Raw genomic sequence first — 68,754 nt, forward strand, 5'->3', positions numbered from 1 at the left:
TGAGAGCTCGGGGCAGCCCAGGTCCCTCCCAGCCCTGCTACTGTGCTGTGCCTGCTCCTGGATTTGAGTGCGAACTTGAGTTCCCTGCCCTCCTCATCTTTCTGCTGTTCCTGCCACGTCAGACGCTCACCCTCACACACACACGCACGCACGCATGCACGCACAGAGACACACACAGCGGGTAGGGAACTGAGGATGCAGGGGTTGGGGGGGTGCGCATCACACCGACACCCCCAGCTGGCAGTCAAACCTGAGTTCCCTGCTCTTGAAAATACTTCTTGTCCATCTGATGCCCACTTTGACCTTTTCTGTGGCTCATGCATTCATTCAACAAACATTCTTGGAGCACCCACTATGTGTCAAGCCTGCTCCGGGCATTTGGGAGGTATTTGAGCAAAGAGACAGAAATTTTGCCTTCCTGGAGTGTAGTCTAAAGGGGCAGATCTGACACAAATAAAGCGATAAATGAGCAAATTACAGGGTAGGCCAGAAGGTGGTGACTGATCTGGCGAAAAGACAGAGAAGAGCGAAGGTGAGGGATGGACAGTCCTGGGGGCAGGAGAGGGGGGCATGTTTGGTTTCAAATAGAGAGGTCTGCGGTGTTCTCACGCAAAATGCAAAATCTGGGTCATTTCAATCAGCAGAGCCTCTGGCCATCTCTTACTCTCTCTTCTCTCCCCCTGCAGCTCCCCCACTGCCCATGATAACATTTTCCTAAAAAAAGGCAGCTCCCTCTGTAACAGAACCCTATTCAGTCTTCACTCCAGCCGCTTGGCAGGGCCCAGTGGGGGAGGTGGGAGTGAGGGTCTGAGGATAGAGGAAGTGTTGCCTTTGGGATAATAGCCCCAGGGGCCACTCCAGTATTGAAGCCGAGGATGGACCGGAAAATCAGGCTGATCAAAATGTTCTTCTTCTCAGAAGACACCTGATACCCAGGCAAATCTGGATCAGAATCCACACTTTCCTCCTCCTGTCCCATAAGTTACTTATGAACCTGGTTTGCAGGGCCTGAGCTCCCCATCTGTAAAATGGGAACACCGGACCCTGAGGACAGGCCTGTTCATCATTTCCTCCTGGAATCCTTACCCCGTTCCACTGTGGTCTTTCCAGTGTCGTTTAATAGTAATGCCACGGGGGCACTTGATCATGTGTGATGAACTGGGCTGTGCCTGACCACTCGCAGCAGAGCCAGGTCTGCCCCTCCCAAGGCCCTGGACAAGGTGAATATCATTATCCCCTCGACAGCTGGGGAGACTGAGCTACAGAGAGGCCACTCTGACCTCTAGGCCTTCAGACACCAGGGCCAACAATCTTCCCACTCTGACACGGCTTATGTGGGACCAGCCTCTGCCCCTGGGGTTGACAACAACGACTCAGCTCTCTTCCTCCCTGTTCCGGGGTCACCGCTCTGTCATCACTGAGGAGCTGTCAGGGTCGGAGGGCTGGGAGCATTCACGAGGTATTATATGAAAGCACCCTTCTAAAGCAGAGCCCCCTCTGACTAGCCAAGAAGTCCAGGGACCCAAGAGAAGCAGGCTCTCAACACAGTCCAACATTTGTTCTTAAAACTAAGGACACTGGACATGCCTGCGGCACCCTGGCTCCATTATCCCTTTAGAAGAGGACAAGGCTGGCTATCCTCATGACCACCCAGGCCAGGCAAGCTGGAAATCACTCAGACTCCAGAGAGTCACGGTGGGGTGTGAACCCGGAACCACTGTGGGAAATGGGCTTCTCCCAGTGTTTCCCTTGACTGTTAGCGGACAAAGCTTGGAGGTGAGCTCTTAGAGGAGTCCACTCTGTTTCGGAATAAACATGGAGAGATGTGCAGGATCGGAGCAGGATGGTCAGAGCTGGAACCCCAACAAGATGTCCAAGTTGAGAACTGGGCAAAGGGTCCAGTCGAGAACCTCCATCCCTTCTCCATCTGCCCTCTGTGTTTGCTTCAGGGAGCTTTCATGGATTGGCTCATTCCTACAGCTTGGCCAGGTGAGAACAAGATAAGAATAATGAAATTACTGTCTTTAACATTCCTGACCTGCAGGCACTTTGCGGGGGGGGGGGGGGGAGAATGCGCATGCCCTGAGGCATGCGCCCTGTGTAAGATGACGATCCACTGAGTCATGGGTTCTCCATCTGTCAAACGGGAAGAGCAGTGCCACCCACTTCTTGAGAGTTATTCTCAGGGTTAAAGGGGATACCTCAGGCAGACACAGTATACACTTACCATGTTGTAGGAGCTCCCAAAACCATGATTCCCATTAGAGTCACCTGCTCCAAGAGCTTGGACCAATGCACCGCAGCCCAAGTGGACACACCAGGTCACACAGGGCAGCGGCCAAGGTGAGGCCAGCCCCAGTGCACACACCTGCCACCTACCAACTGATTGAGCCTGGACAGTTACACAGAAGTTGCACACTCTCTGAGCCTCCAGTTTCCTCACCTACATCTAACGTTTCATAAAGATTAAAAGAAAACACATGATCCTCTTGCACAGAGCATACACTATTAAAAATCTGGCTGAAGGAAATTTTGCTGTTGTTATCATCAACTCAGTCGCTGGAATTTACCTGGGCTTCCTTCGTGTCATTGAATGTGTCTAGGACCAAATCAGTAATCATCTCAGGAAATTTTCAGTATGACCATTTTCCTAAAAACTTTCGGCTCTAAGTATATTTGAAGGATTGCTGCATCCAACAGTATAAAACCAGTTTGTATGTTCATGTATGACTGAAAAATTGTCCCGGACACCAGAAACAGACACAACATTGTAAACTGACTGTAACTCAATAAAATTAAAAAATAATTGAGATTTGTAGATGCTGACAGGTACGTATAGAATAGATAAACAAGTTTATAGTGCATAGCACAGGGAACTATATTCAAGATCTTGTAGTAGCTCACGGTGAAAAAGAATATGAAAATGAATATATGTATATTCATGTGTGACTGAAGCATTGTACTGTACACCAGAAATTGACACAACATTGAAAACTGACTATACCTCTATTTAAAAAATTAAATAAAATAAATAAAAAAGTAAAACTAGTTTGTCTATACAGTCTACTAATGTGGACTTCTGCTGGTTTGAAGATTTGTGATGGAAACAAAATGGTAAACTGAGATAAGAAGGAATGGGGTCAAGGTGGGAAGACCTCTCCGAGAGGTGAGGAGGAACAAGGCAAGGGAAGAGGGAGGTCAGATGGTTCCTAGAACAGGATCAAAAAACGTGAGCCTAAAAGGCTGATCAGTAAAGAACACGTCCTGCTGAAGGAACTGAGCAAAGGAACACCAGTGTGCTGAAGAATCATGAGATCAGAATCACACCTGACTGAGCTCTTTTCAACATTTTATGTTTGTTCTGTTCATAAGCAGTTTAAATGAAGCACAAATAGCACCAGTCTTTGATAGCAGGAAATGAGCGTTCAGAACCTAGTTTTGCAATTTACTAGCTGTGTATTAACTTTTCTCCATGCGTCACAATGTCCTTACAAAATGGTAAAATTAGTAATACGTACCAGTGATAAAATGGATGGTGACCCTCTGCCCCTTACGCGTGAAAAAGAGTAGAAAAACAAGTCACCACCAGATCTACCATTCCTAACAAATGTGGTGCTGAGCACTGGCTCAGGAACAAGTCCAATATCCCTCACAGATCATGCCAAGGGTATTGCGTCCTCTTGGAGCAGAGTCAAAGTCATGTTCACAGGGAGAATAAACTCTTTTAATATAGGACTGAATTATGGTGCCTTGAGAAGTATATTAAGACTCAATTTTGCTTTCTAACAATGAGTGAGGTAATCTGCAAGCATCCCCATTGTTTTTTTTTTTAACATCTTTATTATGGTATGATTCCTGTACAGTAAACTACACATACTTCAGATGTACAATTTGATGAATTTTGATAGATGTGTACACCAATGGAACTACCAGCCAAATCAAGATACCTAACATTTCCATCACTCCCCAAGAGGTGCAAATTTTGAATTTCCAGTTTATCCTTTCCCACCCCCTTTACCCTCTGGTAACCATAAGTTTGTTCTCTATGTCTGTGAGTCTATTTCTGTTTTGTAGATAAGTTTGTGTCCTTTTTTTTAGATTCCACATGTAAGTGATATCATATGATATTTTTCTTTTTCTTTCTGACTTACTTCATTTAGAATGACAATCTCCAGGTCTATCCAAGTTGCTGCAAATGGCGTTATTTTTTATGGCTGAGTAGTATTCCACTGTATATATATACCATACCTTCTTTATCCAGTCATCTGCTGATGGACATTTGGGTTGTTTCTATGTCTTGGCTATTGTAAATAGTGCTGCTATGAACATTGGGGTGCATATGTCTTTTGAATTATATTTTGCTCCAGATATATGCCCAGGAGTGGGATTGCTGGATCATGTGGTAAGTCTATTTTTAGTCTTTTGAGGAATCTCCATACTGTTTTCCACAATGGCTGCACCAAACTGCATTCCCACCAGCAGCGTAGGAGGGTTCCCTTTTCTCCACAGCCTCTCCAGCATTTATCGTTTGTGGACTTTTGAATGATGGCCATTCTGACTGGTGTGAGGTGATATCTCATTGTAGTTTTGATTTGCATTTCTTTGATAATTAGTGATATTGAGCCTTTTCTCATGTGCCTATTGGCCATTTGTATGTCTTCATTGGAGAATTGCTTGTTTAGGTCTTCTGCCCATTTTTGAATTGGGTTGCAGTTTTTGGGTTTTTTTTGTTGTTGTTGTTGTTGTTAATATTAAGCTGCTGAGGCGTCTGCACTGGACCCAGCTAACCCCTCCCCTGCATATCTCATTCTTTCTCCCTTCAGAACCAGCTTCCATTAACAGCTGGCCAGAGCCCAAGGTGATGGCTCTGGTGAGATTCCAGAAGGGAACAAAGGATGGGGCTCTGTGTCCCTTGGGAGGCAGTGGAGTCAAATTTCCCTGGGGAGTGGGGAGAAGGGAGAACAGAGACAACACTGGAGGCTTCACAGGAGACAGAGGGAGGGATACTAAAGAGGAGTGGAAAGAGGTAGACTCAGATGAAAGAAGGATCACCCAGGACCCTCCTGCCTTCCTTCTGCCTCCTCTGTGAGACCCAAGACAGAAATGAGTTGACCCAGGCTCCTTCTGGATGTAGTGGTCTTCTACGCCCACCAACCTGTCATGGAATGCACCTCCACGAGGGGACAAGACTGCTTCAGAGGGGCGTGACAATCACTTTCTAATCACGCTGGTGACAGACATTAGTGCTGTTCTTTTATGATATGTGCTTTTCAACGTGGAATCTAGAAACTCTACGGCACCTTCCAAATATTAGCTTGGGAAACCATGGGACATACCCTTTACTCAGTTCGTCCTAAAGACAGAAGGTAGAATGGTGAAGACTTATGAGTGACTGGCAGGACCAAAGGAAGAAAACCAAGCACAAGGGCTACTGAAGACGGGCCACACATGAGGCTATTCCTGCATCACTGCCAAGGCTGTATCTATTCGCTCACTGGGACAGGGGCAAGATGCCCATGCCCTTGGGACTCATTCGAATGGCATGCTCTTTTAGGCAATATCATGCTGTTTCAGAAACGGGAAACGAGTTACTAAAGAGTGAAAGAGTGAAGGGTTTGCACTGATGTCGGTGGCAATGAGGAAATATGGAATATAAGGCTGCTTTCTGTTTCTGGCTTTCACGGGCTATGTGACTTTGACCCAAGTGCTTCACCCTTTTGTACACCAGGAAAGACACGAGTAAGTCCAGAATTCAGTCTAGTTGCAGGTGTACTGTTCTGACAGAACCAACTGCTCTGAGGCTTCAGTTCCCAGAATTTGAGTCTCTCTTCTGAGTACAAATATGGCTGTTGAGATTGGGCAACCTGACTTGACTGCAGACCATGTGCAAACCCATCACACAAGGCCTTTTAAAACGATGGGTTAAAATGTGCTTAAAATGTTCACAGGGGAATAATAAAAAAGACAATCCCTGATCAAAAGAAAACCTAGTCAAGGAAAATTCATATTTCAAAAAGTGGGTTCCACTTCAGTAATTACACCTTGGGACCTCTGTGGGCCCCCCCTCCCCAATGAAATACACATAACTGGTGAGAATTATTAAAATTATTATTATTAAATATTATTAAATATTATTAAATATAAAGTTATTAAAATTACAACCATGTAAAAAAAAATCTCTGAAATTCCAATATAAGTTGGAATAGCAACCATAAGTAAGTCGAAATGTGGCTATATTAATATCAGACAAAAAGGATTTTAAACTTAAAAATAGTGCTGGCGATCTATGGGGACTTTTGAAAGAACAGAAAACTAACAAGATGGCTATTGAGTTGTTCAGGCCTGTCCTTTTAGCTAAACTGATCTTCTGACTAACAGGTTCCCCCCGCCCCGTGCACTTTTTTCTTAGAATAACTTAGTCCTTTTTGACCCTAGAGGTCTTGAAAGCCAGTCATGGGCTTAACCTCAAGAAAATGGGCAGCCCCTCTTAAATTCCTCCATAACAAGAGCAAGGTTCTTATCAAGATGAAGAGAATGTAACACCCTGTAAAATGCCCTGTTAGCACCTTTTCTGCTCCATCCAGTTTTTCTATAAAACTTCAAGACCTCAACCCCAAGATGGGCTCAGAGTCTTCAAGGCATTCACCTGCTATGACGCCCTTTGCCTGGCAAAGCAATAATGCTGTTCTTTTCCATCCTCCCAAGACTCTGCCTCTGACTCTCAACTTGGCCATCAGGGTACAGTTTCATAATGATGAATATATATGATCTATTTCAGGGAGATACAATAGAAATGAACAAATGGATACCTAAAGAATACATGGAACATACAAGGATATATCGTACAATGTGAGGAATATTAGCCAATAATTTACAATAAGTAAACATGGAGTTTAACCTTTGAAAATTGTGAATCCCTTTATTGCACACCTGTAACTTACATAATATTGTACGTCAGCTATAGTTCAGTAACAAATTTTTTCAAAGGGAAAAATCAAAGAAATACAAACGTTTTTACTTCTCAAAATGAAAAGTAGATTTGGATAAGTGGAGAATGGTAAACTTAAATTTCATGGACTCATGATTCAAGGCTGTTTTTAAAATTTCTAGTTGCTTTCCCCTGGCTACCAAAACAGTTTTTGAAGATTATTTTTTGACTCAAGGTTTTAGCTATGATGCTTCTGATGAAACAATACATACATACACACACACATGCATGCATGCATACATACATACATACATACATAGGCAAATGAAGGTATCGACATTCTCCATTATAGACCAGCCTGGAGTTTGCCTTTTGTTCAGAGCACCAGAGGGAAATATTCACAACAAGGAAATCAGCCAATAATGCATTAAATGATATAAAACAAACTTAACATGTCTATGAAAGTAATTTGCTGGCTAGACTGTAGTGCTTACATATGAGCATTGTTAACATTATTAAACCCCACCAGGGAGAGGAACTTGTCAACATCATCTTGCCTCAAGCTGCAGTAATTCAACAGAAAGGGCACCTGAGCCCTGACTCAGCCAACAAGCATTTACAAGGAACTGGGGAAGAAGCAATGTGTGAATTACCGAGATTTCAGGGAGGGAATCACACACACCATCCTCCCGTAGAATGTCAAGACTCCGGTATTTCTAAATGAAACACGACATACCTTCATTCTGAAGAGAGGCTGGAATCCTTTCAGAGCAGATAAAAATTAAATTTGAATTGAGGCCCTTCCAGCTTCTTTACCATCTTCAAAAACATTGGCCTTTGGTGGCAACTTCAAGCTGGAAACACCCAAAGGTCTGGAGACAACAAACACATTGTTATCATCCAATATTCTAAGTCAGCTTCCAAAATAAGGACTAACTCTAAATGTGGCAACAATTCACACATAATGTTTTACATAAAAATGCTAGAGAAAACATAAAACTTTTAAAAGATTTAACATATATTTATACAAATACCAAATATAATATAAGCAAGATAAATTTAAAATATTAGAGTTTATATTCCTAAATAAAATAACTTAAGATCCATAAATGACATATGAAAGATTGAAGATTGATCTTGGAAATTATTGAATTTCCCGCTTTATCTCTCTCTCTCATAAAGCCTTTTCCCATGGTGTCAAAATGGATATACATATTATCTGCAACCGAAAAAATCTGCTTTTTAAATTATATGAAAATCACTTTGACTATTAAAAAAAAGAAAGAATACAATCTCAAAAAAAAAGGATACTTGTAGCAAAAAAAACGACAAAATAAAGAGAGAAATGACAATTCAATAATAATAGTAGAGAACTCCAATGCCCCACTTTTAATAATGGATAGGAAAGCTAGAGAGAAGATCAAGAAGGAAATAGAAGGCTTAAACAATGCTGGACATCAACCAGATCTCTATAGAAGACTCTACAAAACACCAGCAGAATATATTTTCCACTTAAGAGCATACAGAACATTCCCCAGGATAGAGCATATACCAGGCCGCCAAAACAAGCCTCAATAAATTTGAAATGCTAGAAATAATCTAAGTTGTGTTCTCCAAAGACAATGGAATGAATTTAGAAATCAACAACAAAGAAATTTGGGGCACTCACTAAATGTGTGGAATTTAAATAATAAACTTCTAAACAGCTGTGTCAACTTGGCTGGGCCATGGTACCATTTGGCCAGACATTTTTCTAGATGTTTCTGTGAAAGCATTTTTTTTTTTTTTTTAGATAAGGTTAACAGTTAAATCAGCAGACTTTGAGGAAAGCAGATTACCCTCCATAATGTGGGTGGGCCTTGTCCAATAAGTTGAAGGCCTGAATGGAAAAAGACTGATCCCATCAGTGTTGTGTTCATAGAAACAGCCTTCTTTTCTAATGTAAGCATGGATTTGGAGGGATGAGAGTTCTTGGGAGAAGAGCATCACAGAGTATCAAGTCTACATCCCATAATAGATCCAGACTAATATCTTCAGTATTTGCAAAACTGACTAAAAAAGTAATATTTTCATATACGTGAAGACTATCTCGTACATGGTTTCTTATGTTATTTTTAAGCTATTTGTACCAAATTAGATTTTTAGCTTGAATTAAAATTAAATTGGTTTTGATAAACCAAAAAAAGAAAAGAAAGAAAGAAAAAGACCGATTCCCTGAAGAAGAGGGAACTCGGCAAGCAGACTGCCTTTGGACTTGAGCTGCCAGCATCTAATCTTCCACACCTTTTCTAGTAGGTGGCCTGAGATGAACCTCTAAAAAGGGTTCGCTATTCACTTGACCCAGAAAACCCCCCAAAATCATGCAAATCGAGAGGTTCAAATCTTTGCGTTCACTTTAAGAACACTCGTGAAACTGCCCAGGCCATTAAGGATATGCATATCCAAAAAGCCACCATGTATCTGAAGGATGTCACTTTACAGAAGCAATGTGTGCCATTCCGTTGTTACAATGGTGGACTTGGTAGCTGTGCCCACGCAAAACAGTGGGGCTGGATGCAGGGACGATGGCCCAAAAAGGGTGCTGAATTTTTACTGCACATGCTCAAAAATGCAGACAGTAATGCTGAACTTAAGGGCTTAGATGTAGATTCTCTGGTCACTGAGCACATCCAGGTGAGCAAAGGTCCCAAGATGTGGTGCAGGACTTACAGAGCTCATGGTCGGATCGACCCTTACACACGCTCTCCCGGCCACATTGAGATGATCCTTACTGAAAAAGAGCAGGTTGTTCCCAAACCAGAAGAGGAGGTTGCACAGAAGAAAAAGATATCCCAGAAGAAACTGAAGAAGCAAAACCTTATGGCCTGAGAATAAATCCAGCAAAAAATAAATGCAAATAAAAGTTAAAAAAAAATCTTCCCCAGGTCTGCAGCCTACTGGTTTACACAATTTTGGACTTGCCAGCCTTCACAATTATGTAATCCAATTTCTTACAAGGTGTTTCTCTCTCTCTTTTTCTCTCTCTTACTCTCTCTCTCTCTGACTATATTTTTTATCTGACCTATTGTGAGAGAGAGAGAGAATACTATGAGCAATTGTATACCAACAAATTTGTATACTGAAATAAAATGTCTAAGTTCATAGAAACATACAAACTACCAAAATTGATGCAAGAAAAATAGAAAACATGAATAGACCTATAACAGATTAAGAAGATTAAGTCGGTAATAAAAAAAGAAATTTCCAACAAAGAAAAGCCAAAGACAAATGGCTTCACTGGTGAATTACACCAAATGTTTAAAGAAGAATTAACACCAATTCTTCTCAAGCTCCTCCAAAAGATAGAAAAAGCGGGGGCACTTCTGAACTCATTGTGAGACCAAAATTATCCTGGTATCACTTCACACACACAAAGAAAACCCCAACTATATACTAATATTGCTTATAAATATTAGCAAAAAAAAAAAAACCTTCAACAAAATAATAGAAAACTATATATAGCAGCATGTTTAAAGGCTTTCATATCATGACCAAGCAGGATTTATTCCAAATAAGGCTGGTTCAACCTAGGAATATCAGTCTATGTAATACACCACATTAATAGAATAAAACAGAAAACACATGGACTTCCACATGCAGAAAAATGAATCTGGATACAGATCTTACACCTTTCATAAAAATTAACTCAAAACGGATCATAGCATAGACCTAAGTGTAAAACACAAAACTATGAAACTCCTAGAAAATAACATAAGAGAAAAGTAAATAACCATAGGTTTGGTGATGATTTTTTTAGATACAACACCAAAAGCACAGCCCATGATTGAAAAAAGTGAGTAAATTGGAACTCACTAAAATTAAAAACATTTGCTCTGCAAAAGACACAGTAAAGAGAATAAAAAGAGAAGCTACATAGTGGGAGGAAATATTTGCCAACAGCTACCTGATAAAGGAATGTTTTCAAAAATATACAAAGAACTCTTAAAATGGTACAATAAGAAAATGAATCATCCAATTCAAAAATTGATAAGAGATCTGAACAGACATCTCACCAAAGAAAATATGCAGATGACAAATAAACATATGAAAATATACTCAACATCAGAAGTCATTAAAGAAAAGCAAATTAAAACAAAAATGAGATACCACTACACATCTATTAGAATGGCTAAAATCCAAAACACTGACAACACCAAATGCTGACAAGGTTGTGGAACAACAGGAACTCTCATTCAATTGCTAGTGGGAAAGCAAAATGGTAAAAATAGGATGCTTACATTAATAAATCTACAGTGTACTCATTGAGTAATAATATCTCAGGGGGGCAGGTAATTAGGTATGTATGTATGTATGTATGTATGTATGTATGTATGTATTTATTTATTTATTTATTTATTTATTTATACTGGACAATTGAACCCCAGACCACGTGCATGCTAAGCATACACTCTACCACTGACCTATACCCTCCTTCCCTCCCTCAATAACGTCTTTATGTTCAGAGTACTGGATCAGGCACCAGAGATCCTGTGTTTTGATAAGAATTCATATGTTTGAGTGCTTATTTTTCTCCATAGAGGTTTACATTTGTTAGCTGGAAGCCTGTATATAGATTCTATATACTCAGTGAATACTCAGAGAAGTTCTCTAGGGTAAGCATTATTATTATTTCCACTGTAAAGATAAGCAAACCTGAGGCTCACAGAGGTGAACTAGCTTGCCTGAATGCTAATGATGTAAAAGTAGACTTACCATATGACCCAGGAATCCCGCTCCTGGGCATATATCCAAAAGGAACCATAATTCAAAAATACACCTGCACCCCAATGTTCATAGCAGCACTATTTACAAAAGCCAAGACATGGAAACAACCTAAATGGCCATCAACAGATGACTGGATAAAGAAGTTGTCATATATTTATACAATGGAATACTACTCAGCCATAAAAATGATAAAATAATGCCATTTGCAGCAACATGGAGAATGTCATTCTAAGTGAAGTAAGCCAGAAAGAGAAAGAAAAATACCATGTGACATCACTTATATGTGCAACCTTAAAAAAAAAAAAAAAGACAAATGAACTTATTTACAAAACAGAAACAGACTCACAGACATAGAAAACAAACTTATGGTTACCGGGGGGAAGAGAGTGAGAAGGGATAAACTGGGAGTTTGAGATTTGTAGGTATTGACCAATATATATAAAATATATAAACAAATTTATACTGTATGGCACAGGGAACTATATTCAATATCTTGTAATAGCTTATGGTAAAAAAGAATGTGGAAATGAATATATGTATATTCATGTATGACTAAAGCATTGTGCTGTACACCAAAAATTGACACAACATTGTAAGCTGAATATACCTCAATAAAAATAATGGAAGGGAGGATCCCATTTAAAAATTTCAAAGAAAATGAGAAAAAAAAGATGCAGAAGACACAATGAATCTGGAGAGGAGGAGCCAACATCCCAGATAATAATGAAAAATGCCAGACCTTCTACCCCAAGGCTGGTAGGAGTTCCCAAGAACGGGAAGAGGAGGCAGGGAGTAAGGAGATAAAGACATATCTGAGTATGCTGACATTTTAGGGGTTATCCACTAAGATCTACTTTCTGGCCAATTTTTTCTGTCAAGTCAATTTCCAAGAAATACTGAGAGAGTTTTAAGACATCAAATCATCTCTGGAGAGAAATCTCTAGCTTGCTGAGGACAGCCCCATAAGAGGCAGGTCCTGGGGTTCAGATGATGTTGGCCCCTTTGTTCCACACCCACCTCATCCTCCCATTCCCATTTCCACCTTGTGGAGATGTGATCAAAGTGCTTAGCATTCAGTGTGCCTCCATAATGGTAGCTGCTGGTGCAGTAGCATAAGACATTGTGTTCCATTATATTATTGCTTATCGTCACTACCTGGGAGTTAAATCGTAAGCTCTGTCTGCAATGGGCTGAACCAGATATTTATAAATTCACATCAGACAGAATTCCTTCTGCGCCAGAAAAGACCTTTGAAATTTTTTGACCAGGACGAATTTTAAGAAATAGATTTCACATTTCAAATCTATGTATACATACACACTGAAACCTGAGCAAGACCCTGTAGGTCCGTCACTTCTTGTTTGTAAAAAAGAAAAAGAAAGAAACCTTAAGCCTCCTAGGCCTTCCCTGAGTTCCTAAGAGCAATTTAATCAGAAAAATTAAGAAAGGCAAAAACGAAGGAAAGCAGCCAAGTAAGACAAAATAATAATAATTTAGCCATAAAACAGAGTCAAGGACATTTAGTTCCTCCTCAGGGGCTATAGATAATATCCTAAGCCATATCCTAGAGTTGTTCTGCAGATTCTAAAGTCCCCAACAAGTGGAAAAAGTTAACCACAGTGCTGACCACTAGCACATAGACCCCAGACCAGTTGGAACCAAGAAGTTGATAATTATGATATGCAAACATCACACTGTTACCTCACCACCAACAAATCAGAAAACTGTCTCCAAGTTGACCAAGCTCTCTGTGGCCCTCTCCCTCACACTGTCTTTAAAAACCCTTCCCTAAAAGCCATTCAGGTCTTTATGAACGGCCCATTCTCCTTGCTCAACACCCTGAAATAAATGCTGTACTTTCCTTTATCACAACCCAGTGTCACGTTGGCTTTGCTTCACGGTGGGTGAGCAGACCTGAGTTCATTTTGAACACAACTGAAATATTTTCAGTTTCTTATTTTATTTTTTAAAACAACTTTACTGTGGTGTAATTTCTGTGCAGTAAACTACACATATTTCAGGTATACAATTTGATGAATTTTCATAGATGTGTATACCTATGGAACCACCAGCAAAATCAATATACTTAACATTTTCATCATTCCCCAAAAAAGTGCAAATTTCAAACTCCCAATTTATCCCTTCCCACCATCTTTACCCTTGGTAACCATAAGTTTGTTCTCTGTGTCTGTGAATCCATTTCTGTTTGGTAAATATGTCCATTTGTGTCTTTTTTTTTTTTAGAATCCACATATAAGTGACATTATATGGTATTTTTTCTTTCTCTTTCTGGTTTACTTGAATAGAATGATGACCTCCAGGTCCATCCATGTTGCTACAAATGGCGTTATTTTCTTCTCCTGCCAGGAAACCTGCACAAGCCTTGAGTCTGGCCTCACCCACCAGGGGGCAGACACCAGTAAGAAAACAACAATCTCAAAGCCTGTGGAAGGAATCCGCAAACACAGGCCAGTCTCTGCCTTGGGACCAGCTGGACCCTGGCCCTTGGGTGACAAGAGAGGAGTGTGCTGCTGGGATGCAAAGGACCTCCCCCACAGAGGGCCACTCTCCAAAGTGGAAAAATGTAACTAACCTACATAAAAATAAACATAGAAATCTAGACAATATAAAGTGGCAGAGGAATACATTCTAGGCAAAACTACAAGATAAAATCCCAGAAGAAAAAAATAAGTGATGAGGAAACAGGCAATCTACCTGAGAAAGAGTTTCAAGTAATGATTGTGAAGATGTTCAGAGAACTCGGGAAGAGAAAAGATGCACAGAGCAAAGGTTTTAGCAGAGAGTTCAAAAATATAAAGAATACCCAAACACAGTTTAAGAATAAAACAGACCCACAGACATAGAGAACAAACTTATGGTTACCAGGGGGTAAAAGGCGTGGGAAGGGATAAATCGGGAGTTTGAGATTTGCATCTCTTGGAGAATAATGGAAATGTCAGCTATCTTGATTGTGGTAGTGGTTTCATAGGTGTATACATCTATCAAAATTCATCAAATTGTATATCTGAAATATGTGTAGTTTACTGTGCAGAGATTATACTATAATAAAAGTGTTTTTAAAATAAGATACAGGTAGAAAATTTGATACAGAGAAGAGGACACAGCAGTGCAACAGTGGAGGCAGACGCAGAGATTGGAGGGAGGCAGCCACAAGCCAAGGGATGCCAGCAGCTACAAGAAGCTGGAAGAGGCAAGAGAGGGAGTCTCCCCCAGAGCCTCTGGTGGGGGCATGGCTCTCCCAACACTTTGACTTCAACCCAGTGAAACTGATTTCAGGCCGCTGGCCTCCAGAACAAGGAGGGAATAAATTTATGTTGTTTGGAGCACAAGTGTGTGGTAATTTGTTACAACAGCCATAGAATGCCAATATAGGCAGCGTTCCTAGGAAGGAAATAGATTTTTGTTTCTTCTGCTAAGTACAGACTTACAACAGTTGGACTTGTGATTTTTCGACTTTACAATGGTAAAGTGATGTAATTAACAATGTAATTGTTTTACAAAGAAATACACCTTCAGTGGAAACCATACTTGGAATTTTGAATTTTGAACTTTTCCTGGGCTAACAATTTGCAGCACAACACTCTCTCGTGATGCTGGGCGGTGTCAGCAGCACCGAGCTCCCGGTCAGCCACGCAATCACAAAGGTAAACAACTGATATGCTTATGACCATTCTGTACCCAGACAGCCATCCTGGTTTTCACTTCCAGTACTATATTTGATCAATTACATGAGCTATTCAGCATTTTATTATAAAATAGGTCTTGTATTAGATGATTTTGCCCAACTGTAGGCTAAAGTAAATGCTCTCAGCATCTTTAAGGTAGGTTAGGCTTAAGCTACGATGTTTGGTAGGTCAGACGTATTAAATGCATTTTCTACTTATGATATTTTCAGCTTACAGTGGGTTTACTAGGACGTAACCCCATTGCAAGTCGAGGGAAAGCTGCACATGTCTTTTTTGCGTGTAAGCAGAAGAGGAAAAGATTATAATCTAACTCTAAATGTACCAAATAGAAGCAGATAAAACAGGGTGAACCAGGAGGAGAAGGGTTCAAGAGTGTGTCCCACAGGCAGAAAAGAGCCAAGTCCTGAGAGGAGAGCTCACCACCCAGACTCAAGTTCCTGACAAAGATTCTCTCCAGGCTTCTCTTCTCTACTGGACCTCAACCCTGGCCTCTCAAGACTCGCACAAAGCACCAACATAGCTTCTAACAGCTCAACACCACATCCCTAGGGAGACCTAAACTTAAAAATGCCTGCCTGAGAAAACTCAGAACTGCCAAAAGAATTGACAGTTCTAGCCAGCACCTGCAGGTAGGATCCCTGACCCCTAACCCGGGTGGGAGGGCAGCAACCTAACTTCCATAAGCAGCAGTTAGCAAACCCAGATGGGTTTCACATAGACCAACACCCTTTTCACTACTTTTGTAATTTTTCACTTCCTTGTCTCTGCTGAAGCCCCTCACCCCTCAATTCTCCATCCCTAACCCCTCATTCTCTCTTCAAAACACCATGTCACCTCTCAGCAAATTGAAGACCAATCCACGCTGGACTCTTATCCCTACTGAAATTGTACATTACTGAATAAAGTTTGTCCTTACCAGTTTAGCTAGTGCCTAGCTTTCTTTATCTTTGACACCTCCACCTCTTGGTGACTGGATCTTTCAGGGACCCTGCTTATTATAATAAAAGACTGAGGAAGGGTCCAGCTTGTTTACCTCTAATAGCAGGTCAAGTCTCCATATGGTATTGATCGGATTCTTGGACACACAGTGCAAGCCACGTCAACACCAGAAGAACACAACTGGGGAAAGACTATGTTGTATAACAAAACAAAACAAAAACAAAAACAAAACAAACCTATGAGGACAGCGTGGACTTCGAAGTCTTACTGCCGTGTCTAACGGAGATCGCCTAAGGAAAGGAAACAGCGGGGTAGTTTCAAACCACCTGAGACCACACACCTATGTCAGGATCCAACGAGAGCTATCTGCTTAGTTACCCGGACCCGGAACCATGGCGGGTAGGAAACCATTTCTGCTTTAAAAGTTCTGGTAAGATTACAGCACAATGGGGAGGAATGAGAACAGTGATATTCTTAAGACCTAAGGGAGGCAAACCCTAAGAAACAGTAGGACTAAAAGGAAGGCATAAGAAGGTAAATGATTGTCAGTCCATCCCTGGCATTAGAGCAGTTAGGAGCGGTGCAGCTGTCCCCATCCTGGTGGACTCTGTAATTCTATAAATCTGAGCGTATCTTCTCAGTACATTGAAATTTACATTGAAGTATTTCACAAGAAACTGACATCAGGCTGTGAGTCTAATTCAATACGTAGAAATGTTTTGTCCATTTTACAGTTGATGTTTGTGCATTTGGGAAAATGTAATTTGTTAAACACATGTGCAAATATTTAGATGATTGTTGACTGTTATGTTTTTTTAAAAAAAAAAAGGCTAATCATTTGTTGTCATAAGATTAGTGACATGGGCATTAAATAGCGTGCGTCAGGCATCGGGCAATATGAAATCCTCTCTGCTGATGAATTCTGGGAGGTGTGAGTTGTGATGCACAACTTTACTTTTTCCTTATTGGGAAGAGAGAGAGAGGCCAGGAGGAAGGGAGTTTCCAGAGTTCCGAGGGGAAAGGAGGGGTGGAAGGCTTCTCTGCACTGAGCCCCACATCGTGAGTGGCTGGAGGAGAAAGCCCCAGAACCAGGATCCGCCCTTCCCTGGGGTTGGGTGGCCAGGAGTGGGGAACACTGGATTTTGTTTCTCTCTCTAGGCAGAGCAAGTGAGGCACCATCTGAGTTCAAAGAGCAAGGTAGCAGGGCGAGGAGGGGGATGTGGTCAGATGACATGGGCAGTGCTGTGTTGAGGAGCCGGGGGTGGAGGGCAGCAGCAGTGGCCCCGGAAAGTCAAGCTGACTTCTGACCTGGCTGCAGTGAGCCCAGGAAGCCCTGGCTGTCCTCCGCCACGTCACACCCTCCTGGGCGCCACCTGGGGCTGACCCTGGCTGTCCTCCGCCACGTCACACCCTCCTGGGCGCCACCCCGGGGGCTGACCCTGGACCACCCTCTGGTAATTTATGGGCACTGGGAGAAATGTTAGAAGGGAACTTCCCCCCAGGCTTGGGCTCTTACTCTCTGTGTGGCCTTGGACCCACCACTGGACTTCACACTCCTCATCTAAGAATGAGGTAATTATCCCAATATCTCAACAACCCTTCCAATTCCAGCTGCTTGTGGGGAGGAGAGCATAAACTACAAAACCTTACTCTTCATTCGGAACTCATTTAGGGAGTTCCAAATGTAAGGATGTGTAGCCCTTAATCTTAAGTTTAACAAAAACTCAGAGACTTAAAAATAAATTATCACATTGTACATGGAAGTCCAGTTCCTTGTGGTCCTCCTAAAACCCTCAGACTTCTCCAGGTCTGGGAAAGGAGGAGTCTGGCAGTCTGAGCTCAGTGGCAGGATTCAGGGTGGAACTCTCCATGGCCTTCTGGTGTTATGTATGTTGACCAAATCCCCTGGCTTCAACTTTCCAAACCACTGGCCCCCAGGGGCAATGGTCTATCCCCAGGCAGGAGCATCTCCATTCCCTGAGCTGGGACACTGTTCTCTGGATACCAGCTCTAATACCAGCAGACCTTTTTGGAGAGTCATCATTGCAGACCACCGTATCTTTAAGCCTCTCACGTAGAGTGTGTTTTCTTATAGATCAATTCCATGCTCTTCTCCTGCTCCAAAAAGGGGATTCATCTGCAAACCACATTTTCTGGGATTCTTTTTTTTTTTTTTTTTTTTTTTGCCCATTGACCAATCAAGTTCAGCCAACGGGAAACTACGGAGGGATGTTGGAGGCAGGATGAAGGGAGAAGCCCGATTATTTCCTCCTCTGTGTCTCTGTTTCAGGCATAAGTATCTCCAGCTATGGCGACATCTCCTTGCAGCAAATCCAACATGTCACGTCCCGTCTTCCCTACATGTACCAGTTCAGGGCCTCCGGAGCCCACTGCAGCTGCGAAGGGGCAGAGGCAGGACTCGACAACAAGGCTTCTGATTCCAAACACCCCCTAGACCACAGCTTACCCCCAGCACCTGTCCCCGCATGCACACTCCAGCAGACCCAGCTTGGGTCTCCAGAACACTCGACAGTGGTCCCAACACATGTGTTACCCACTCTTGGCGTAGTTCCCAGGCCACTCCAGAGATCTCAGGAGGCACTCTAGGTACCCCCCTCCCCTTACCATTTCCATATGGGTGGCATCTACTTACAGGAAGGCCAAGGGTAGGTTGAGGAGCAGGCTAATTATTAATAGTGTTTCCCTGTACATTTGTGATGGAGTTACTGTGAAAATCAGGGGCCCCAGCATACAGAAGGCCATCTCCAGAGAATTCCTGGCAACGACCCTGCAGTCAGGTTACAGAGCGCTGGAAACCCGGCTTCCTCAGTGGCGGTGAGAGGTGGGCAGAGTGCCAGTCCTCCCTCTCAACTGTTCTTTTGGAAAGGGGTGCTCTCAGCTGAGTTTGACATCTATCACCTGGAAAAAATAACCCAACATCATACAAACACACACATTCAGCCCAGAAAACTGAGCCTTCTCCTAGGGCAGACACTGTCACCGTGTTTTCTACAGGTTTCCAGTGAGCTATGGGGTGTGTCCAAAGCAGACTTTAACAAATAATAACTGGATAGCCTCCCCCACCACGGAAGGGGACTCAAGGTCACCCCCTCCTCAGGTCTGTGCCTCCATCCCAGAGCTGTCTCTCTCCTGAGTACCATTTCCATATCTCCAGCTGAACCGAGATATTGATGGGGAACTGAAACTCAATACCAGTCCAGCTAAGCTCAATGCTTTCCATTCTCTGCTTCTCAAACCTGCTCATTCCCCTATCCCCCCAACCATTATAGGCAATGATACATAATCCAGCCAGTCAGCCACACCAGAAAGCAGAGTCACGGTAAATTGTTCCACTTCCTATGAATCTTTCTGGCCTTTTAGCTGGGACATATAACTGCCCCAAGCCAGATCACCAGCCCACAGTTTTAATTTCTGCTGATGTTTCCCTCTTTAAGAGGGAAGAAGGTCAAAGAGCTCCTTTCTAGAACCAAAGGGGCCAGCACGTACCTGTCCTTCTCTGTGGTGGCCTCTCCACCCTCCATCTCACTCCCTTTGCCTCCCCCTTGACCCCACATTTCTGACATGAGCTAAGACTTGTTTGAACAGCAACAATCCCCATGCTGGCCAGTTACTCCCCTCAAATTATTTCCACTCATGTACCCTGCCTGGAAGATTAAGGTGAGGACAGCAGGGTCCTCAGAGAGCACCAGAGGAGACAAGTTCACGCACCCATCCATGAGAGAAGGCGCGACCAGAATGTGTGTCATTGTGGGACCAAACAATTTGTTTCCGAGGCCTCCAGCTTACGCTTCTCATAGCCAGCACCCAAATATGGTCCTTCCTGCCAGCTGCACCCACATGGGTACCCATCCAATGGAAGCTCACTAATTTCTTTCTTCCCACCAAAACTGCTCTTGGGAGCCACTTGAGATCTGCATTCACACCACTCTGAATCAGAGCTGTGGAGTTCCTCCCCAGCCCCAGGGACTTGCACACGTGAGGCTTCACCTGTCACTGTGGAGGTTTCCAGGATGGAAGGGGTCCCCTCTCCTGCCTCCAGGAGAGGCTACTGCAGGCCAGCATACAGCGGTACACCATTGCCCTGTGCGGGGAGCAGCACCCTGTTTGCAGGAAGCATGGGCAGAACAAAGAGACACCACATGCCCAACAAAGCGCTTTGTAAACTGTGGTGACCCACAGCCCTGAGTGGCTTAGCATGGACCCTGTAACAATGATGATAGGAGAGAATGCCATCGTCGAAGTGGGGGGGGGGGGAAGCTTCCTGAAACAACAAACACACAGACATTGCATTGCTCACATTCCTTGAGCCCTGAAATGAGAGCCCATTACTAAAGCCTTCTCCTTTGACTCTCAGAACTGCAGTGTCCGTGCTGCGTGGGGGCACGTGTGACAAATGTCACCTCTTACCAAGCAAGTGTCGTGGTCATACTTCTGCATACAGAGTGGGGACAGGCAATCCAGCTATACCCAGGAGGGCTGGAAACAGAAATATGTAGTGTGTGGCTTTAAGGACCACCGTGCTGGGCTTTGGAATCAGAAAGACCTGAATTCAAACTCAGCCCCTACTTATTAACTCTGCAATATGTGCTCATTATTCGGCTTTTTCAAACTTCAATTTCTTAATCAGTAACAGTAACAAGAATAGCAGCAACTGCTACTCATTGGTCATTTACTACATGCCAAGCATGGCGCTAAATGTGTTAACGTTTCACTGGATTGATGAAGAGTGACGAGAAGGATGCTATCATGGGAGAAATAGTATCTTTCTTATGGCAATGTCATTAGAACCAAATGAGTCAATGTACACAAACCATAGTTGCTTCAAATGCTACAGTTGAGTCCAGCTCTGGGAAAGGTATGGTAGGAGGTGGGGAAGAGGAAGGATAGGAGGAGCTCAAAAAAAGAAGTAGGAAAAAAAAAAAAAAAAAGAAGTAGAGGACATAGACGTCACCTACAAGAAGGTTATAGACAGTTGGGAAGATAAGACATGCAAGTGAACCAGAAAACCGTGAGACAGTCTCCCTGCCCTGGGAGAGTGGGATTTCTCTGCGGAGGACTAGCAGGTTTTGAGGAAGTAGAGAAGAAAGAAGAGGGAACGCCACGCTGGCAGGGGAAGTAAGCCAATATATGAAGACAGGTGGAGATTCTAGCGTCATGTGCTGGTGAGGGCACGGAGAAGGGTTCCTGCTCTTCCACGCTGCCCTCTGCTATCTGGGGACACCCCATGAGTCATTCCCCTGATGGATCTGGGCTCTTCGCATGGTTGTAATCAGCTCCAGCTAGCACCAGACTCAGCATTTGTCTGATCCAGTCTCTTCTTTTTTAGATGAGGAATCTGAGGTTCAGAGAAGATGCAAAACTTGGCCGTTGCTGAATGAGAACTAGCCCGGTCCTGTTCCCTGTAACACCCATTGTCCCCACCACTGACTGCCATCAACATCAGGAGAGCCACTTACTGAAGAAGTGGCAGTAATGGCCCCTGGGCCCCGATCAGAGTCATCTTCTGTCCCCCTCCCTCCTTGACAAGTGACCCCTTCCGTATCTGTATGGGAAGGAGAGGGAGGAAGAGAGGGATCTCCAGGGAGTAGGACCAAAGCAACCGGAAACCTGGCATGGATGGAAACAGACAAAAGACTAAGAGAGAGGCAGGTGGATGGAGAGCTGTGTGCACTCTGGTTCATGGGGATAAATGTTACTAACATCGTGTCACACAGACACAGACGCTGGAGCCGAAGACATTTCAGTCTGGAAGATTGTCTACAAGGATGGCCAGTAAGCATTCTGAGAAATCGATACTGATACAGAATTGAGTGGAACTGAATTGGATGAAATTGACAGTCACGAACTTGATGCCTTTAATCCTTATTATTAACTAGTATCTTCCCCCTGGTAATCATAAGCCTTTATTTTTCAGGGTTTTTTTTTCCCCCTATTAAGGAAATGAAAATAAAATAACAATGAAATTTTTTTAAGTAAATAAATGAAAAAAATAAAATGACCGACAGTCCTCTGGCTTACATGGACCCTTAGGCCAGTTTCTCCAGAATGGATTGCTTTTCTATAGACCCGCTCAAGCACCTGCCCTCTGGCAAGTTTCTCTGCCATCGACTGGCTGCGTGTTCCTGTTGTTTTCTGTACTTGCTACATCTGCACCCCTTACAGTCCCATTTCCCTCTTTTAATAGCTCACCACCTTTCACTAGTTAGTAACTCTGTATTAAAATTTCCCTGTTTAAAAAAACAAACCAGGAGAGCCAGTTGTCCCTCTACCTGGCAGCTGCCCCGCTTCCCCAGTTCTGAGAGGAATAGACAAGGGCTTGCTCTTGCATTCAAGCAGGGTCTAGGAGAATGTATTAATATCTCCAGAGACTCACGGAGCTTCCCTGGAGTTGATTACTCTACTCTGTCTCACTGAGGGCAGGCTTGGCCATATGACTTTCTCTGATCAATGAAATGTGAGCAAACTTTCCAGCAGAAGCCACTGTGTGTGACTACTGTGTGGTTCTCCATTCTGTCTCTCTCATTCTCTCTTTCTTTTTTTATTGTGTTAAAATACACAGAAGATAAAATTTACTGTATTAACCATTTTTTATTGAAGTGTAATTGATTTACAATGTTAGTTTCAGGTGTACGGCAAAGTGATTCAGTTAGACACATACATACATATATATTTTATTTTCAGATTCTTTCCCATTATATGTTATTACGAGAAATCGAATATAATTTCCTGTGCTAAACAGTAGGTCCTTGTTGTTTATTTATTTTATATATATAATATGTGTCTGTTAATCCCCAGCCCTTAATTTATCCCTCCCCTCCCTTTCCCCTTTTAACCATAGTTTGTTTTCTATGTCCATGAGTCTGTTTTCGCATATTACCCAACTTTAATTGTACAGTTCAGTAGTGTTAATATCCATGTTCTCATTTCCCTTCACCATGACAACCAGGAATTTTTCAGATAGGATCTTCTACATCAGCCTGGGTCCCAGGTTCAGATGACATGGAGGAGAAATTCAGCTGACTGTGAGCAAGAAATGTATCTTCGAGGTTGTAGCTTCTGGCATCTTGAGCTTGCTTGTTGCACCAGCAGTACCCAGCCTCTCCTGGCTGATACGCAGGATAACACACTGTCGTTTCCAACTTGCTGTCCACACTGCTGCCTAAGACCATGAAGGTCCCATGCCGTAGCATCTGACTTGTCCAAAAGTAGAAGATATTGTTTCTACCTTCTAAAACCTCAAGATACAGGATGCAGACCAGGAATGGAACTGCTGAAAAGCAAGGGGGAAATGCATACAACTGGATGAGTGTATTCATTAGCATGGGGCATGTTCAAATGACCTGATTCTCTGGGCCTTGGAGGGAGGGTTTTCTTGAGAAGGGAGTCTTTTGAGGCAGGATGTCGCATCCAGTTTTCTCAATCGAAAGAGAAAGGCAAGGAGGAAGAAAGCTAGGGCAGGGGGAAAGGAGTTTCTTAATCGTTGACTATCACCCCAAGCAAGAAGTTTCTTTGCTGCCTACCCCTGCTAACATGCGGGTAGACACGTAGCAAAGAGAAATGATGGTGTCAAGTCCAGTTCCCGCCTGGGACCACCCACCACTTGCACAACCCCTGGCAGCCTGCCACCCAGGAGAACAGGGTCTTAGGTATCCCGGGCCTCTGCCCCTTGTTGACAAGAGACAGATGGTGTTTACTTCTCTCAGGGACAGACTTGTGTCATGTGAAGGTGGAGGAGGAAATAAAGGCTCCACAAACACACTCAATCCCTCTTTATGGCACCCACTTATATACCTGGCAGCTGTCCAATTCATCAAAATCCCATTCTTCCTGAATATGTGAAATGGATGAAAAATTACTTGGGTCAGAGTTCAAGGAGCCAGGGAAGGACCTGTAAATGACGGAGTCAAGCAGAGCATGGGCAGTGTCCACAGTGGAGGCCACCCTGGAGAAGGGTGACCAGTTATGCATCGCCCCTTGGTCTCTGGGCTCCTGGTAGACCCACCAATGTCTACTATGCCCTTGGTAAGAGCCTATGTAAGGGCATAAGGAAAGCATAAAAGCTGATGGTTTTCTTACCTGGAGTCTGGAGCCAGAGCACCTGTGTTTGAAGTAGCTAGAACAGCACTGGCATGACTAGGTCTGAATAAGACTTAACAGCAGCTGCTGCCACCGCACTCCCACCCATCATTTCCCAGGGAGCTCATGATCCAGGAGCACAAATGTGCAGGGCTGGAATAAGTGAGAGTCAGATGGGGGCACGGACCCTTGGTCTGTGGAAATCCTACTGCCTGGGGCCTGGAGGGAGAATAAAGAGGTGATTGTCGTGTGTGAAGAAACCACCAGGCCAACCATGAGGATCCCATCCCTGAGTCCCAGCTTTTTAGTTTAGTTCAAGAAGTGGAGACAGAATTCATCACGTATGGGGCCAGGAGTGAGGTGTCATCTCAAAGGCCCATGTTTGTTCACCTGAGAAGTGGACGAGTCAAATAAAGGTGTACAGCCACGGGTCTGGTGAGAAGGCGCAGGGCTGCAGGGCCTGATGTGCAGGGCACTGTGCACGACCTTGCACCACCCTCAGCAACCCTGCGAGGAAACCCTCGGAGACCAAGGTTACAGGGACAGTCCAGGCTGGAATCTGGGCCCCACAGCAGGATGCTTTCCTGAGACTCTTCCTTAATATGAGCCAAATCTCTGGATCCAACTGCCATGGGGATGTGAGAGGAGATGAGTAAAAGAGGGAAAATGTCACCCCAACAGCTTCTACTACTAGTTTCAAAGCATTTTTCCCCACTCACTAATTCACAGGACCAGAAAGTGTTTTCTGGCTTCCATTATAAACATGAAAGGAGCAGAAGCAGGGTAGGGGACTTGAATTGTGACTTGAAATGTTACTTGAAATGTTGAGTCCAAGTTCTTACTGCCTGCTGCACGACAGGCCAATAAATCAAGAGATGAGTTGTTGGGGCAAGGAACAGTGACTTCATTTGGGAAACCAGCAGACCAAGAAGATGGTAGACTAGTGTCCCAAAGAACCATCTTGTCCGGGTTTGGATGCTAGTTTCCTTTATAGAACAAATACGGGGGAGGTGAAGAGGTATAGTAAAAAGATGATAAATTGTTACAAGTATTTCCTGGTTCTGGCCAGACTCAGACTGCAGAGGGGATGTGTTAATTTCTTGTTTCTTGCAGCCATCCACAGGCGGGTCTGATCAGGATGTTTCCTGTGAGCTAAACAAAGGTATTTTAGCTTAATGTCAGGCATGGGAGGCAGGGTTCTCAGACATGGACCATCATGAATACTTTAATCTACAAGCAACATCCCTTTAGTGATTAACTTGTAGTAAGAAAGCAATAGGGTGCAAAGTTTAAAGTAAAAGAAACAGATTCAAAACAGGATCAGATTTGCTCTTCCTTATTACAGAGTTAGGATGGAGATGTGGAAGTCTTCCAGATAACAGAGTAAGCCTGGGACTATGAATGAACCAGTTTGGACAGGGTGGTGGGTGTGTGAAGGCAAGAGCAAGAAAGCGTCTTAGATTTAAACTATGAAGGTAACTAACTGTCTTAGTTTCTTTCCTAAGGCTTCCATAACAAAGTGCCACCAACTTGGCAGCTTAAACAGCAAGAAATGTATTCTCTCACAGCTGTGGAGACCAAAAGTCTGAAACCATGGTATCGACAGGGTTGGCTCCTTCTGGAGGCTCTGAGGAAGAGGTCTGTCCCATGCTTCTCCTGGCAGCTGGCAGCTGGAGCAACCCTTGGCTGGTCGATGTATCACTCCAGTCTTTGCCTCCACCTTCCCATGGAGCTCCTCCTCTGTGTGTCCCTCTCCTCCTCTGATGAGGATGCTAGCCATATTGGATTGGGGTCTTCCCTACTCCAGGATGACCTCATCTTAACTGAACTAGTAACAGTAGCAATGACCCTATTTCCAAACGAGAGCACGTTCTGAGGTATCAAGGGTTAGCACTTCAACAGTTCCCTCTTGGAGGACACAACTGGACCCGTAACGGGAACATAAGCCCCTCAGTTTCCCACTCTCTGTGCTCCAGTCCCCCTCCTCCGGTCCCTCAGTTCTGTCCTTTTTGGTGCCCATTCAAACAGTGAGCACTGCGCTCCCACAGACACACTCATTCCTGTATGAAAGTGCTCTCTCTTGGAATATAAATTAGTAGAACCACTATGAAAAACAGAAGGGAGTTTCCTCAAAAAATTTAAAAACAGAACTACCGTAGGATGCAGCAATTCCACTCCTGGGTGTATACCCAAAGGAAATGAAATCTGTATCTCAAAGAGATGCATGCACTCCCATGTTCATTTCTGCATTATTCACAACAGCCAAGACATGGAAGCAACCTAAGTGTCCGTGGATGGATGAAGAAAATGTGATATGCAACTTAGTATCAAAAAACAAATTACTCAATTTAAAAATGGGCAGAGGACTTAAAAAGACATTTCTCCAAAGAAAACATACAGATGACCAACAGACACATGAAAAGACGCTCAGTATCACTCCTTATCAGTTAAATGCAAATCAGAATTACAATGAGGTATCACCTCACATCTGTCAGAATGGCTATCACCAAAAAGGCAACAAATAACAAATGTTGATTAAGATGTGGAGAAAAGGGAACCCCCATGCAGTGTTGGTGGGAATGTAAATTGGCACAATCACTGTGAAAAACTGTGTGAAAAAAAAACCAGTTCCTCAAAAAATTAAAAATAGAACTACCGTGCAATCCAGAAATTCTATGTCTGGGTATTTACCTAAAGAGAAAAAAAAAAAAAAATCAAAACAACAACCCACGAATTCAAAAAGATACACACCCCCCTATGTTCATTGCAACAGTGTTTACAATAGCCGAGACATGAAAACAACTTAAATGTTCATCAACAGATGAATGAATGAAGAAGAGGTGAAGCATAGATATACAATGGAATATCAGCCATAAAAAAGAATGAAATCTTGCCACTTGCGACAATGTGGTTGGACCTACAGGGTATTATGCTCAGTGAAATAAGTAAGGCAGAGAAAGACAAACATATGATCTCACTTATATGGGTGATCAGAAAAACAAAACAAACAAAACAAAACCGAAACAGACTTATAGATACACAGAGAAAACTGGTGTTTTCCAGAAGGGGGGGGGGTACAGTTGGGCAAAATAGGTGAAGGGGTTTAAGAGATAGAAACTTCCAGTTACAAAATTAAATGCCATGGGTAGGTAATATACCATACAAGGAATATATTTGCTAATACTACAATAATTTTGTATGGTGAGAGGTGGTTATTGGATTTGTTGTGGTTATTTCATAATATATTTGATTGTTGAATCACTATGTTGTTCAACCAAAAATAACATAACACTGTACATCAACTATACTTCAATAAAATACTCCAATTAAAAAAAGAAAATGACGTATGTAAATATATATATATATATAATTATATGTATAATTATAGATAAATGCTATTCAGACTATTCAGCTGTTAAAAAGAAGGAGATCCTGCCGTTTGTGGCAAGATGGATGGGCACTGTGGGACCTTATTTGGTATCCAGGGCCACACACTTGGGAGAGGAAGCCCTGGAAGGAGCTTATGTCTCCCCCTTTTGACCTTGGACACATTCTTTCTCTGTCACACCTCACGGCCCTGACACATTTCTGTCATAAAAGCTATTTGTAGTAGAGCTGAAAAAGAGATGGAAGTCTCTGAGGAGAATGTTAAGGGCCATCCCTGACTCAGGGTCTGTGCGCCGTGAGGGGAGTATTCTCACCTGAAACTGAGAGACAATCTAGGACTCAGATTGGATCGGAGGTTTGGTCCTTGCCCACCCTCTAAGGTGTCCAGGGTAGAACGTTTAAATTCAAAGAGACTGCATGCTCCATTCCTGATCACTCAAAGATCATTATCTCCAGGGACGTCTCCTCCTTGGGAAATGGGGAACCCTGGTCCCCCTCTGTGCTGGTAGCAGTCAGTATGATGGGCCACAGTCATGGAAGGATCTCTGGGACCTGTAACTTTCCACAGTGCCACCCAGCCAGGAGTGGGAGAGGCTCATGATGGAGAACCAGGGGACTCCGTCAACTTACTCCTTTCCAAGGCTAGGACCCTCACTGGAACCTCATAAACCTGACTGCATCCTAGAACTGGTGTGTGGGATGACAAGACTGGACTTGGGTGACCGAGTGAGGTAGGGTCACCATGAGTCAGCGTGGCCAGATAGGTCACTGTGGATGTGTGAGTGGGAAGAGGGCAGAAGGGAGGGAGAGAGGGAGGAGGAAGCCATGTGTGTGAGTCACCTGCCACGTTCTGGGTCTAGTAGGCAGCTGGAAGACCCTGTCTCCCAACACCATCCTTCCCCACGTAGAATCGTACCAGGAAATGGTGGTTTAATTCTGAACTCATGTGTAATCATCATGCCCTGGGTCCAGGAGGTTCTGGGTACTCCTGAGACCAAATTACACTGGCACCCAGGTGAGAGAGTTCTACTTCCAGCACACTAGTGTGAAAAAACTCTGCAGACAAGTAAACTAGTGAAAATTACTAAATTGTAAAGGTAAGTCTCTACAAAGGGCCCGAAGGACATACAGTAAGTGAAGAAACAGTTATTCAAGAAAACCTACTAAAATTCAGTAAAAACAGTTCAAACATTATTTGAACCAAGAGCCATGCACTAGTGAAAAGTCATTAATAAAATGGGCGCACTTAGGCCAACAGATTGCTTATTCTTATGCTTGCCCTTAGAACGGTCAACTGACCTGACTGACCGGTTGCTACTCACAGTTCCAGGCCCATTGTTAAAACTAAAGCTGTTGATCTCACTGCTTCTACTTTATTCCAGTCATCGAAAGTAATAATCACGGCTGGTCTCTGAGTTGATCTCCAGGGAGAAGGTCGCAGGACTGTAACCTTACAAAACAGCCTGAATGACCAAGAAGACCGTGCCTTGGGCACTTACAAGATAAAGAGATGGGAAGAACGACAGCCACTAGGCTCTCTCGACCTGGTGCCCTGGAGACACCATGACGCCACTCTGAGTCTCATGAGAAGAAAGTAATTCTGTTGATTGTTATCAGCGCTTTATTGTTTAAGCTATGGCTATGTGATCGCCCTCCCCCATCGCCAAGATGCGCTCACAGCTTTGAAGGCACTTTGCCAGGCAGAGCAATAAAGCTGCCTCTTTTCTTCTAAGCTCTAAGACCTTGTCTCTGAATTATTCAGCCCATCAGGGAAGGGGGCTGATCTTTCAGCAACACTACCCCTCTCCCAGCTCAGTGAGATGGAAGCCGCAGTCTGGACTGGGTACAGCCAAGAGCACAGGGCTCCTTCCCACCCCTGCTCCCAGTAGGAGAACTATCTTCCTGGGAGAGACAGAAGTCAGCATTTCTTAGTCTCTTCTTGCAAAGGATAAGTTCCAGGGGAGCATGGCTGAAAGGTGTGGATTCCTTTCTTCATAATCATCATTCCTGGGATGGAGGCTCTACCTTGAGAATACTGCAAATACCTGGTCACCCCTGTCCCCGCTCATGGGACAGATTTCCATGCCAAGAGAAGCAACCTGAGAAATTCTGAAATTGATGCCTACCACCCCACTGAGCACTCAGCTCCGAATGCAGGAGTGTCATTCAGAGAGAAAGAGAAGGCTGTCACTGTCCCTACCCCCAGGACCAAGGCTGTGGCTCAGAGATCTTTGTCTGGGGAAAAAAGCATGGCAGAGAACAGAGAAAGAAGACCAGAGAACAGAAAGCTCCAAGTTTCTCTCCAAAGAAATGGACTTTATTTGCAACAGAGTGAGAAATGTTGAAGGTGGTGGTGAGAGGCAGTTGGGAAGCAATTGATGCATTCATTGCAGATACAGGCTAAGCTACAGGTCAGCCAGTTTGCAGAGAGAACAGGAAAAGAGAACGCTATGGAGAGGAGAGCCCTCCTGAGTCAGGGCAAATTTCAAACACTGACTTTGGAACCTATTCCTTCAAAGAAGATTGCGTTTGGTTTGTGGGGAGAGTTGCTTTGTGGGGGTTGTAGTTTTTTTGGGGGAGGGGGCTGATCTTTTCAAACAAGGCAATTTTCTTATTCCCGAGGGCAGACAATGCTCCATGAAGACTCGCATTAAGCACATCCTAAGGCCAGGTACATAGGGACACACTTTAATAAATAGATAAGCATGTTGTGTAACTTCCGTATCACTAATTAACAATTGAGTGACCCTCAAGTACTCAAAAAAACAAACCAAAAAACCTCTTGTTCTCTTGAGTAATTTCATTTCTACTGTTTACTTAGCAAATCTTTAAATATTTTAAATTGTAATGAAAGTATAAATGCACATGTTTAACATATAAAATAGTAGAGGAGGGGAGCTTGTCTATGAACTTCCCCACATCTTAGACTTGCTCCTTGGAGGTAACCACCTTTAACTGGCTCTTGATTTTGTTTCTTTCATGGTCACCTCCATCTCTTTTGGTAAAGTTAAATCACTATTTCTTGATTAACTTTAGATATTGTTTCTTTTCCTCCCAGGAGAGAGAAAATTTTAGATTCTTTCACCACTACGACCACTTCCAATAGTGTCACATTGATATTTTCAGCTGGGTTTTCAATTCTATTGAATTGCAACAATAATCAGTACCCTTAAAAGCTTTCCACTGACGATGGACAACGTCTTCTAGCTCGTCACTACGCAAGTGAAGGCAACTGCATTTTCACCTCCTCTCTCTGGCCCCTCACAAAAGGAGCCTGAATCTGGTTGGATGGGTCTATGAGGCAGTTTATTCCCAGGGCTTCGCTGAAAACAATAATCAGCCTGCAGTTAGGGCAGTGTGAGAACTGGACATAGTCAGAAAAAGCAATAGTCAAATAAAGACTGCCACCATCCTCCCGGGGGAATGTGGCCGTACACAAGGGCATATATATAATGTCCTGCAGCCTTAGAGGCGTCCCCCTGTGGGCGTGGGGAGAAAGGGGGAAACAGACTTCATGAAAATACTCCAGCCAGTCACTACACAAGTGATACACAATGATAATAACAAACCCCTGGGATAGGGGTGGGGTAGCACTCAGTTGCTATTATATATTATCTAAATGCACTGTTTGCAAAAGGAAAAAGTGATACATGCAAAGAAACAGGAAAGTATGACCCATGCACTGAAGAGAACGCAGGCAACAGAAGCTGCCTGTTTTAATGATGTCAGTCAGTGTTCTCCAAAAAGCATAACCAACGGGTGGTATATATAGGGACAAAGATTGACTTTAAAGAATTTGCTTGTGTGATTGTGGAGTCTTGGCAAGTCCAAAGTCTGCAGGGTAGGCCACCAGCTGGATACCCCGGGGGGTAGTTGCAGTTCAAGTCCAAAGACTTGCTGGCAGAATTCCCTCATCTTCTGGGAGGTTGGTTTTCCCTATTAAGGCCTTTGGCTGATTGGATGAGACTCACACACATTATGGTGGGTTATCTGTTTTACTCATTCTGCAACCATGCAGGACCCTTCTGGGTACCAAAGCCTTTCTGGCCCTCAGCTTCTTGTTTGTAGGGGAAAGGCTTCAGCCTCCTAGGCCTTCTCTGAGTTCCAAAGGGCAGACGCAATTAGGGAAGGGAGGGGATGCGGAAACAAAGGAGGGGCAGTCCAAAAACACAGTGCGGCAATAAAGCAGGATTCTGCTTCCTCCTCAAAGGATGTACATAATAATATATCTCTGGGTCTTTCTACAGGAGCTGGGCCCCCACCCAGGTGGAGGACGGTAACTTCAGGCTGAGCACAGGATTCCCGGAACACCACCCTGTTACCGCACCATAAACAGAAGAAAGTCACACACTTTGCATTCCACACCCCAAATATGGCCTCTGAAAACTCTTCCTGGAAAACCATCAGGTAGTTTGGGGGTTTTGAGCATGAGCCACCCCTTCTCCTTGGCTGGCCCTGCAAAGGTTGGCCTTTCTCTGCTCCATAACGTCATTAATGTTAACAGTACTTAAATACTGCCATATAAAGCCAATACATCTTATATTACAGGAAGGTAAGAAAGGATAAGAAAGATAGGGAAGAGGATTTCTGGTCAAGGTGTCAAAGCAGTAGGACCATGAACTGCCCTCCTCTCACAATCACAACAAAACCACAACTGGCTGCTAAACAACCATTGCGGGGTGGGGGGGGACCTGGAATCTAGCAAAAAAGATCTACAACTGGAAACATAAAGAGGGAACCACATCAGGATGGTAGGAGGGGTGCACTTGAGATATACTTGGGCCCCATGCTCCCCGGGTGGGCGACTCACAAGCTGGAGAAAAATTATACTGCAGAGGCCCACACACAGGAGAGAGGGTTCTGAGCCCCACACCAGGCTTCCCAGCCTGGGGTTCCAGCATCAGGAAGAGGAGCCCGCAGAACATCTGGTTTTGAAGGCCAGTGGGGCTTAATTGCAGGAGCTCCACGGGACTGGGGGAAACAGAGACTAGTTATCCACAGAGGATGTCAAGGCTTTGCTCCAGAATCTTAAGGGTTTATGCTCTGATTCACATACAGAGACCTGCCTAGGATCCAAACTGCATCCCTGTCTGCCAATGACACAAGTACCGATGGATCTGCTGGATCACGTGACCTAAGTGGCAGCGTCGTTTGCCTGGCATGCTGTCTGCTACAGAAACTTCTCTTGCTCCAGGCTCCATTTGAAACTAGCAGCTTTGTAATTTATATTTCCTCCAGGTACATGCCCAGGAGTGGAATTGCTGGCTGTATATATTGGATCTATCTAACTATAATTTGAAAAGAATCGTACAGTTTGTAGCCTTTTCCCACTGCCTTCTTTCATTTAGTAATACGTCTTTTAAGTTTCTTCTATGTCTCTCGTGGCTTGATAGATCTTTTTTTTTTTTACTGCACATATATTTTTTAATTTACATATATGTACTGTTCATTATTTCTAAGAACGTCTAGAGCTTTAGCTTTTTAAACTTGTATAGTTATCAAATCCACTTTAACATTCCAAGCTCCCCAAACCTTTGATTACTCACTCCCTCTACAAGCACACCAAGGCAAGCCTAACACTTCAAGATTATTCACTATGCGCCACCTTTCGGTCCATGTTTCAGTCAACAAACCAAACTTTTACAGTCCATTCTAACTCCCTACACTGCAACACTGATTCAGAATCTCTGCTTAGTGGGCTCTTATCAGTAAATTTGGACTGATTCAGCTTTAAGTTCCTTTCACCATCATCCCATACCCTTTACATCCATTTCTACACATATTCCCCAGATTTCTGTCCCTATAAATTGGACAAAATCAAGACTACTGTTGTGCCATTCTTCATTTCTGTTACATCACTTTTCCTTTTTATTTTTTTCTGCTAAATTTTCTGTTACATCTAGCCTTTCCTTTTTTTCTTCTTCTTCTTTTTTTTTAATTGAGGTATAGTCAGTTTACAATGTTGTGTCAATTTCTGGTGTAGAGCACAATGCTTCAGTCATACATGAATATACATATATCCATTTTCATATTCTTTTTCACCGTGAGCTACTACAAGATCTTGGATATATTTCCCTGTGCTGTACAGTATACACTTGTTCATCTATTTTATATGTAACAGTCAGTATCTGCAAATCTCGAACTCCCAGTGTATCCCTTCCCACCCTCCTCCCCCACTGGTAACCATAAGTTAGTTTTCTATGTCTGTGAGTCTCTTTCTCTGGGCATATTTTACAGTGTTTTCTCTTTCCTTCCTGCTGCCAGAGCCATAAAGAGATTGTTCTTGGATCTTTACCATATGAGCCTCTTGGGGTTCCTGGAGCTAAAGCCCCCAAGTGTAAGAGGGGTCCCCTAAGACTGTGGTCCCAGGATTCTCTCAGCCTCACACTGATCCACACGCAGTCCAGCAATCCATCACAATTACCGTTTAAAGGGCAAGAGGGTATAGCTCAGTGGTAGAGCACATGCTTAGCATGCACAAGGTCCTGGGTTCAATCCCCAGTACCTCCATTAAATAAATAATCTAATCACCTCCCCCCTCCAGAAAAAAAAAAAAAAAGAAATTACCGTTTAAGTGTTCCTACCAGGTTGTGGCTCCAGTGCCCTCTAGGTTAACAGATCTTGGCTATATCCTCTGATTTGCCGGTCTCTCCAGATTTTGGTTAGCAGTTTGCTCTAAAACTCGGGTCTCTGATGAATCTAAGAAAAGTCATTGATTTTCAGCTTGTCCTGCTTTTTCTTGGTGCATGGATAGGAGTGTAAGAACTCCAAGCTCTTTACATGTCCGAGTTGAAATTAGAAGTCTTCTAGATTTGCAGATACTGACTACTATATATAAAATAAACAAGGTTCTACTGTATAGCACAGTAAACTATATTCAAAACCTTATAATAACCTATAATAAAAATGAATATGAAAAACTATATATGTGTGTATATATATCTGTATAACTAAATCACTAAGCTGTACAACAGAAACTAACACAACATTGTAAACCAACTATATTTCAATTTAAAAAAGTCCTTCCAAGGTAGGGATCTTAATAATAGTATATTGCTACATATTCAAGAAATTGGTTTTTGTTTACTTATTTAATAAATCAATTTGGGTCTAAGAATTGTATTTCTGTATTAATTTGTTTTGCAAAATGTTAGGCTTCTTCAAAGTCAAATTGTTAAAGTGCTGTCATTCCTTGAGTGGCTGTGCCCTGCCCCCTTCCCTCCTGTCTCACTCTGAAGAGGTAGGGGGAGAGGTCAGTATTATACATGATTGTAGTGAAGGGGGGCACGTGCAGTCAAGCACACATTTTGGCAGAGTCTCACTGCTAGTCACAAGGAGCAGATTATCGCCATTACTAATTTTAGTGCTTCTCTAGATATGAGATGCAACAATTGGGGCTCATAAAATCTTCTGCTGAAAACATCTAACTATCTGAAGGCCTGTTCTGTGAGTTTTTCCCAGAGCACAGAGCGCCTCATTCCTGATCTCCATCCTGAACTCCTTTCGGTGTATGTTGGAGATCGGCAGATACATCAGCTCATGATTTGCTCCTTGTAGAGGTAGATGGCAAGTTCCAATTTTTAGTTGACACTAGAGTGCCTCACCAAACCCAGATAAAGATTTCACTGACTAGATTACTAGTTTATCATAAAAGGGTATAACTCAGGAAAAGCCAGGTTGAAGAAACACATAGGGCAAGGTACGTGGGAAGTAATGCAGAGTTTCCATGCTCTCTGGAATCTCCTTTCTCACCAAAACTCCATGCATTCACCAACACAGAAGCTCTCCATAAGTCCTATTTGGTTTTTATGGAGGATTTATTATACAGGCATGATTGGTGATTGATTGATTGATTGAACCCAATCTCCAGCCCCTCTCTCCTCCTAGAAGGTTGGGAGTGAGGTTGCGGGGTGGGTCAGACTTAAAAGTTTCAGCCCTCTAATCATGGAGCTGGTTCCCCCTGACAACTAGCTCACTCGCTCGCAGCCTTGGGTTACCTAGGGGCTTTCCAAAAATCACCTTATCAACATAACAAAAGACATCTTTATAGCTCTTATCACTTAGGAAATTCCAAGAGTTTTAGGAGCTCTGTGCCTGGAACGGGAGCAAGGTTTTCCAAAACAGATATGTATATATCAACTGAAAAAGTGCATAACCTAAACGTTGAGAATTCTGTTTTATTCAGTGGACTTACTGAGGACTTAAGCCCAGGATACAGCCTCTAAGATAGCTCTGAGGGACTATTCCAAAGAAGTAAGGGAGGAGCCAGGATATATAGGAGTTTTTGCTAAAAAAAAAATCATATAGTCAAACATCAAAAGATTACAGCTAATCACAGAAAACAGACATCTCAAGTTAATGATTTTAATGCTTTTCTGTGTGTGAAAAGACACAAGAGACCAGACTCATTGAAATGGTCCCTTTGATGTGCACCTTAAGTATCTGGGGCCTTTATTCTGTTACTCTCCATCCTGAATTCCCCTCAGGGTGCCCCAGTGGGGGCGGCTGCAATGGCTGATGACTTTATGGCACAACATCCTTTGTTTACTAAAACAGCAGGAGATGCTCTTTGTTCACAAATATATTCACCTTCCTGGGTCTTTTTAATAACACAGACCAGGCAGCGTGGTGCATAATTAAGTGGAAGCTCCTTTCTAGCAGGAACGTTGTTGCATGCACAGCGGCACAGCAGAGGGGCTCTGCAGGGGACTTACGACTTCACCCCTCCAAGTGTGACACAGATGCTCAGGGACTCTGGCCCCAGACCCGCTAAATCTGAACCTCTGTTGTCAATGAAAAGTTAATCAGTAGATCTTAGAAAGAAATGGAAAATTTTATTTGAGCCAAGTTGAGGATTATAACCCAGGAACAGCATCTCAAAGAAAAAAAAAAAAAAAAAAAGTTCTGCCCATCAAAAGTCAAAGCACAGTTTTTAGGGATAGAAGGATGTACATCAAATGATGTATTATCGACAGTTTACACAATCCAGATCGGCAAGTAGAAAGTGGGGGGGGGGGGGTCGTGTGACCCCCTCCTTGCAAAATCTAGAAGGATGGCTCTCTTTTAAGGAGTTGTCTTGTAGATGTTAGGATAATGTTGCTCTTAGGACTGAGCAGGCATTTCTGCTGATGGGGGAGGTTTGGTCAATGCATAATCCATATAGATACACAATGCACAGTAGAGGAGAGAGAGGCGGTCAAAGGGCAGAAAAATTTTATGTCTAAATTTTTCTTCTCTTGCCATTAAAATATGAATCTTATTCCATAGGGTGTTAATAATGTCCCCATGTGATTTGTGGAAATGACCACCGCAGAGGCACAGATCAGACTAAAGCCACTAAACGTCCCTAGTGCAATGTATAGAGCTTGGCTGGAGCCTGAAGACCACCCAGTGTAAAGGGGGCCTTTGTGAGGCAATTGGGAAAATGCTAATTTGGCCTAATAGATAAAACCAAGAAATTACAATGGCACTGTGCTTACGTTGCAAAGGCACTATTTTTCAGACGTGGTCTGAAAACAGAAAGCACAAACCCAAGCTTCTGCCACCTCCCCTGATAATGTTCATGGCCACTGTTTTTTTTTTTTTTTTTTATTGTTCAAAAGACAGAGGCCTTCAAAAATGGAGTCACTTGTGCTAAGCCCACACTGCCAAACCATGGCTTAATGCCTCACCTAATTGCACTGCCAATCTTCCCCACAAACGTAGTCTGAACCAGCCAGCTTGGAATTTTCTGGTCAGCACACACAGACCCTTTCCATCTCCAAAAGGAAGATGAGGCAATCTGCTCTTCCCTTATGCCTTCCCTTGTCTGCCCACAAAAGCCTTCCAGTTTGTACAGCTCCTTGGAGCTCCTCTCTACTTGCTAGAAGAGATGCCGCCCAATTCATCAATCATTCAGTAAAGCCAATTAGATCTTGAAAATGTACTTGGTTGAATTTTTTTGTCATTTAACACAATCTACTTTAACACTTGCCACTCCTCTGAAATTAGGCCAAGTGACCTTGCTTGGCAGATAAAAAGAGAAAGAAGTGACAAGTTTTAGGAGCCCTGCGTGCAATTTGTTGCATCCCCTATGCCAGCCAATTCACAAACCCCAGTGGGCACCAGAATCACCTGCAGGGCCTATTAAACAGATCCTGGGTGCCACCCCAGAACTTCTGATCCAGTACCTCTGGGGAGCTGGGGCCTGAGAATGTTCATTTCTAACAAGCTTCAGGTGATGTTTTTTTTGTTGCTGGTCTGGAGAATATACTTTAGGAACCAAGGTTCTAGAAAAATCCTCTCTGAGCCAGCGTCTCTGAGTGATACCTCCTTATTGAGCCATGTTTAAGACAAAGGATGGGTGACAAGCAAATATTTCTTCTGTTCTCATTTCACTGGAAGATTTTCATGCCCAAAACTGTGAAAGAACACATCTCACAAAGCATAGAATTCTCAAAACGCACAAGTCCTCAAGAAGATAATACTGTTTTGATTAGAGAATATGGCTTGCTCAGCTTTGGTTGGGTTCCAGGCACACAAATCGTCGTGGAATTAATGGTACAGAGCTGCCAAGAGGTCCTTGGACACATCTGAAGGCACACCCGCCCCCTTGGTCCTCTTCTACCTGGTAATAGGACAGCTACTTCCAAGATACACCTCTACAGTCCTCTAAAGGAAGATGACCTTGTGACAACCAATCCAATTTTTGCTAGTATAACTTCATTGTTCCTCTCCCTTCTGGTTATAAAAGTCCTTCATTCTGCACAGTGACTTGGAGCTCTTTTCCATCTGCTGGATGGGATACTGACCAATTCATGAATCACTGAATAAAGCCGGTAAGGTCTTTAAAATTTACTCAGTTGAATTTTGTTTCTTAACAGCTCATAGAATCCAGCTTCCTGTTAATTGGATATCGAACACTGTTGGAGCCAAAGGAGGGTGGGGCCAGCCTGAGACAAGATTTACCACTGATTTCTCTGACACCAGAGCCATAAATCTCCATCCAGCAGGCAGCCGCAGAATGTAGGCAGCTCCAGGAATGGCCCCACCCCTAGGCACCTTAAGACAGGTCAAGATAAGGGAGGGCTATAAATCTGAACTGGACTCAATTAATGTCCAGGCACCTCTGCGCACCGTCTCTGCTACAAGTTCTGTCAGCTGGCGTGTTTTCCCCTTCTTATCTCTGAGGTCCCTCCCTCCAGCTGAGTGCACCTGTGTACCTCCACGTCTCTCTCCTTCTCTTCCACTCAACTCCTTTCATCTTCTCCAATTCTCGTGATGTTTTCTCTTATGACACATTTTCCATTTGTGATTCCAGGTCAACTTGCCTCTCTTTCAGATTCTGCCTTTTTGTCCGTCACATTCTCTCTGGTTGTGCCTTTAAAACATATTTTTAAAAAAGTAATTCAGTTCGGAAAAAATAAAAATAACAAAAGAGTTTATCCAAGACGGCAGGAGAATTAAATACCTGGCTGCATGTCTTTTAACCTTGAGTTTGGTTTTTTGTTGTTGCAGACACAGCTTCCCTCTCTCTAACAGAGACCATCCTAAGGCCTCATGCTTTTCTGGTTATTGACAGGTCCTTTCCAACTGGGTGGTGTGAATGAAAACTACTGCAAACTGTATCAGTAAACAAAGAATGCTGAAGCCATCAAGTCATCAGCCAGTGAAGACAAGCCTGCAGCCCGGCCTCTGCAGCCACTAAAACTGGGTGCACCCTGAGGGGACCCAGAATAAGAAAGGACAGGACACTGGCCCTAGGTAGCTAGGTGCTTGTCAAAGGAATGAATTCAATGAGCCCAAATGTTTGCTTCCTCCCATACATAGAAAAGCACTAAATTCTTTACCTTGAGATGCCTGGTTTTCTTTAGGTAACAAGTAATCTTTTACTGTTCCTACTACCTGGTCTTTGTTGTAAGAACTCCATTATATATCCTAGCTCCTGCCCTACCTCTTCGGAGCAGTCCTTCAGAGCCATCTGAGAGGCTGTCATCCCAGCCCGAGTCCTCCCGCCAAATAAAATGTAACTCTCAACATTTAGGCTGCGCATTTATTTCAGTCGACAGTAGCCACGGTCCCTCGGCTAAGTGCGACTGTTTGTTGGAGAAGGAAGAACTTGTGATTCGAGGGTTCAGAAAGTATGTCCAGTGTGGAAGCAGAGCTTGGGTAACGGTCAGCTGGACGAGGACCAGGTGGGAGAAAAGCACGAACGCCTGCTCTCACCCCAGGGTGCAGGGGCAGTGGGCTCCTGGCCTCTCTCTCCAAGGAGAGTGGGAGCCTGAAACCCCAGCAGCAGCACTGAGGTTAGAAGGAGGGAGAGGAGATGCTCTCCGAGGTCCCCTTATCCTTCCCGACAGGCCCCAGGATCCTCCTCCTGGGAAGCCCTTCGTGCCAGGAGCTCCTACCCTTCCTCCCACTCCTCCCCCAGCCCCCAACCCCTATAAAAAAAATCCTGTCTTACCTCTGAAGAAGGCGTGGCTGAAATCCCCTCCTGGTGGACGAGGAGAAGCCCCTGCCCTTCTGCCTGTTATCACAGAAGTCACAAGCAGAGGAAAAGGAAGAGGGCGGCGCAGAAGGCCTGTGAGATGAAGCCGCAGTTGTGGAAGGAGTGTCTCCTCTTGCCAAACTCCACGGCCCCAATCGCCATTCTATCCTAGATCACAATGTTCCTCTATCCTAAATGGGAAAGAAACTCATCTTGCCACCCCCTCCCCCGAACTACGGTGATGTATGTCAGCTGGTTTATCCCTGCTGTGCTGTGAGCACCACCTGCCGGCCGTGGGGAAGGACACACCACCGCCCAGCATTGCAAGTTCCTCCACCACAGTGGACAGTCATCACCTCACAGCCAAAGCAGCAATGTGCAGCCATCCTCCACTGCCCTAATCAGCCCCAGCCCGGAAGTTCTCATGCTCTGACCTCGAACCCCTCCACTATCTCACATTCTCCACCAAAACCCCTCTGACAGGCCCCAGCCTTCTCCACTGGCCATATAGTTTTAGTGATTTTGGTTTAGACAACCTCAGAACTCATCTACCCAGTTCAGCCTCTCTTCTTGCAGACTGGAACACCAAAGCACAGAGGAGCTGTGTGGGCTCATCCAACGTGCGCACAGAGCCTCGTGGCAGGGCAGGGCAGTGATACCCTCTCTGGACAGCGCGATCAGGTGCTGTTCAGTCCTGCATTACATCTACCCTCTTCACACTGGAGTGCCCGTTTAGATCATACATGACATACAGTCACTCTACTGAGTGACATGGAGTCACAATGCCTACTGAGCTATACTGACTGTTGAGTGAGATGGAATCAGGATTGACCCCATTAAGTCAAAAGAGCCTTGAGGAACTTAGGTGGGGGCATTGATTCAGACCTGGCTGGAGAGCGGGGGAACTGGAGGCAAAAGGCCCACAGGGATCAGCAGGGCCTCCCAGGCAGAGACATTGCTTAGTGCTTTGCTTTTGTGCTTCTGTAAAACAGCCTGCTTCTAGGAAGCCGAAACTAACCCCTCCCCATCACGCAGAAAAACCTAAGACCATGTGATTTCTTTGTTCCTAAAACCCTATAAAAGCTCATACGAACTTGCAGTCGGGGTCCAGAGCCGAGAGTATTAACGCCTCTGGGCCCGCCGGCGTAAATAAACCTGAGTTCTCCAACCCTCTGAGTGTCGCTTGGTCTCTCGACGGGATTCAGGTTTCTGTAACAGAACCAGGAAGGCCTTTGGTCAAATGTCCACATGAGCTGGGCATCAAGTCACAGGCAGAAATCTAACAGGTTAAGTGTGAAAACTTGTGCCAAGAGCATAAGCACATCTGTGGGCAAATGTCTGATGGAGAGTGCTTTGTGACAGTCCCCGAGAACACCAAGATGGGGCAGACACAAGCCCTGGCTGGAAGAGCTCAGGACAGATTTCAGAAGAGTGAGGCATGGGATAGGAGGACTGGGAGGAGAGGGTGGGGGTGAGGGGCTGCCTGTTACCTCCTCTCTAGCCTACAGCCAGGGGCTGGTTCAGAGCTTCAGAGTGGTCCCCATTTCCGATGCCCTTGCTTTCTTGCCTAACCTCCCAGAGCCCTCCTTGACTACAGCCCTCAGTAGTTATCTGTTTTTCACTGCTCCAAGTCACCAATTACCTGTGTGGACCCCCAGGTTCCTTATCTGGATATCCCACCCACAGTATTATACTTTCTAAATCAGCCCTACCACAGTGCACCAGTGTTTTGCACTCTGGAAGATCCTGGTAAATATTTCTTAATAAACTATGCACATCCTTTTGCAAGCCAGTGAAACGTGGTCCCCTGTTCCCCTCAGTTCAGGCTATGGTCCGGAATGATGGTAGGGAGAAGACTAAGGGATTTCCCAAAAGGGGAATATGGAAGAGGGCTGAGGAAGGGCAACGGACGGGACATTAGGGAGGACGACACAGGAGGTGAGTGAGCTCTGAGGAGACAGGGCAAGTTAACAGGCACGGAATATCTTGTCTCAAATGACGGCCACCCCAGAAGACCTGGCCCAGTTTTCAGACAGCTGACTTTTCCAAGGATATGCAGAGATACAAGAGGCCCCTGTGGGGCCAGACAGGGTTCAACTCTGGGGTACGGATCCCAACCCCCACCCCACCATGTCCCCAGGCCCCCTGTCAAGGGTCCAGGAGGCGAACCTCATAGTCCTGCGAAACTAACATTGTAATTGCGTGCAGGGATGAAGACCCAGACCGCGCCTGGCCCGCTTTCTGGTGGTTGCTGCCCTCTGCCGACAGAGCAGGACCATGACAGCCTGAGAAGCCCATCAAGGCGGAGTAAAGACCGAAATGATTCCTAAAGAGGGAAAACCAACCCTCAGTGAGATCTTCATGAAGAGTCTCCTTGTCTAGCACAAGATGGGAGGAGGCTTCCTTACGTGAATGTCGCTGCATCCTGAAGCTTCAGGAAACTGCAGCATGGATCACTGTAGCTATCATCCATTGACCTGGCATCATGCTAAGCACGCTGAGATTTTCTCATTTTACAGGTCATAAACATGCCTGGGCTGTGGATACAGACACTGACCTCCTAACCGTGGTACTAACAAAGTACAGATCTTCCTAGACTTACAATGGGGTTACGAATCGATAAACCCATCATTAAGTTGAAAATGTCCTAAATCAAAAATGCACTTAATACACTTAACCAAGCTTAAATGTGCTCGGAACACTTACATTAGCCTACAGCTGGGCAAACACATCTAACATAAAGCCTACTTTATAGTGAAGTGCTGAGTACCTCATGTGGCTAATTGAATACTCTACTGATAAAGTGCAACACAGAACGGTTGTGTGGATACAGAATAGCCGTTAAGTGCATTGCTGTTCGCCTTCAAGGCTGCGTGGCTGACTGGGAGCTAGCTGCGGGGTACCCACTGCAAAGCCTCCAATCACTAGCCCAGAAGATCAAGATGCAAAATTCAAAGTACTGTTTCTGCTGAACGTGTGTTGCTCTCGCACCACTTTAAAGCCAAAAAATCAGCAAGTCAAACTTGTAAGTCGGGGACCATCTACAACCTGGGGGGAGGGTATAGCTCAAGTGGCAGAGCTCATGCTTAGCATACAGGAGCTCCGGGGTTCAATTCCCAGTACCTCTTTCAATAATAAATCAGTAAATCTAATTACCTCTCCCCACAAACAAACCAACAACCACCTTGAATAAATTTGGATTGGGGAAGAGGGGTCACAAAGGCATATTTTCTGAGCCCAGCTACTTACTTAAGGGGGACACAGTTCAAAAGAAGTCATTACCACTATGACATATGACATGGCACAGAAATGGGTAAGAAGAGACTCCACATCTCCCATAAACTGACCATCTCTTGCTTACTTTAAAATTCCTTGACCATCCTGGTATTTCTCAGCTCCTCTTCCCCCCCATAAAACTTCCTAAGAGCCGACTACATCTACCCTCTTCTTTCTCACCTCTAGTTCCTTAACTCAGGTGTTCAGGAGTTTGGACTCAAGAGTCCGACTGCCTGTATCACTTCCTACAAGGCTAGGGGCAGACTGCACACTCCTACATGCCTGTATTTTCAACTGTGAAAAAGCAACTGCGCATTACCCCGCAATGCTGTGGGCACTAAATGGGTCGATGCATTTGCCTGGCACATGAGACACACGGTGAGTGCAACCCACTGCCGTCACGTTAGGGCTGGGGGTAGGCATATTCACCACGGCAGCTTTCCTCCACATGAAGGAAGTGCCGTCAGCCCTAACCCTCCCGTTCTCTCTGCACTGTTGCCTTACCTGGTAGGTGACTTTTGCAAGAAAATGGGTGAGCACAACCAGCCCTTCTTTTCTGGGGCTCCTTTGCACCAGGAGCTTTACGGGCGGGAAGTATGACCCCAGGGAGTCGTCTCAGAAAGCCCACTTTCCAAGGGCAAAGGCCATGCACTACCTGCAGCTTTTCCAGTGAAAAGGGAAGTATTTGGCACCCATCACCTTACCACACTTCACTTCTTTCTCAATTAAGGTAAGAACTCAGGTCAGGACAGGCAGTCTCACACCTGGACAGCGTAGTTAAAGGGTGCACAGTGGCTCATAATGGCCTATCTACCATCTGAGCTCACCAGGGTGTCCCCTCTGTCCTCCTGTCCCTCCAGCTTCTGGCTTCCTACTCTTAGGGGCCCTCAGGACGCCCACTTCTCACCGGGTTCTATCAGCAGGTCTCCCCGTTCCTCACTGGCAGCGCCTTCTCCACCCCTTGGCTGACTCCACCCTCACCTGGTTGTACATGCAGGTACAGCCTGGTGGCGCTCAGTCCGAAGCCTTCACTCTCCACCTCCACCGCTCCTGAAGTCCTCAGCTCTTCCCCTACCTGATCCACCAGACATTTCACAGCCTGTGGGTCCAAAGGTACTCAAAACCCTCCTGACCCACAACGGGTCAAGTCCTGACATGGGAGTCACCTATGACCTATGTTGAATTTTAACTTCAGATAGACAACAAATAACTTGGTGTAAGTATGTCCTAAACATTCCCGGGGGTGGGGGTGGGGGTGCAAAAACACTATCTGAAATCTAAGTTTACCTGAGCATCCTGTGTGTTTATTCGCTAAATCCCACAACCCTATGTACGTCCCTCCCCTTTCCTCATACTCACATCCAGGATTGGCACCCCGATGCCTTCTGCACCACCAGTGGCTGACATTCTCTCCACCCTGCAGAGCCTTCCTGGCTAGCAGGCCGGTGGGGAGGGGATCTGCAGGGCACCGGTGACCTGGTGTGTGCTCACCCCAGCACCATGGCCATAAGCCTTCCCTCCCTGGGTTTGGTCCATCTCATCCTTCACCTCCCTGACTTCCCCCATCAGAAGAGCACATTTCACCCTGCTCCTCCCTGCTCTCCATCCTCGCCGTTCTCCCTCTCCCTCCCAACAGGGGCAATGAACATTACTGTTACATAAACTATTTTATTTAAATAAAATCGGGGCAGACCTTTTCCCCCATACACACAGGCACATGCATGCACGCACGCACGCCCACATCCTCCCACTCTTCCCTCCACCCATGGCCACCTCAAACCTGGCGGTTCTCATCATGACCATCCTACCTCGACCCTGGGACAGGGGGACACCTTCCACGCGAAGGCCCACTCCTCCCCTGGTCAGTGGCAGCAGCTCATAGGCCTAGGCACAAGGTCTCCTGCCCAGAGTCCAGCTCTCAGCCCTCCCGGGGTGGGACAGGAGGATCAGTCCTCCAAAGGCACCCAGATCCAGTGTAGCTCCCCTACCTTTCCCCATACACAGCGTGGGAGCCCCGCCAGACACCTGGAGCTGCTCCCCACGGAGGGCGAGTCCCCTCACCCCAGGCCAGCCCCTCCCCATATCAGCAGAGGATCTACAGCCAAACCTGAGCGTTCCCCCTTAAGGGATCCTGGACTAGGTATTGTTTGGTTTGGGGAAGAGCAATGGAGAGCAACTGAGCACCAAATTCCCTAACTCCAACCCTGTAGGAGGGTGCTGAGACTTGGCTCTGCATCCTCTACCCAGAAAAAGTAAATTAAACCTAACTCCGCAGCAGGACTGGCAAGGGTTTCAGCCATCGGGACTTCACTACGTCCCCACCCCGCAACACGGACCCGCTAGCACCTTGGCAATGTTAAGGGCCCAGCCTAGAAACGCGATGCACACGGGAGTCCCCTATGTTGACAATGGGGTTGGTTTCACCTTCCCTGACCCCAGTACCCCTCAAGTCCTGCTTTGAGGCACACACAGCAAAGCAGCTTAGGTCATGAGGAGGGAGCGCTGAAGGGACCAGTGGTGTCTCCCAGAGGCACAGAGTCCCACAGCACATCTTACATGTTACACACAGGCAGGCTGGGACAGAGGAGCGGGACAGCGGGCTGCCAGGAGAGCTCTGCAGCATCCGTAGGGCCCACCTGGGAGATGGGGAGGTGGAAGGGGCGCCTGTCCGTTCACTGAAAGCTGGGGAACCAAGATGCGGGGACTCAGGTCCAGCACCCACTTTCTCTGATGGCTTCCCTGTGCCTTCTAGATAAATTTCCCTGAGGGGGGAAAATCCAGACAGATGGAAGAAGTCAGAAGGGGACAGCAAAGGGGGTCAGACAGACGGTGAGGAGCCAGCAGGAGGGGAGAGCCAAAGACAAGCCTTCCGAGGGGGTAAGGCAAAGAGAGGGGCCACCCGCGGGAAAGCCAGACACGAAGAGCAGACTCAGACACAGCCACACCGACCCCTCTGAGGAAAGCAAGGCCCCGAGGAGGGGGAGCTGAGAGCCTGAGGGCCCTTCCTGGGCCATGGTGGTTAAGAGTCGCACCAGCCACCCTGAGCGGGGTTGGGGGCTACAGGCTGACACTGCGCTGGTGACGGCCCCCGCGGCCTGCGCCGTCACTGCCCCGGCGACCCCCACCCCGGGGACCCAGCTCCTGGCCGTCCAGACTGGTGTGGTCGGAGAGGCCCCGCAGGTGCTCCACCGAGTCGCACTTCTGCAGGTCCGAGGCCACCGTGCGCAGGCTCAGTAGGCTCAGAGTGTCCGTGTCGCGCGCAGGCCCAGGCCCCAGGCTGACGCCCTCCTCCAAACCCCCGCCCTCGGCCCCCTCGATGATCCCGCTGTCCCCATCCTCGCCAGCATCGGGCCCGGCCTCGGCCCCGACGGGGGAGGAGCGCCGCTGGCCCGCGGGATGCGCGGGCTGGCCCCGGCGCCGCGCATGAATCTGCTCGCTGATCTGCTCCAGGTTGCGCAGGGCGACAGAGTAGCGGGTCTTAGCCTGGGCCACCTGCTGCTCCAGCTCTGTCACCTTGGCCTTGTGCTCCTGCAGAGGGAGGGACAGAGCGGGGGAATCCTCTGGACAACTCTCCGAGGCCCCCAGCGATGCCGAGTCCTGGCAGCTGCACTCAGCATCCTGCGCCTCCTCTGCCAGGCCCGGCCCGACCCTGCGCGCCACCAGTCACCAATCCGCAGGGCTCCAAAGGCCACACCCAGCCCCTCTTCACTCCTCCTTCTCAGGTCCTCCTTCTCAGGTCCTCCTTCCCCACCGACCTGCCCTGCTCCTGCCTGACCTTCCAGGGCCTTCTTCCCAGGTCTTCATTCCCACCCACTCCACCTCCTCTCCCCACTGTTCCCTTTCCTCTTCCCTGTCCCCCCCCAATTCTCACTTCTTCCCCTTTACTTCCCTTCTCCGCCAGCATCCACCCTCCCCATCATCCCACATCCCACTCCCGCAGGGTCATTCTGAGCTCTTGCGCCACCACCTGTCCCACCACATTGGCCTGGTGGATAGCCCAGAGAAGCAGACTGGTGCCCCCCAACCTGTCTCCCTTTCTATGCCTGCCCCGTCTCCAGATGTCCACCCATCCCCCCTCCCCCACTCAGCTACCTCCAGGATCTGGCTGAACTGGGCCTTGAGCTCAAAGTAGGGGCGGCTCTTGCCAATGGCGCGCCGGAGGGTCTTCTGCAGGGCCTGAACCCGGGCCTCGGCCTGCTGGCACAGCCGCGTCACCCGCTGGTGCTCCCGCTCGCCACGAAGCCGCTCCTCCTCTGCTTCGTTCACCTGGCCCAGGTAGGGTGGAGGACTCACATCACTGAGCTCAGACCCACACTCCTGCCCCTGTAGTCTGTCCCAGGCTGCCACTCCGAATGTTACATTGGCAGGAATCCCCCACTGTCTGCAGAGCCCAGAGAGGGCAGTGAGCTCCCGAGACACAAGAGAACAGTGAGTTCTTATACCTGCCTATTGTTACCTGCACCACCCGCCTCTCAGCCTTGCTGCCGCCAGGAGGCGCGGGGGCCCTCTGGACCACTCGTGAGCATGTAGAGAATGTCCGTCTGTGAGCACACCTGCCACAGCCACGGTCCTCAGAGATCCCTCAGTGCTGGGGGCTGGGGCTGGGGGAAGGGGAGAGCCTCGCTGTGGGGAGCCACCGCTCAGCACTGCGTTCTCCAGACGTCCGTGCCTGAGCAGGCAGCAGGCAAAGGCTCCAGCCACTGCATCCACCAGGACCAAGGAGCTGGCCTCACCATACCCTGCACTAGAGCCGCACCACATCCTGCCCCACGCAGCCTGGACAACCCCTCCCCCAGTGCTGTGTCGTCCCTCTGTGTGAGCTCCAGAGTAGAAGCGGAGCTCCTGCTTTGGGCGAGGCCATGGGCCTGGACTAAGGGGCACACAAAGAACCTTGAGACAGGACCACTCCTCAGAGGCTGACACTTACTGCTACGGACTAAATGCCTGTGACCCCCAAAATTCTAGCGTGGAAATCCTAATCCCTGAGGTGATGGCATTGGAGGTGGGCCCTCTGAGATGTGATGGGGTCATGAGGGGAGAGAGCTCACGAATGGAATTAGTTTCCTTATGAAAGAGCCCTTGTAGAGCTCCCTAGCCCCGTCAGCCATGTGGGAACACAGTGACAAGACAGCTGGCTGTCTAAGAGCTGGGAGGCAAGCCCTCAGCAGACGCCACATCTGCCTATGCCTTGACGTTAGAGACATGGAACATGTGTGGTGTAAGCTGCCCAGCCTCACTGTGGGGTTGTGACGGCCCTAAAAGACTAAGACACTTGCCCTTTACGAGGTGAAGGTGGCAGGCTGGAGCGGATGCCAAGGGCCCTCCTGCTCCCTGGTCCCCCACAGGGCAGTTCGGAAGTGATATACAAGTTACACTTCAAAAATCAAGGTCTAATGGCAGAGCTCAGAAGCAAGAAAGGGAGAACATTCTGAAAAACAGAAGTGACGGGTCACAGCTAAATGTAACAAAGGCATTGAATCCAGGGCATTCAGTAGGGATGAACCGCTGGGTTAGTCCCACATCTGGAGGCAAAGGTTCAAGAAAAGCCCAGAAAGACATCCTAAGTCAGAAGGAAATGTACATGGGACACACTGGAGGCCAAAAATGGGCAAAGAGCTAACAGGTTTTCCCTAAAACAGAATCAAAGCTGAGGGAAGGCTGCAGGAGAGAGCGAGAAAAGATGAAGGGATGACAAAGAAAGTGCCGGAACCAGCAGAGGGGACCCACTGGCACTGCCTAGCTCACCTTGCAGGTGGCGTGGTTGAGCATCTCCTGCCACGTGGGGTCCAGCCGGTTCTTGTCAGCCATGACGCCCTGCTCGGCCACAAACACCATCTCCCGGGCAGCGTTGTGCATGCTCACGGCCCGCTCGTACCGCAGCGCTGCCTTCTGTGTCTCCTGCTGGGCCTGGGGGAAAAGGGTCGTCAGGACAGGGAGCCCCACAAGAGACCCCTGACTGCCCATGGAGACCAACCCTGGGCAAGGACAAGAGAAGGAGGAAGGCCCACTGCAATGCTGGCTTTACTTCCTAAACTGCACTAAGGATAAGTGTCAAGAAAGTAAAACTCTACAAAGAATATTTTGTAAGGATACAGCTAAGAGAAGAGATATGGGTACACAGAGAAGGGTACTGCCAAAGGAGGCTGAGTGTGTAAAATCCAGCACCATCAAAGGCTGCTGGCCTTTTGCCCTGGAGAGAAGAAAAACCCACACCACTTCAGTGGGAAGGTGCTTAGTTGCTGATTGATACAATCCACTCCAGTCCAGCAGGTAAGTGAATGAAACTCACCAACTCAAGTTCTCAGTTACAGAGAACTGGCTAAAAAAATAACAGTACACCAAATATAAGGAAATATTAAACAGCCCTTAAAAATAATGGCATGGATGGATACTGACTGACATGAAACCGTGTCATAAGGAAAATAAAGGAATAAAAATAGTACACATTATCCTGTTTTGGCAGAAATATATACCAAAAAAAAAAAAGTTAAGGGGTTATCTGTGCTGTATTAACCACATTTTTTACTTTCTATATTTGATGATGCTTTGACACCTTGGAAGCCACGCTGGTCCTCCGAGGGCAAGCGAACTCCCAGAGACAGTGAACTCCTGCGAGCACACCTTTCATGTGCAAATCAACCAATCCAAAGCCCACACCAAGGATGCGAGTTTCAGGCCAAGGGGAAGACTGGGCGAAGCAAATACACCCAGGAACAAGCTTGTCAAGCTCAAGGCATTTTGAGTGTTTCCTGTATTCTTTGGTCTTCTTGAGACCTTCGCTTGCAGCCGCTTTTATCTAACTCTCACACACCAAGCCCGTGTTTCCCCTGCCCTAAATCACCAGAGGGCCACGTACCAGAAAACTTGAGAGAACATCCCTCTAGCCCAGAGCCCACTAGTTTCAAACTAGCCTACACTGCTTTACCCATTCCTTCCCGTGAAAACCAACCACAGTAAAGGTCTACAATAAAAGCTCTGGGCCAAGCGTTCCCCTCAGGTTTGCTGCCTCCTCGCCCACCCAGGTGCTTCCCCACGCAGCCCTGCACGATGCAGACTGTCCTTTCTCCTTAGGAAATGTAAGTAATAAGCTCTTCTTTCAAAGCAGTTGTCTGTGTCTGCCGCCTCACCGTACTTGACTAACACAAGCCCCAGGTACAAAAATCATGAAGCATAAACATAGCAGGATTTGGGGAGATTTTAGTTCTCTTCTTATTTTATAGTTACAGGTTACAGTTACGGTCTTCCAACAGTGAACTGACATTACTTGTGTAAAGGAAAAAATAAAGGAGGAAGGGTCAAGGAGTAGAGAGGTAAGCCAAGAGAACAGAGACATGAACCACAGGGAAGAGAAGGGAGAAAAGATATTAGAAAAGGTGTTCCGTCTCACACCCCACACAGAGATAAGGGTGTGGGGCCCAGCTCTGCACGCAGCCCCCCGGGAGGTGGGTCAGTGGGCAGTAAGTACCTCCTTAGCCAGCCGCCGAGCCTCGTAGTAGGGCCGGGCCTTCTCGATGCAGCTCCCCAGGTGGGAGCCCTGTGTGTTGAGCTTCCTCGCTGACTCCTGAAGGATCCTCCGGTAGGTGGTCCTGGCCTCCTGGCACAAGGAGAGGGATGTGGGCAGAGGGGATCATGCATGTGGGTCCCAGCCCCTCTTATCTCTCATATACGCCTCCTCCCCAGCTGCTGGACAGAAAGAGGAGGGATGTGAACTCTAGAACCAACCCAAGGGATGAAGAAAAGGAGCAGCACTCACATCCAGCTGCAGCTCCACCTGGTTGATCTCCTCGCTGGCCTGGTTCAGATGCTCCAGCTCCTCCTGCCACAGAGAGGGGCAGCAAGTTAGAGCAGGTGGAGGTAAGCAGCCTCCCATGAACCAGGCAGGGTAGAAGCACAGTGCACAGACGGAAGGCCCAGCTGACCAGGGAAGGGGAGAGATAGGGGAGAAGGTCACTGTCAAGTGCCTCCTTGTCAGAGACCTAATATACAGCCTCCTGTGACCCTTGCAACTCCACCTCTGTATCAGGAAGTAAAAGCCCCCATTTTAAAGATGAGAAGACTGAGGTTCAGACAATGAACACACGTACACACGTAGTGAAGTGGCAACAAGCCTGTGTCTCTCCATCAGACTGCACCACCTCCTTCTCACTCCCCAGCCAGGAGTCTCCTCAGACCTAAGTCTCTGACCCAGAGAGGACAAGACCCCACTCAGCACACATGTACCACACACTTAGCACAGCTCAGCACCATGAGGCCTGAGAATTCAGAACACAGAGAGGTGGCAGCTCACAGCCACAGGCCCTCCGGGGCGTGAAGAACCATGTGAGGGGTGGGCATGGCAGGAACTGGGGATCTACAGGAGAGCAGGTGCTCAGGCAGGCAGGCTGTGAGGTGAGCAGCCGGAGAGGCTGAGGCACAGGGGAGGGGACACTAGGGCTTGTCCCAGTGGCAGAGGGAACCCCTCAGAGCCGGGCGCCACCTGGTCTGTGCTTTAGGAAGGCCGAGCTGGGCCATGCAGGGAAAGCTTGGAGACAAGGAGACAGGGAGACAAAAGTGGAGGCCATCTGTAGGTGGGAGAGGGGAGGGGAGAGCCCAGGGAAGTACAGGACGCAGAATCACCATGGCTGTGTGGACAATTCAGGTTAAGATTAGAGCCTCCAGGCCTGCTTGGGCAGTGGTGACAGTGACCCCAGGTCCCCACACAGCAGATCCTGTGGGAGGGAGGGAGAGCCTCAGGAGGAAGTCACCAGGCGTGCTGGCCTGAGGGCCCCAGCGGCCCCAGGGCTGGCAAAAGCAGCGACAGAATCTCCCAGGGCCCTTCAGTGTCAAGGCAGAGGGCAGGGAGGGCACAGCCTTGAATCGCCTCCCTTCCCCTCCCCTCGGTCAAGTTCCTGGAGGCCAGGGAGCCGAGGACACTCCTGAGAAGGAGCAATGCCCAGAGAAACGCCCAGTGCCCAGCTACAGGATTCCCCTCCCGGAGCCCTGCAGCCCACGGACAGGCCAGCGGCAGCCAGCCTGGTGTCTGTCTGCCTGCTGCCCCTGGCCCAGGCGCGACCTGCACTTGGCAGTGGGCCAGCGCTGCTCCCGCACACGGCATCTGGCCCTCCCAACCACCCAGTGTCTGATCCCCCTTTAGTCATCTTTCTTTCTATACCCCAGTTCAAGCTCTAAAAGATCTGAGTCAGCAAGTAAGGATCCAAGAAACCAAGTTATTCACCCTAATTACAGTAAGAGGTGGAACACAATGGAAGAAACAAATAACAAAACCAGGAAGAAAGACAGGAGAATACATATACCACAGCAGTGTAGACACTGCCTCAGGGAGCGCCACAAATGTGGCTCTCAACTTGCCAGAGCAGAGCTGTCCAACAGAAATATATTATGAGCCTCCTATGGAATCTGTAGTTCTCTAGATGCCGTATTTTTTTTTTAAAAAAGCAAAACCAAAGAGATGAGCCTGCAATAATACATTTCATTTAACCCAACATATCCAAAATATCATAATTTCAACATGTTATAGCAACATAAAATAATTACCACTAATATTTCTACATTCTTTTTTTTTAACTATGCCTTTGAAATCCCACGTGCATCTGACCTTAGGGCACACCTGAACTTGGACAGCGGCGTGTGGCTTCCAAAACTCACGTAATAACGTAAATTAACTATACCTCAATTTAAAAAAAAATACTTAAGTGCAGGCAAGTTGCTGCACATGGGCAGTGTGATCAGCCACACAACCCACACAATCCGGTGCTCATAAGGCAACAGCAAGCCACTCTGGAACCACGAGCAGCCTCCAAGGCCCAGAAGACGCCAGAGGAAGCCCGAGGGCAGTGCCAACACCCCCCAACACACAAAGCGCTGCGTTTCACAGTGCTGTCCTAACAAGGATGTCACCTTCATCTGATGAGATCACCACAGAGGGCCCTCAGAAAAGGCAATTACTGTCAGGGTGAGGGGCAGTCCTCCCCCTGTGGGCCCAGCCTTCTGGGGCTAAACTTGGCTCACAGGGAGTTTCAGACAATCAAAGAGAGGAGGTGACCGGTCCTTTCAGCATCTCCCAATGGAATATTCTTTCTCAGCTCATTCACATTTGATAGACAGGGAACAGTAAGACAGGGAATCAGAGACAGAAGTGGGACTGGATCTAGGACCTGACCTTTTATCTGGCCCTCCTGATACTGGTGACCACCCTCCTAGGACTAAGGATGTCCGTGAATGGCTGTCTCAAAGACATCAGTACCACCATCGAGGAGAACCACAGCCCTGGTAAGAAAACACTGATTGTGGGGGAGAAGAGAAGGAGGTGGGCGGAGGGCATGCTGCAGTATTCCTGTGGGTGAACCAAGGTCCAAGCCTGGAGCCCACTTGGTTCCACAGCCCAAAGGGCTCCCAGACCCTGACAAGATCATTAGAGGAGTGAACAGCTCGATGCAAGTCATCCTCACTGGAAAATGAATGTGAAAGGCTCTGGCTGTTGGCCCACAGAAGCAGGCACGTCTTTCCATACAGAAACTCATACCTGCGAAGCACCTCCAGCAATTAAAAAAAGCCTTTTGTTGACTCTGAGGTCTGCCCCTTCAGAGTCACAAAGCTCTTTCTAACAAGACAAGGAGACGGGCGAGCAGAGCGGGCTGGAGGCCAGGGTGGGCAAGAGAGCCGGGGTGGGAGCAGCCGGGGTGGGAGCAGCCAGGCTGGGGCAGACCCAGGGCAAAGCAGAGCAGGAAGCCAACAAGCACCCGGGACTCTGTTCTAGGCTGTTGGCGCCACGTTCCATTTGGTCTGCTTCACCAGGGACTCCTGGCATCTGGCTGAAATGGAATGCGAGGAGGATGAGGCCTGAGTCAGTGTGCATCATCCATCAGAGAGCCTGCAGCCAGCAGGGAGGGTGACCTTCCCGGAGCAGACCAGGTGCACTACCAGGACACCAGGCCATGGAGCCAAAGGCATGGGTGCTCAGGCTAGAGACGCTCCTGCCCACCTCAGGCAGGCCACTAAAATACTCAACGCCAAAACGGAGTATCACCTTTAAAAACTGTGAACCACTACATTGTACACCTGAAACAACTTAGGTAATATTATAAATCAACTATACCTCAATTAAAAAAACAAACACAAAACTCAAGCCCACAGTCAATCAGCAGGGCCAGGGTGATCCATGACCCGAAGACTCAGAAATAAGGTAAAAACAACTGCCCTGCAAAAGCTAAACTGACACTTTGGCAGAAGCCACAAAGTCACCCTGAAGAGTGTGAGGAGGAGGTCAGTGGACGTATCCACTTACTTGGGGAAAGAATGTGCCCATCACAAAGAGGCCTGAGAAGTCACAGGGGAGGAGAACCAGGCCCCTCCTAGTACTGCCCTCCTCCACTCCTTCCTGCCCCTGGGACCCTGGAGCTCTCAGAAAACTGAGGACCAGCCTGGAGGCCTCAGAAAGTATGTCCATTTCAAGACACAGACACATTCAGTTGACTTCCCTGGCAGACAGCACACTCCGTGCAGGTCTGGCTTCCCTCCAGCTTCGACAGGGATCCCACCAGACAACGGGGGGCACAAGCTGCCTGCCTGCCAAGAATCCCCACTTCCCATGTCATAAAGAGCCTCACCCTAAGGGACCATTTCTGGCCGTTCCAGAAAATACCTGAACAGGGTATCTCCAGCTCAGCGGACTCACCCAGGCTGCATGTTAGAACCACTTCTCGCCCCACCCAGAAGGAGAATTCACAAGTCTGGCACGGCTCAGGAATGGGTGTTTTTCAAGCCCCAGGGGGGTTCTGATGGAGCTGTGGGTAGAGACCCACTGAATGCACTGATCCAAAGTTCTGAAACGCAGTACCAGGATAACACGATCCTGTACACTGTCAACACTAAAAGGGACCTCCAGACACACACCTCTATCTTTCTCTCATCCAAAAGAGCCCAAACCCAGAAGGCCCAAATGCCACTGGCCTCCTCCATGAAGGGTGCCCCTCACACAAGGCTGGCTTTCCCACGCAGCAGGGAGACGCTGAAACCCTGCTGAGAACAGAGCACCGGCCCGGCCCAGCCTCATCAATGAGGGAGGCCTCTGCAAGACTTTGCCTCCCTACATAACCCACAACACTCCACAATGTGTCTCCCAGTTTAGCAAGAGACTAGGGTCTGCCTGCCCCCCCTGTTCCAGTAACACTGCAAGGTCACTGACGGCCGGGTGAATCTTTCTCCTGCTCAGCATTCTCTGGCCCTCACAGAGCTCACACCAGACAACTGTCTACGGGGACAGAGATGTTCTGCTTGTGCACTGCCAACAGCACCTGGGGAAAGGCACTTTTGCTTTTTATTTAATCGTAATTGATTTTATTTAAGTTATCCACACGCGGCTGGTGGCTACTTTATTGGACAGCGCAGCATGAGGGTGCCTTTTCATCCTACCACCTTTGCCTGTGTGGGCACTGGAAAAATATGCAGGAGCAGGAGAGACTGAGCAAAGAAGTGGGAGTGGATTCTCCTCTGGAGTGGGGCAAGGAATGCTGCAGGGAAGTGTGTGAAGGGCTTCAGCAAAGCCCTCCTCCCTGACACGCAGGGGTCTCTTTCCCAAAGCGTGACCTACAAACTTCCACCAAGAGACAGGAAGAGGGAGCTTGTGAAAGAAAAGAATCAGAGCGGGAAGGAGCTGTGCAAATTAGCTAGATCAACCATTCACTTTACAGATAAAGAAACTGAGGCTCGGAAAGGTTATGTAACTTGCACGAAAATCACACATCATTGGACTAGAGGTTCCTTGAATCTCAGCCCAAGGCTTTTTTCACTACAACTTGTTTCCTTGATGCACAAAGAATCTACAGAACCAGCAGGAGAAACTGAGCTGTTTTCAATGTAATGCCCATGAAACACAGCAGAAATAAATTACTGACTCATGCCAGCAAATAGTTCACCACTGCTCCACTGTAAACATGGACACAGCTTCCCCACACACATCCTGGGAACCCCAACCATGAGAGGGCAGGAAGGATGCTAGAACCAGCTTTGATTTCTTCTTGACTCACTGAAGTACTCTAATAAAGGTCTGTTGACAGAGAAGCCTGGGAGTGTGAGCCCTGGGACACTCCTCCTCACTTACAGAGACGTGAGCCACCTCCACGTCAGAATCCTGGAGATGCTACCATACCAAATGGCAGGCTCAGGCCCCAAATACACAGGACAATCCTGACCTTCACCTGCCGAAGCAGCTTCTCCAGGGAGCCCTTCTCTGTCGCCGCCCGGAAACTGCAATCCAGCTCAGCTGGCCATGTTATCTACTCCACATGGTGCCTGTCCTCATCCACTGCTCCCAGGTCTCCTTCACAAAGTTCTGCCCCTCTACCAACTAGCCAATTAATGCTCCAAGACAATAAATCAGCTCTTTCATTCATCTGATAGACCCAGCATCCTCAGAACCAGAAATCTGTATTATGAAGGACTGACCACAGCTCATACATGTCTCTGAACACATAGATTTCCTCAGAGGCCTAAGCCTGATGTCACCTTTATGAGACATGAAAAGTCTCACCTTTCACAAATGTGAATGTCCCTGGGAGGCACTGATGAGGTGAAAGAAGGGAAAAGATTCAAAACTGCCTTCTGATCTCAAAGTCATCTCACATCCCACTCACGCTGCATCTCCAAGCCAACAGCCCCTTTGCGTTTTTTTTTTAATGTTTTTATTTAAGTATAGTCAATTTACAATGTGTCAATTTCTGGTGTACAGCACAATACCTCAGTCATGTAAAAATATACATATATTTGTTTTCATATTCTTTTTAGCCATAAGTTATTACACGATATTAATTATAGTTCCCTGTGCTATACAGTAGAAACTTGTTATGTATCTCCCTTTGTTTACTCGGAAAAGAAACAACAGTTCGACTGTCTCCTGACCTAAAGTGTGCTTCCTGCATCTGCTGCCAATTTGTCTCTTCACTTCATCAGGGAAGCCTTCAGCAACATGCCCCAGGCACTCAGGCCCGGCCTTTCTCTGTACTCCCACTGCACACAACTCTTGTGGTGCTAGTCACACTATGTTGCAATGATTTGTTGACAAACTTGTTTTCCATTCCTGCCTAAGTGCACTGGGAAAAGAGTTAAGTCCAACCCCTCATTTATCGGACAGCTCTTCAGAAATGCTGGGATCTAAGCTCCCTATGTCTCCCCTAGCTCAGTCTTCTCACCTGTATTCTAGGATCCAGCTCTTCTTCTTCTCTTGGGGACAATTTGGCTTCACTGCTGTTGCTTCCGCCTCCTCCGGGCTCCTCTGCGACAGGGCTCCGAGGGACTTCATCCTCTACAACTTCCGGCCGAAGCTCCCCCTGTGGGGTCTCCCGCCCCCCTGGAACCTGCCTGAGTTCAGCCATGCTGACAGGGAGAGGGCAGAGCCCTATGCATAAGAGAGGATTGACATGCTGGGACCAGGGCCCCAGCTTGGGGCTTACTGGGTTCTGGGTGGACAGAAGGGTTTCTCTTCTCAAAGGGCAGATAGAGAGGGCACAGGAGGGATTTCACACTCGGTTAGAGACCAAGATTCAAGTTGTCGGTGGGGTCCCTAGAGCTACAGCCTTGTATGTGCAAAAGTTCTTCCCTCCCCGTCCCAAGGAGTCCACTAGGAAAGACCCGGAGCAACAGCTCCGAGGCAGGGGGCAAAGGGGGCCTGGATCCTGGGCCGAGGCCTGTGAGAAGGAGCACCATTCGGGAGGGCGGAGGCAGGCGCCTCCAGGCTGTGGTGGCAACTGGAGAGAGACGGCTGGGCCTGAGCAGAGGCTGCGGGATGCGTCTCTGGGGAGCTACAGGGGAAACAAAGGCCCAGTCCATAGTCAGCACTAGAACGTCGGCCACCAGCTCCTTTCAATCCCTTAACCTCCCAAGGACTCCACTCTCTTCCCGGCACACCCCCACGTTCAGACCAACCCCTGAACTTTCCCGCGTTCCAGGATCTCTCGCCCCAGCCCCTCCCCCACTAGCACCTCCCAGACTTCCCTCCGTGCTCTCATCCTCCCCACTATCCCCTGGCTTCTCTTCTGCCCGCTCCATTCCACTCCCCCCTCCCCCGGCTTTGCAAATCACCTTGTAACCCCCAGCCCCACCCCATCTCCTCTTCTCTCTCCAACCCTGCGGACAATCCGAGCCTCCCGTTTCCAGCCCCACTCTTCCGCAATCCCGAGGACCCTGGCCCCAGACCTCCTACACAGCCGGGCGCAAACCCACACACCCCCCGCGAACCCTTTCCAGTTTTACCTCAGTTTACCTTCCCGTGCGCCGAGCTTCTCCACTGCAAACAATCTTCCCCCGCCCTCCCCGCAACAAGCCGGTCCAACCAAATACGATGTGGCCGATAGGAAGCGGAAATACATAATCTGGTAGCAACGCCCCCCCCCGCCCCGCCCTCGCGCCCCTCCCTCGCACGCTCCCCTGCTAACCCGGCCACATCTGGATCCCCAACACTCGTCCCGCCCAGCCTTCGGTTTCCGTACAAAATGGTGCCTCACGGCGCGCAGGTTCGCCGTATGTCGCCTCCAGCCCATCCTCCACCAGGGCAAAATGAACTTGAAATGTGGGCGTGTGTGCTGAGAACAAACTAGGGCAGGGGATGGAAGTCGAGAGTCCCTGGTGGGCAGGGAAGTGCTAGAAGTAAAACGCAGAGCGGACAATCACCTCAGAGAGAGCGCTGCCATCTTGCTTTACGGCCCCCAAAGCCACTTCCGGCCCCGCCCAGGAAGTGGGAGGTGGGCGTGTGGACTTCCGGCGGCTGTGCTCCTGGAGGTCCGAGTCGGCACCTGAGGTCTCCGCTGCTGGGACGTGGGGTGCTCGTCCGCACGCAGTTGTAGTATGCGGTACGCTCAGTTAGTAACGGTGTCTAAAGGGCAACTTTGATAGGTAAATGCTTCTGCTCGAGGCCTCCTGCCGCCGCCAACACGACGGCGACGGCCCCTCAGCGAGCCAGGCCGTTTCCCACTGAACGTCGTTGCAGTGCGGTCACTGACTCCCCCATGAGCAGTCGTTAGAAACTTAATTAATCTGAATTCAGGGTTCTTGTGCGCTCAGTGCTCAACAGCCCGCGAGGAGGAGGAGTTGTTACATGGTATTGTGCGTCAGTGAAAAAACCTGACCTGAAATCACCACTTCTAGGTGTCGCCAGGAGACGCTTAAGGGAAAGGCTTCAGGATGGATGTTTTATTTTTGCCAAAAAGATCTAACCTCCTGTGAGCCTGCTCAAGATTTTCCCTGGGGTGAAGAAGGCAAATGGACTGGATTTTCCTTCTTTCCTTTGGATCCTGTCCTTCCAGCCCCTCGTCCCATGAATAACCACATTAAAAAAAAAAATTTTTTTAAGTAGAGCCAGTACATTCTTTTTTTTCAATACATTCTTTAAAAAGTGATTTAAAAGAAGTTTTCTCACAAAATTGAAAATTTTATTTTTAAAATTCCAGAAGTGACTTTTCTCACTTCAGTGAATCAGCGAGACCCTGAGTAACAGTTATAAGTGGACAGATCTGATGGATAATAATGCCTCAGTCTTATATCACATTCCATTTTGCTATTAAGTTTCCATATAAAAGCCATGAAAATTACATTGGAAATTGGAAGCTGTTTATTTGTTCTTTTCTTTTGTAAAACTGAATTTTACTGTAATGTATTTCATTTTACCCATCATCTTCTGTGTACCCTAGCCTGAATTTTCTGAACCTTTCCTATTCAGCACTACTACAGTATCTACTGTCCTTATACCTTGTCCCACATCATCTTTTCCTCTATGTATTCATTCCTTAGCCTTCATGAACTTCATTTTGTCACATATCTCTTGCATTTGGTGAGAAAACATCTCGAATACATATAATGCCCAGACAGCCCTTAGATCACATCCCGGGGTTCAGTAGCCTCCGTGATGACTCCACTGGCCTCTGCCAGGGTTAACTCTCACTCGCTCAGGCCAAATGTGATCTCATCTTGTATAGATTGTAATACAACCCCCAGCAGTTTTTTTGCTGGGTTTGGATAATGTTTCAGGCAGGAAGAGGTTGGGGAGCACTGTGCGCTGACCTGTTTTATTGAGGCCAGAATAGGCACGATGAGTTAAAAATTTTCTGTAGAGCAGCACTGTCCAATAGATCTACCTGCAGTGATGGAAATGTTCTGTATGAGCTCTGTGCGGCATGGTAGCCACTAGCCATATGTAGCCATTGGGCACTTGAAATGAACCTAGTATTATTAAGGAATTGCATTTTTACTTAAATAGCCACGTGTGGCCGGTGATTTCATTATTGGGCAAGGCATTTCCCATCTAATCTCTTTCAGGCACATACTGAACTTTCGCATCTTTAATACAAAACAAAACAAGTGTCTCTCAATTTCCACCTTCATTGGTCTCATCTTCACTTCCTCGCCTCCCATTTACTTCTGTAGTCTGGCTTCTGCTCATGCCAATCCACAGAAATTGCAGGGAGAAGCTCTGAATATCACCAGATCACTGATACCTGACACTGGGTTGTCTCTTCTCTTTTACCTTTCTTTAGTTTCTGAATCACACTTGTGGGTTTCCTCTTATTTCTCTGACCTGTTGGTTAATTCCTTCATGCAGTGTTCTCACCTGGGTGAAGGCAGTGTGCCAGGAGTTTGCATGTAGCTTATAGTCTGTGGTGCTCATTTTATAAATCAGTGATACTCAAACTAATCAGGCTGCAACCCAGAAACGAGTTTCACCTTGCAACCCAGTATACATACAGGTTTGTAAATATATTCGTAACAAAAAGTCTCAGGGAAAAAATCTTAATATTCAAAGCATGTTAATATTTGCTGCACTATTTTTTAATGCTGATGGAGACCTATTCTGTTGATTTCATGAGCGATTCACAGTTTAAAAACCCTGCCCTACATGTCAGTGCTTCCCAGACTCTGATGCGAGTCCCTGACCTTCTCATGCTGTCTAGTTTCTCTGAAAGCCATCACCTCAGTGCATGGCTCTGGCTCCTACCCAGGGCTCCTTCCTTGGAACTCTGTCTCCATCCAGATTCCCCACAGGTCACATTTTGAGATCCAGCAGCTTCTCAGACCACTGGCCAGTCCGAGGGTTGCCTCTTGTAGGGTACAAATCTGATTTCACTCCTTTTCTCAAATCCTGCTGCTTCTACTATATTTATTTTTTTGGTGAATGGTTCTAATCATCCACCCATCTACCCTAGGGAGAAACCTAGAAGACATTCTAAATGAATCCCCTGTCTTCACTGTGCATGACGTTAAGTATCTCAGAGAGCTCACTCTTCTCCATTTCACTGCCATTGCTTCAGCATAGACCCTCACCTCCACATAGATAATATACCTCAAGAGGCTCCTAAATTAGCTCTGTAGAGTAGAACGTTGAGTGATGATGGAAATTTCTACATCCATTCTGTTCAATATGGCAGCCATGTGTGGGGTGCTTGGGAACTTAAAATGTGGCTAGTGCAACTTAGGAGCTAAAGTTTTAATTTAAGTTTAGATAGCCATATGTGGCTACTGATTAATGTATTGGACAGCACAAGTCTAATAATCTCTCCACCACAAGTGTACCCGCTTCTAGTCCCTGAAACAAATAACCAACTAACCCCTGTTGACTAAACTAGTGAATGACATGAAAATACGAAAGCCACGTAAAGAGGTTAGTAACACTATCAGTTACTAGGTCATGTCTCAGTGAAATAAAGTTTTCTCATAAATTCTTACTGGTAACTTAATCTCTTCACAGAAATAGTGTAAATTACCTTCATGTTTAAAAACTTTTTTTTAGTTTGTTTTTTCCTACCAACAGAAACTACTTTTTTATGTTCTTCGATTTTTACCCCCCCACCATCAATCAAATATGTAATAAATACTACCATCAGTTGCTAATTAAACACATTAGTTGACTAATGTATAGTGATAGCAGATTCAGTGGATGCCTAGGAGAGAGGTGGGAGGGATTACAAAGTGGCACACATAAACTTGTGGGCAGTTGGTATGTTCTCTGTCTTGATTGTAGTGAAGATTTGATTTGTGTACACATGTCAGAAGTTTTCAAACTGTACATTTCAATATGTGAGACTTGGTATGTCAATCATACCTCAGTAAAGCTGTTTTTTAAAAAGTCTGGTTGAATACTTGCTCCCAGAAATATATCATGTAACTTACTAATAAAGGTTAATGAAAGGGACAGCCTATAATTGTCAAATCTCTGAATTATTTCTTCCCTTGTTAAATCAACTGAGTTTTTCAGTCCAGAAGTAAGTTTTTCCCCCTTACTTGCTGATCTCATTTGATAATAAAACAGTTGTGTTTATCTCGTACCAGGCACTGTTCTGCATGGTTTATATCTATCCATTTGATCCTCATCACAACCAGCTGAGGTATATTGTACCTCCATTTTACAATCGAGGGGACACGAGGTTAAATAACTTATCTAAGGTCATACTCCTGGCGCTGCGGTCGTAGTGGTGCCAGTCTTTGAACTCAGACAGTCCTGGTCCTTAGGCACAATAATAGACTGCCTCAATTAAGCTTCATGAGGAAAAGTATTTAGGATTATGTAAAATCTTTTCAACAGCACATTATATGTTAATTTAAATATATCTGCTTAGAATTTAAATACCCTAATCTGTGAAAATAACCCAAAATTTCAAAATATTTTCTCAAGATGCTACAAGTTAGCATGTGACACTAGTAATATCTGTATTATTGCTCTTATTTAGCCTTTAAAGTAGCTTCAGTCATAAAAACTGATTTTATCCCTACCTTGTATTTTACTTGGAAACTCATTTTCCCTGAAAGTTCTGCTTCATAATCTCATTTTCTATATCTTAGTTTGTTTTTTGATAAGATAAAAATCTTATTAAAAACTATGACAGTGCAAAGTTATATTAAAATGAAGAATTTAAATTTTTGTCATTGCCTTTTGAACACGTTATTTTATTTTTTTGTTATTTTACTTTATTTTATTGAGTTATAGTCAGTTTACAATGTTGTGTCAATTTCCAGTGTTCATTTTCTATATCTTATTTTGTGAACCACTGATTCCTAGATGTGAATTTTGAACATGACTTTGATCTAACATAACTTTTTAAAAAAAATGTTGTATTAGGACTAAGAAATGTCATCATTAAGGACTAGGACATCATTAAAGACTAAGAAAAAAAAGTTTGTATTTTAAAGAAAGTTGATGTTTAAAATCCTCTCAACAAATATTCTGTTTTTATGCTATACTGTACCAAGTTTATCCAGTTTACCTGTATCTAGTTTAGTATAGCTCTTCACAGTTGACATCTGTGAAGTTATTTGGGAAAACACTAGAATCTACCATGTTCTAGAGGCCAAGGTTTTTTTTTTAACTGAAGTATAGTCTAGTTACAATGTTGTGTTAATTTCTGGTGTACAGCATAGTGATTCGTTTATACATATATATTCCTTTTGGGTTTTTTTTATTATAGGCCACTACAAGGTATTGCATATAGTTCCCTGTGCTGTACAGTAGGACCTTGTTGTTTATCTATTTTATACATAGTGGTGTGTATCTGCAAGTCCCAAACTCCCAATTTATCCCTCCTCACCCCCTCTCCTCCCGATAATCATAAGTTCGTTTTCTATGTCTATGAGTCTGTCTCTGTTTTGTAAATAAGTTCATTTGTGTCCCTCCTTTTTTTTAAGATTCCACATATAAGTGATATTATGGTATTTTTCTTTCTCTTTCTGGCTTAATTCACTTAGTATGACCATCTCCAGGTCCATCCATGTTGCTGCAAATGGCATTATTTTATTCTTTTTTATGGTTGAGTAGTACTCCATCGCACTCACGCATGTATTTATACATGTATGTATACCACATCTTCTTTATCCAGTCATCTATTGATAGACATTTAGGTTGCTTCCATGTCTTGGCTATTGTAAATAGTGCTGCTATGAACATTTGGGTGCATGTGTCTTTTCAAATTAGAGTTTCCTCCAAATGTATGCCCAGGACTGGGATTGCTGGATCATATGGTAAGGCTGTTTCCAGTTTCTTTAAAAATCTCCATACTGTTTTCCATAATGGCTGTGCCAAACTACATTCCCACCAGCAGTGTAGGAGGGTTCCCTTTTCTGCACACCCTCTCTGGCATTTATAGTTTGTGAACTTTTTAATGATGGCCATTCTGATTGGTGTGAGGTGATACCTCATTGTAGTTTTGATTTGCATTTCTTTGATAATTAATGATATTGAGCATTTTTTCATGTGCCTATTGGCCGTTAGTATGTCTTCACTGGAGAAATGTTTATTTAGGTCTTCTGCCCATTTTGGGGTTGAGTTGTTTTGTTTTGTTTTGTTTTTTGTCATTGAGTTGTATGAGCTGTTTGTATATTCTGGAAATTAAGTCCTTGTCAGTTGCATTGTTTGCAGATATTTTCTCCCATCCATAGGTTGTCTTTTCCTTTTATTTATGGTTTCCTTTGCTGTGCAAAAGCTTATAAGTTTAATTAGGTCCCATTTGTTTATTTTTGCTTTTATTTCTGTTGCCTCAGCAGACTGCCCTAGGAGGACATTACTGTGATTTATATCAGAGAATGTTTTGCCTGTGTTTAAGAGGCCAATGTTTTTGTTGAATATGGGACTGCAATTGGAATGCTTGAATGAAAACATTGTATATAGTAAGAAAGGAACAAATGAAACAGTATCCTCTGTCTGTATATCCCTAGTAACCCAGCAAGCCTTCCAAATCTGATTTTAGACATTTTGAATACCACTTGGGCTCACATTTCCAGCAAGAGGTTTGAAATAGCGCTCTGAATCATTAGCTTTTTCAGTTGCCTCTCAACTGCCGTGTAAATCGCGTCCTATGTGCTTGCTTCATGTGCCCATAACCCAGGATTCTTTACTTTTACATCCCTCCATTCTGTCCTTATCCCTCTTTTTGAACCACAGACAGTGCCCTCCAGCCCACCTCAACAGACTGATGCTGCCATGATGTTATCTGACTCATTCCAGCATTGGGCACAGGCCACTACTTTCTCAGACGGTACCAGTGCCTGACCCCATCCTGACCCTCTTCCTCCCCCATGAAGCCTTTCCTGGTTGCCCATTCTGCAGCTGCCTCCTTTTGGAGATTGGTTTTCTAGGGTTCCACTCTCAGCCCCCTTCACATCCACCTGCAGCCTCTCTGGGAAATGCCATCCACTCTCACAGCTTTTTCACCTCTAACTGCCTAGTGTTTACAAACCCACATGCACCATGCCTCCTCCCCTGCCCACTGAGGGAAACCCAAACTCTTGATTGTGGCATAGATGCCTCTAACCACACTATAAGGGCACACGATGTCTTACTCATCTTTAAATTCACATTATCCAGCCAGGTGCAGACTCAGTGGGCCCTTGGTAAAGGCTTGTGGAAAGGAGACATTCCTCTAACTAACCAAATTTCTTTGAGTTTCCTTTCTACCCCCTCTTCTTCCTAGAACTCTTGCCCTGCCCTACTCAGGATTCTGACCCTTATCTACTCATACTGTGTAGTCGGTCTAGAGCAAGAGAATGTCCACTCCTTTCTTGTTCATTCAATCCATCTGCCTCAATCCAGTGCCTACACTGGCAGAAAGGTCCCAAGAGGTGGAAAATTATTATCACCATCATCCACAAACCCTGATACAAAAATCTTGCCTGCATGTTGAATCTATGACGTTTGCAGATGACCTACGTAAGAATTACCCTTTTCTTCCTGTTCTATATTTGTATCACTTTATACGTGGCCCGTGGTGGGATGGCCAAGAGTCTGTGGAGGTCTGCCCTCCCACAGTGTGTTCTCAAAGAACTCAGTCTCTGTTTTGTGTCCAACCCTCAGCTCACTCCCTAGGCCGTAAGCAGGGATTCAGAAATGTACACTCAGTAAGACTGTGCCCTCAAGCTTACAATTTGGTAGGGGAGGTAAGATACATGATTCTGAAGTATGTGGCAAAGGATGGTAAATACAGGGACAGTGTCTTATGTCCCTTTGTGGCCTGAAAGGACAACAGATTTTCAATAGATAGAGAATTTATGGATGGACAGTTTTTGCAGTTGGGAAGGAGATACGGCTTTAATTTTGAGGTGGGTTAACATTGGAATAGAGCCATGAAGGATAAGCAGTATTTTTACAGACAAGGAGAGGCAAAGGAGTGAGAGGAGTGTATTCCAGGCTTAGAGAAATGTAGAAGGTGGGTGGGTAGTCATCCAGTTTACTAGAGGGTTGGAGAGGACCGACTGCAAAGGTGGGTTGGAACAGGTGGAAGATGGCCTTCGTGTCACACCAGGAGAGTAAACTTCATTTTGTAGTTAATCCAAACCTTCAGCAGTTTTTTGAGTGGGAGTATGACACACACACACAGCTTATTTTAGGGAAACTGATGTCACAGTTCACAGCTGGATCCCCCAGTGCCCAGACTACTGCCTGGCACACAGTAGGCCCTCCATAAATGCCTTGAATATTTATGGGACCACACTGAGAGCTGTCATTTATTGATGTAGATTTGTAGGGAAGGACAACCATTTGGATCCAGTATTTTTAAGTTGACAAAAATGCCCGTAACTTCCTTAACTTTCTTTCTCTCACTACATTTGTGATTACTGTTCCAACTATCATTCTTCTCTGTGATGACTCCCATTAGAAACAAAAATCCACCTTCCTGTATGTCCTCTTCACTGTTTGAGTTCTTCCCTCCATAGCTACACAAAATAAAGTTGTCTGATCCAGCCATTGTTCACACGACAGTGTGTCAAGCCTTGTGAACAGTCATCATGTCAAACCTTGTGAACAGTCATCATGTACAGGTTTCTCTTTTCCAGGTGAAAAGTCCTCAGCCCGTTCAACTATACGATGTATTTATCACCATCCTCGTCACTCCTCTGGAATTGGCTAAGTGTGGCAATGTCCCTTAAACACATGACATCAATATTGAACAGTAAGTCCAGAAATGTCCTAATTAGTCCATTTCTCTGGCTCTAAAGTCTCTGGAATGATCCTCAACTAGTCATCTTCTACCTAAAACTACCTTAAAATGTCCGGTATTTTACTTCAGGCACATTTCCCGTTTCTGCATCTCCTACCTCCATCCCTTCCCAGTTCAGTCCCTCATCTGCCTAGGCCTGCATCCTGTGTCCCCCTTTTCCACTTCCTTGCCTGCTGCTTCCAGACCTGTCCTCTTACCCCATGCTGCCATGTGTGGGTCAGCAGACACTCACTGAGCCTTTGTGATGTTTATGAGGAAGGCAAAGCCTTCACTCAGCTGTGACAATATGCAGAGGGGTGCACTGTAGCACAGACTCACACCCAGGGCTGAGGATGGAGACGGGCATTCCAGCATAGGTTTATGGAGATGGCATTTGGCCAACATTTTAAGAATGGGTGGAATTAAACGCAGAGTAGAAGAGCATTCCAAATTCACCAGAAGCTAGGGGGAGAGGCGTGGAGCAGATTGTTCCTCATCCTTCCTCTTCCATTCTTCCTCTTCCCAAAAGGGCTAAACCTGCTGACACTTGGCTTTAGACTTCTAGCCTCCAGAACTGTGAGGAAATAAATTTCTGTTGCTTAAGCCACTTAGTTTGTGGTACTTTGTTATAGCAGCTCTAGGAAACTAATAGAAGCCCCAAACTAGGAACAACCCAGATGTCCATCAACTGTATTTATTCAGTAAAACAGGTAAATCAAGTATGGTATATCACACAATAGAATACCTTATAGTAACAAAAATGAACTAGCCACAACCACACTCAACAACATGAATTTAAAAATGTTAAGCAAAAGACTCAAGACTTAATAGCACGATTCCATGTATATAAAGTCAAAACTATATAAATTAGTCAAAACTAATTTATGGTGTCAGGATTATGGTTACTCTCTGTATGGGAGCAGAGACAAGAAGTGGGCCAAAGGTCTTTTGGGGTTCTGGAAATATTCCAGTTCTTAATATGGGAACGGATTGCATAGGTTTTTTTCAGGTGATAAAAATATTTGATCTGTACACTTATGAATTGCATATGTTCCTGCATGTATGTATATTTCAATAAAAAGTAGAAAGAAAGAAAAAAGGGGGCAGATGAGTGTTCCCGGCTGAACCCGGGGGAAGACTTGAGGGATTTAACTGTATACTCATTTAGGGAACCACTGAGCAGAGCAAAGGGTTAAGAGTTCTGGATGGGTGACAGAATATGTGGTACTAAGTGACCTCGAGAGG

General features: G+C 46.0%; 2 protein-coding genes across 3 annotated transcripts; one reads left to right on the plus strand and one right to left on the minus strand.

Annotated features, from left to right (window-relative positions):
* The first annotated feature begins 9,255 nt into the window (after window positions 1-9,255).
* Window positions 9,256-9,825, plus strand: LOC105093497 (large ribosomal subunit protein uL22-like). The gene has a single exon (XM_064484625.1). The coding sequence runs from the start codon at window positions 9,362-9,364 to the stop codon at window positions 9,794-9,796; it is 435 nt and encodes a 144-aa protein (XP_064340695.1). The 5' UTR covers window positions 9,256-9,361; the 3' UTR covers window positions 9,797-9,825.
* A 26,811-nt stretch (window positions 9,826-36,636) lies between these two features.
* Window positions 36,637-58,904, minus strand: SH3BP5L (SH3 binding domain protein 5 like). 2 transcript variants are annotated; one of them, XR_010380438.1, is made up of 9 exons: window positions 58,811-58,904; window positions 57,751-58,359; window positions 51,318-51,380; window positions 51,030-51,158; window positions 49,310-49,471; window positions 47,657-47,830; window positions 41,383-47,092; window positions 40,265-40,479; window positions 36,637-39,181 (listed from the first exon to the last, which is right to left on the minus strand). XR_010380438.1 is itself a non-coding variant. In XM_031449464.2 (7 exons), the coding sequence occupies exons 2-7, from the start codon at window positions 57,931-57,933 to the stop codon at window positions 46,622-46,624; spliced, it is 1,182 nt and encodes a 393-aa protein (XP_031305324.1). In that variant the 5' UTR covers window positions 57,934-58,359; window positions 58,821-58,897; the 3' UTR covers window positions 45,217-46,621. The 2 variants fall into 2 exon arrangements, 1 of the variants encoding a protein (XP_031305324.1); XM_031449464.2 differs by lacking the exons at window positions 36,637-39,181; window positions 40,265-40,479 and having other exon boundaries at window positions 45,217-47,092; window positions 58,821-58,897.
* Between the last annotated feature and the right edge of the window lie 9,850 nt (window positions 58,905-68,754).

Source organism: Camelus dromedarius, chromosome 3 (genome assembly GCF_036321535.1).
Source record: "Camelus dromedarius isolate mCamDro1 chromosome 3, mCamDro1.pat, whole genome shotgun sequence".
NCBI lineage: Eukaryota > Metazoa > Chordata > Mammalia > Artiodactyla > Camelidae > Camelus > Camelus dromedarius.

What these genes read in the sequence shown, in the direction of transcription:
- LOC105093497 (XM_064484625.1), top strand. Translation starts at nt 9,362, where the DNA reads ATGCATATCCAAAAAGCCACCATGTATCTGAAGGATGTCACTTTACAG.
- SH3BP5L (XM_031449464.2), bottom strand. Translation starts at nt 57,933, where the DNA reads ATGGCTGAACTCAGGCAGGTTCCAGGGGGGCGGGAGACCCCACAGGGG. An exon ending in TCAACCACGCCACCTGCAAG is followed by an intron (nt 47,831 to 49,309) that starts GTGAGCTAGGCA and finishes TACCTGGGCCAG; the next exon opens with GTGAACGAAGCAGAGGAGGA. An exon ending in AGTTCAGCCAGATCCTGGAG is followed by an intron (nt 47,093 to 47,656) that starts GTAGCTGAGTGG and finishes CTCCCTCTGCAG; the next exon opens with GAGCACAAGGCCAAGGTGAC.